At 37.1% G+C, this 67,575-nt stretch overlaps 1 protein-coding gene across 4 annotated transcripts; it reads right to left on the reverse strand.

The window, feature by feature from the left end:
- Positions 1-9,736: 9,736 nt before the first annotated feature.
- On the reverse strand, positions 9,737-37,846 carry raw (NDT-like domain-containing protein raw). Of its 4 annotated transcripts, none has more exons than XM_090175031.1 (15): positions 37,706-37,846; positions 13,058-13,146; positions 12,886-12,995; positions 12,710-12,824; positions 12,454-12,539; positions 12,274-12,386; positions 12,075-12,207; positions 11,908-11,986; positions 11,635-11,838; positions 11,504-11,567; positions 11,173-11,437; positions 10,953-11,112; positions 10,737-10,887; positions 10,585-10,668; positions 9,737-10,524 (listed from the first exon to the last, which is right to left on the reverse strand). In XM_090175031.1, exons 1-15 carry the CDS (start codon positions 37,829-37,831, stop codon positions 10,384-10,386), a joined length of 1,920 nt encoding a protein of 639 aa, XP_090031157.1. In that variant the 5' UTR covers positions 37,832-37,846; the 3' UTR covers positions 9,737-10,383. The 4 variants fall into 4 exon arrangements, with proteins under 4 accessions (XP_090031157.1, XP_090031156.1, XP_090031160.1 ...); XM_090175030.1 differs by having other exon boundaries at positions 11,908-11,998; XM_090175034.1 differs by lacking the exon at positions 37,706-37,846 and adding an exon at positions 29,531-29,683 and having other exon boundaries at positions 11,908-11,998.
- Between the last annotated feature and the right edge of the window lie 29,729 nt (positions 37,847-67,575).

Here is a 67,575-nt window from a genome sequence, read left to right on the forward strand (position 1 = left end):
GTTAAGAATAAAAAATCCATAGTTATAGATTTCGAATTCCTCGATGGGAAAATGGGTTCTGTGAAAATAGTAAAGGAACTATCTGCCACATCGGCTACGGCTTCATGGGTGTTTCTACCTCCGTATGACGAATTGGAAATTCCATTACGTAGTCGACAGCAAAACGGGTGGCTTATCCGACGTATTCACGGACTACCTTGGGACTATGGTTTCACACCATACAGCAAGTTAAATGACTGTATATCAATGGCAGTGCAAGGTTACGATCGTGTCTTTTGCAAAGGACTTGAAAAATGTTTATTTCTGTTGAAAATAATCAACCGTGAAGTCATTGATTTAAACAGTGTGGGGTGTCCAAAAGTGTCAGAACTTTGTGGCGAAGGGACAATGTTTTCTTGTTTATATGAACATAGAACTAATTGTGTAAATAAAAATTATTCATGTTCGTTAGAAAAATCTATACAGTTCTCTGAGTGGATATATAAAAAATTTTATTACGTAAATTCACAACTAGAAAATGTATAAAAAGCAAATTTAAAAATAAAAATGAACTTGAAACACTGTAAATTATTCTTTGAAAGAAGAAAGTTTAATAAAATCTAAAGTGGTATTTATTCTTGTATTATTCATGATTTTAGGGTAAAACCAAAGAGTGGAATTATTTGTCAAGTGCATTCTTGAGATAATCCATTTAAAAATCTTAAATATATGAGAGACAACTAGAGAGTCTTTTGATATTGTCTATTTTTAATTAATCAATACGAAATATTTTCCCAAACATTAAGTATAAGAAGGGTGCGATTGATTTTTATGGTCACATTTGCTCTCGAAATGTTTCCCTGTTCAAATTGTTCGACTGTCTACACCCACAAAGAAAGCCTTGTCCGCCACATAAATACTAAACACGGTAATATAAATTTAGCTTGCCCCGTTTGCGGAAAATCTTTTTCCCGGAACGATAATTTAGTCCGCCATCAACGGAACAGTCATACCGTTTGTATTGAACACTCGGAACCCGCGATTCGGTCAGTCTTTCCGCAAGCCGGGCCGTCACACCGAGTATCCTCGCCAAACCCCCCTGTAAAAAGGGCTGCCTCATCGGATACTCATTCTCGAAAAAATATAAGAGTTGAAAATGGTAAATATTACTTTATTAAATTTATTTTATTGAAATGTACTTCATGAAACTAAATTTATATGTTTAGACTTGGTTTCAACCCCGAAACCAGTCGTGGTTCCCAGACTCGAAGCCGCCGTCGTATCACATCCAGAACCGGCCGCTATATCGTTTTCCATGCCAGTTTCGTCGCAACCACTGACACCCGTTTCCCCGCACCTCGTACGGGTCCCCGCCGGAGAAATTTCTTTAAACGAAATTATTGACGCCGCGGTCAACGAGGGTCAAAATGCCGGGGATGATTGTATTATGGATTTCTCAATGGAATTTCCCGAACCAGCGCTTGACTATCCACCGGTTATCAGACCATTAGATAATCTTCAACCTAGTCAACCAAAAAACGATGACGACTTATTCTTCTCGCAAGGTGACGTGGGGAGAAATGAGTCTATGGAAAATTTAAATCATCAACAACAAGGTGTTGTAGATATTCCAGCGGGAAATCACACCGTAGTTAACCCAGTTATCAACCAAATAGAGGAAATAAACGCGCTTGGTGACGCCATATTTTCTGAGCGAATTACCGCCCTAGATGGAGTAACAGACCCAGTGCTGTACATAAATGAACACCGCGATACCCTAGGGAACTATTTAAAAAACAAACTAACAACTAAAAAGGGTATAAAATGGTATCTTACCATTCGGGCAAGATTCACCCGTGAACTCACAAATACAGACGCGGAGGTCGAAGCTATGCCGTATTTTCGTGGGTACACCCACACGACTTTAACACCGGAGACAATCCCTGGTCAAATCAATTCCAGTCGAGACAAAATTGCCGAAAGCATGCAACAATTCGAGGCAATGGGGAGTGGTTGGGTGCTAGATCGTATTTTATACCTACAAATGATTATTATACAATATTTACCACTTGTTGGTGGAACGTATTTTGATTTACCACCGGTATTAAAAATGAAACGCGCGCTAGTAAATGTCAAATCAGATGACAACAAGTGTTTTATAAGGGCGATTTTAGCGAAACTACATCCCGCTCCTAACAATCCTCAGTTTTTATATCACTACAAGCGGTATGAAAATGAACTGAACTTATCCGGTATTACATTTCCCTTTGAACTGGACGCGTTCAAACTTAAAAAATTTGAAGAAATAAATAATATTTCCATAAACATTTTTGCTTATGAAAAGGGAGTGTTTCCACGATACGTGAGTGAAAATGAAGTACCAGAAGAGAGACAAATTGATCTTCTTCTTTTATCAAATGGAAAAACAAAACATTATTGTTTAATTCGCTTACTCTGTGATTTCACCACAAATGACCATACGAACTATTATTGCCGACGGTGTCTGAAGAGAAGCTCGGGTGTACGAGCGAGGGAGAATCACGAGGAACATATCAGAGATTGCAATATTCACGATCCGCAACGTGTGGTGATGCCGCTCAAGGAGCCCATACTGAAATTTAAAAATTTCAGTTGGCATCAAATGGTATATTTATATTTGTTTGAATTTAATCGTGAATGAAATAACATTTAAATTTTAAATATAGGTTCCGTATGTCATCATTGCGGACTTTGAGTCATTGCAATCTCATTTTTCTACATGTCTGCCAGATTCATCACTCTCTTCAACGACTACGTTAGCCTTACACGTAACGTGTGGGTTTTCGTACGCAATAATAGGAACGGACGGTGAGATCATATCAATTTTTTTTTACGTATAATATGTTACTTAATTATTTTTGTCTATAGGAAACCTTGTTAACCACATAACATATCGAGGGGTTGATGGAGCTTTAAAGTTTTTAAAGCTTCTTTTGAATGAAGCGGATGCTATTTCCGAAAAGCTTAAGAGTAACACCCCTATATATACTAACAGAATTCTACGTCATTAAAATTTTGACTATACAAAACCTCTATTTTATCAACCTGCCTCTTCGCTTTCCCCAGCCTCCCCTGCCTTTGCCTCTGCATTTCCTTCCCCCTGCCTCCCTGCATCCCCCAGCCTCCCCTGCCTTTGGCTCTGCATTTCCTTCCCCCTGCCTCCCGGCCTCCCTGCATCCCCCAGCCTCCCCTGCCTTTGGCTCTGCATTTCCTTCCCCCTGCCTCCCGGACTCCCTGCATCCCCCAGCCTCCCCTGCCTTTGGCTCTGCATTTCCTTCCCTCTGCCTCCCGGCCTCCCTGCATCCCCCAGCCTCCCCTGCCTTTGGCTCTGCATTTCCTTCCCTCTGCCTCCCGGCCTCCCTGCATCCCCCAGCCTCCCCTGCCTTTGCCTCTGCATTTCCTTCCCCCTGCCTCCCTGCATCCCCCAGCCTCCCCTGCCTTTGGCTCTGCATTTCCTTCCCTCTGCCTCCCGGCCTCCCTGCATCCCCCAGCCTCCCCTGCCTTTGGCTCTGCATTTCCTTCCCTCTGCCTCCCGGCCTCCCTGCATCCCCCAGCCTCCCCTGCCTTTGGCTCTGCATTTCCTTCCCCCTGCCTCCCTGCATCCCCCAGCCTCCCCTGCCTTTGGCTCTGCATTTCCTTCCCCCGGAGGCAGGACCTTTTTGAATCGGTATTCTGACCCTACTACCGTGTATGGTCAGAAGTAATAAGTGTGGCACTTTCTTATCGAAACCGTGTATGGTCAGGAGTAATAAATAAGTGGCACTTTCTTATCGAAACCGTGTATGGTCAGAAGTAATAAGTAAGTGTGGCACTTTCTTATCGAAACCGTGTATGGTCGGAAGTAATAAATAAGTGTGGCACTTCCTTATCGAAACCGTGTATGGTCAGAAGTAATAAGTAAGTGTGGCACTTTCTTATCGAAACCGTGTATGGTCGGAAGTAATAAGTGTGGCACTTTCTTATCGAAACCGTGTATGGTCAGAAGTAATAAATAAGTGTGGCACTTTCTTATCGAAACCGTGTATGGTCAGGAGTAATAAATAAGTGAGGCACTTTCTTATCGAAACCGTGTATGGTCAGGAGTAATAAATAAGTGTGGCACTTTCTTATCGAAACCGTGTATGGCCAGGAGTAATAAATAAGTGGCACTTTCTTATCGAAACCGTGTATGGTCAGAAGTAATAAGTAAATGTGGCACTTTCTTATCGAAACCGTGTATGGTCGGAAGTAATATATAAGTGTGGCACTTTCTTATCGAAACCGTGTATGGTCAGAAGTAATAAGTGTGGCACTTTCTTATCGAAACCGTGTATGGTCAGAAGTAATAAGTGTGGCACTTTCTTATCGAAACCGTGTATGGTCAGGAGTAATAAATAAGTGTGGCACTTTCTTATCGAAACCGTGTATGGTCAGGAGTAATAAATAAGTGTGGCACTTTCTTATCGAAACCGTGTATGGTCAGGAGTAATAAATAAGTGGCACTTTCTTATCGAAACCGTGTATGGTCAGAAGTAATAAGTGTGGCACTTTCCTATCGAAACCGTGTATGGTCGGAAGTAATAAATAAGTGTGGCACTTCCTTATCGAAACCGTGTATGGTCAGAAGTAATAAGTAAGTGTGGCACTTTCTTATCGAAACCGTGTATCGTCGGAAGTAATAAGTGTGGCACTTTCTTATCGAAACCGTGTATGGTCAGAAGTAATAAATAAGTGTGGCACTTTCTTATCGAAACCGTGTATGGTCAGGAGTAATAAATAAGTGAGGCACTTTCTTATCGAAACCGTGTATGGTCAGGAGTAATAAATAAGTGTGGCACTTTCTTATCGAAACCGTGTATGGCCAGGAGTAATAAATAAGTGGCACTTTCTTATCGAAACCGTGTATGGTCAGAAGTAATAAGTAAATGTGGCACTTTCTTATCGAAACCGTGTATGGTCGGAAGTAATATATAAGTGTGGCACTTTCTTATCGAAACCGTGTATGGTCAGAAGTAATAAGTGTGGCACTTTCTTATCGAAACCGTGTATGGTCAGAAGTAATAAGTGTGGCACTTTCTTATCGAAACCGTGTATGGTCAGGAGTAATAAATAAGTGTGGCACTTTCTTATCGAAACCGTGTATGGTCAGGAGTAATAAATAAGTGTGGCACTTTCTTATCGAAACCGTGTATGGTCAGGAGTAATAAATAAGTGGCACTTTCTTATCGAAACCGTGTATGGTCAGAAGTAATAAGTGTGGCACTTTCCTATCGAAACCGTGTATGGTCGGAAGTAATAAGTGTGGCACTTTCTTATCGAAACCGTGTATGGTCAGGAGTAATAAATAAGTGTGGCACTTTCTTATCGAAACCGTGTATGGTCAGGAGTAATAAATAAGTGGCACTTTCTTATCGAAACCGTGTATGGTCAGAAGTAATAAGCAAGTGTGGCACTTTCTTATCGAAACCGTGTATGGTCGGAAGTAATATATAAGTGTGGCACTTTCTTATCGAAACCGTGTATGTTCAGAAGTAATAAGTGTGGCACTTTCTTATCGAAACCGTGTTTGGTCAGAAGTTATAAATAAGTGTGGCACTTTCTTATCGAAACCGTGTATGGTCAGAAGTAATAAATAAATGTGGCACTTTCTTATCGAAACCGTGTATGGTCGGAAGTAATATATAAGTGTGGCACTTTCTTATCGAAACCGTGTATGGTCAGAAGTAATAAATAAGTGTGGCACTTTCTTATCGAAACCGTGTATGTTCAGAAGTAATAAGTGTGGCACTTTCTTATCGAAACCGTGTATGTTCAGAAGTAATAAGTGTGGCACTTTCTTATCGAAACCGTGTTTGGTCAGAAGTAATAAATAAGTGTGGCACTTTCTTATCGAAACCGTGTATGGTCAGAAGTAATAAATAAATGTGGCACTTTCTTATCGAAACCGTGTATGGTCGGAAGTAATAAGTGTGGCACTTTCTTATCGAAACCGTGTATGGTCAGAAGTAATAAATAAGTGTGGCACTTTCTTATCGAAACCGTGTATGGTCAGAAGTAATAAATAAGTGTGGCACTTTCTTATCGAAACCGTGCATAGTCAGGAGTAATAAATAAGTGTGGCACTTTCTTATCGAAACCGTGTATGGTCAGAAGTAATAAGTAAGTGTGGCACTTTCTTATCGAAACCGTGTATGGTCGGAAGTAATAAGTGTGGCACTTTCTTATCGAAACCGTGTATGGTCAGAAGTAATAAATAAGTGTGGCACTTTCTTATCGAAACCGTGTATGGTCAGAAGTAATAAATAAGTGTGGCACTTTCTTATCGAAACCGTGCATAGTCAGGAGTAATAAATAAGTGTGGCACTTTCTTATCGAAACCGTGTATGGTCAGAAGTAATAAGTAAGTGTGGCACTTTCTTATCGAAACCGTGTATGGTCGGAAGTAATATATAAGAGTGGCACTTTCTTATCGAAACCGTGTATGTTCAGAAGTAATAAGTGTGGCACTTTCTTATCGAAACCGTGTTTGGTCAGAAGTAATAAATAAGTGTGGCACTTTCTTATCGAAACCGTGTATGGTCAGAAGTAATAAATAAGGGTGGCACTTTCTTATCGAAACCGTGTATGGTCAGCAGTAATAAATAAGTGTGGCACTTTCTTATCGAAACCGTGTATGGTCAGAAGTAATAAGTGTGGCACTTTCTTATCGAAACCGTGTATGGTCAGAAGTAATAAATAAGTGTGGTACTTTCTTATCGAAACCGTGTATGGTCAGAAGTAATAAATAAGTGTGGCACTTCCTTAAGGAAACCGTGTATGGTCAGAAGTAATAAATAAGTGTGGCACTTCCTTATCGAAACCGTGTATGGACAGAAGTAATCAATAAGTGTGGCACTTTCTTATCGAAGTCGTTTATGTGTGGCACAAAATAATATTATCGCCTTCTTGGCGAACTTGTATAGTTTGTATAGTTGGTCCAGAGATTTGGTCTCATTCGATAGAACTCTTTGACGCGCACGCAGTGCCGTTAATTTCCGCCCCCTCCGACCAACCCCCTTAAAGGGAGAGTGATCGAAAAAAACAATTTGGTCTCATAGAACAATAAAAGTAAAAGATTGGAATCGTCTACGCTAGCGTCTGCTTGAAAGAGTGAGACCAAAAAATCCGAAGTAGTCGAGCTTAGGGCGTGTTGCAAAAGTCTGCTTTGCTAGAATCAAACATGTTAAATTCAATGGGCTACCACTTTGGCTAGGGCTTTGGCAACAGGCCCTTAAGCTGAAAAGTATGCGACCATGGGGGGAGAATCTCCGTCTTGCCATATTCTTAGTCGATAAATACATTCTTGCAATAATATGATTTATGCAGTTGTTAATCATCAATATTAAATATCTGCTCTAAGAAAATACTAATTTAATCACCGAGATAATATAAAATCACATGGCCTGAACAGCTTTTGTATTAGTTTGCCCACCCGGGTATCCTGAGGGTGGGCGGTGGCCACTCTTTAACATAGGATGGTAAATTATATATCAAACGATAGGAAATCACATGGCCTCAACAGCTTTTGTATTGGTTTGCCCACCCGCGTATCCTGAGGGTGGGCGGCACCCACTCTTTAACTTAGGATGGCAATTTATATATCAAACGATAAGAAATCACGTAGCCTCAACAGTTTTTGTATTAGTTTGCCTACCTGTTTCTACTAAGGGTGTATGGGTTTGCCCACTCGAATACACTGATGTGGAACTAATAGTATAGCCTGGGCAGACTTGTTCACTTCTTGTCTCCCAGTTTTGTTGTATAAGCTACGTGCCTTTTTGGGTCCATCCTGGTTTTTTCGTTACCTAATCGAATTACTATGACGGGCTGTCACGTGGAGGGACACTATGATTTGACCAATCACCAAATTTCAACGTAGGGCTTTATTTCAAGCGCCCATGTGTTTCAAATTCTTGAGATCACAAAACGCGCACACATTCGGTGACAATTACACCAAACAATAATATCGAGGCGCACTACTATAATTGTAAGCATTGGTCGAGAAAATCTGGCAAAGGTTTGAGTTCAATAATAAATACACGTGGCATGCACACTGTACGCTATTCACCGTCGATTCTAAAGACGATCGTAAAACTATAAATCAGTACCTGGGTTGACAGGAGGGCAATTTCGGGCATCTATAGGGATTACTTTTAGCAGAGTAGTAACAATGGAAACACGTTGGATCCCTCTTTTGGCCTTTCGCTAACTACTTCCCATTCCTACAAACTATCCAACGCGACCATATGGGGATGCCGAGGGACGAAAAATAATTGTTTCCCTAACAAAATCTAAAAGAGGGGTAACGTATCGAAAAATATTTGTTACACCACCTAGGCCTATGTCATCAAGCAACTTTTAAAGCTATTAAATGGCATTTAGCAATTAGATTTTCATTACCAAAAGTTTGCCAAATGTGAAGAGGTTCAAAACCCGTCATGTTTTCGTGAAACGAAATTTAAGCAGACGAATTTTCTATACAAGCAGATAACAAAGCTATATAGAGCCCATGATTACTCCCTCTACACCTCCTTTCGAGGAGTAATGTGTAAAAAGTGTAACCTTAGAAATTTGGAACAAGCGCAAAAATTCGGGACAGAGTAAATCTTACGCCGAGAACAGGCGAATAAAACGTTTTAGGGTAAAAAGTTGACACTTTTTGTCCTCAGACAGGCGAAGAAAACCACCTAATATGACAAAAAAGCTATCTGGTTAAAAAGGAACGCCATGGGAAAGCTTGTTGCTGACGTCTAGGTGCAACAAACACAAGGAGAACGCAGCTAGCCTTTAAACACGTTAAGGCAGTGCTGTGTACAAATTTCATTGGACAAACGTTTACGCTGAACGTTTTACGGGCGGGGGGAAGACAATTTAGGAATATTCCCCTTCAGACGGCAACAGGTGATAATGCGTCTAACCAATGAAAATTGTACACAAGAAAATAAACGACTTTTGACGGGTTGCGTTCTACTTGTGTGGGGTGCAGCAAATGTTGGGTTTGTTTCTAGCTGCCGTAAAGGTGAAAAATTTGAATCATTTTAACCAGCACTACATGAACAGTGCCTTGCAGGTCCTGGCTCTCGGAAATATTACTTCTTGGAGATTTCTTGGGAGGATGATTTGTTTAAGCACGGCCAACTTAGATCTCTCGCGCTACAGCGGCCAACCCATTCGTCGAAATTCCGTGTTCATCGTTTTTATATTGGCTTCAATGCAAAAACTATTCTAAAATTAATATTCCGCTAGGGGCGCTCAAACCATACACATCTTTTGCTCATAGGTATAAGGTTAACATAGAAACTTCAACGAATGTGTTGGCCGCTGTAGCGCGAACAGCGCGTGATCAAAGTCGGCCGTGGTTTAAGGCTTTAAGCCTCGGAACCAGGTGTTTTAAATTCGACCATGATTGGTTCTACCATGAATTTATTCATTTTAAAATGAATAAATTCATGGTTCTACCCATAGATATAGGAAATGTATATAAAGGTCACATTTCTTATAGGCTATATCTATAGTTCTACCTTATTGGTCTCAACGGAATCTCTCTCCTCTTTCTAATTTCAAAGGAATTTCAAAAATTATTTTAGTTCAACGTTTTAAGAAATACAAATTTTTGTATAAAATTTAATTTATATTTGACTATTGACAGTATTAGAGACAAAAATTACTATTGTTAATCTAGAAATAACATTAAAATGATAAAATAGTTACATCATATGCCTACAATAACATAAAATATGAAAATGTACTGTGAAATTTACAGTTAATGTAAAATCAAGATTACTGACAAATGATTTCTAAAATTAAAATTACACAGGTCGGCTGGCTGTAGGCACACCTGGATTTTTAATAATGGTAACAAAATGATAACTAGTTATTTTTTTAAGGCTTTCTGCACTTTTTAACAAAAATACTCAGATCTCTTTGTAGTTCCACCCTCAAGATCTGACATTGAAAATAAATGGTCCAGCTTTAACTCAAATCTTTCCACCCAATGTTTTAAATGTTTATGGGAAGAATAATTTTATTTATGGTCCTTAATAACTTTAATTTCTTTATCGCTTCTATATGACAAATTGCAATGATCCAAAAATATTTGCAAGTCGAAATTATTTGGAAAGGAATATTTAAATCATCACAACCATGAGAAGCTTAACTAATAAAGTTTAGTTGTTTTTCAGAAACTAAAAACTGCATAATTTACGATGCACACGCGCACTTGAATTACATGTACACAATGAATTAAAAATTTAATTAAAATTAAAATCAAGCGTCAGTGCAACAATATATAAATATATATTGATGTGGAAGTGTTGATTCGGAGAGTTTGATTTTTCAAAGTGGAAGTTAATTGTCACAAAGGCTCTTTTCAGCGGCGCAGTTGACCGCTTCAGCTATATTATCAAAAACTGGTACGCCATTCCTTGTTGCAATATCAGAGAGATAAACTCTGCCTCTGTTATAATCTTTGACAGCTTGCTCTGATAACTAATTAAATAATATCAACTGTTAAATGCACTTCTCATAGTATAAAATATTTCAAATTACCTTCTCTCCATCAATAACCACATCATCTGGGAGGTAATTTATACACAGTACAACATTGCACTCTTTTCCAATGTAATGAACAGCCTATAAGTTGAACCCGTTATAGAATTTACAACATGAAAAAATGGTTAGAATAACAATTGCACACTTACCAAAATCATTTCTGATAAAGCCCTTGTGTCATTTGTTATCACAAATAGCAACACTTTGCACCTATCTAAGGTAGCAATTTCCAAAGGACTTAATCGTTCCTGCCATGGGCTATCATCGTATGAACTACTGTAGCAAGTCAAGCCTTTTTTTCTAAATTTAAAATATTTCCTTTAAAAATATGGTTCTATTAAATAATTTAAGTAAAAATTCAATACTTTAAAATTGGCATTGCAATTTCTTCTCGCCAGCGAGATGGCTTGCTTGAGCCACCAAGATACAAGTGCCGATATTGGCAGGTGAAGCTGATTAATGGTGGAGGTGCTTCGGTATTCCCGTTGCACATGGATTCTTCGCCATTGGATTGAAGAAACCAATCTAGACAACATGATTTTTAAATCAAGGTTTGAATTAACATCAATAGTTTTTTTAACTTACCGACTAATTTTGAAAATGGATAAGCTACCGACGTGATCACTTTAACAACTTTGGAGGCGACGGAAGACGCAAGGTTATTATTACCATTCCCATCATCACAAATCGAGAACTCAGTCATAATACAACAAAACTGATCAAAATCTATCCTGACATCATCTAGGTTCACTTTTAAATCCCGGCTTTCTCCGTAAGTGCTCTCAATGATGTTCTTTAAATTTGTTGTACTTAAATCATGAGAAGTTAAAATTCGATAGGCCATGCAAACCTATAAAACAAAGCCAAAATTATATGTAAGTCTTATACTGCTTTTTCAGGGAAAAAAAACCCTTACATCTTCTAGCGTAATGTAGCCGACATTATTTACATCAAGATCATCGAAAACTTCTCTCAGTTTACTAAAAAGAATTAAATTTGGGTTATATATTATTCTCAAAATTATGAAGTAAAATTTAAAATGCTTACAAAAGTTTTTCTGCCAATTGAATATGAGCCATCTTCACAGGATGCTGAGCATCATTCAACGTTAATTCCTGAGGTCTTATTCCTTCTTTTACCACCCGCACAGTTCCTTTAAGAGCTTCATTTATGTTACAGAAGACTGGTATATTTTCACGCTCTACAATATCTCTCAAATATCGATGCCCCTTTCTTAAATCTTTCACTTCCCTAAAACAAATAAGAATCAAAACGTTAGAACAATACAAGAACAAAAAATGAAAATTAATATTGCCTTACTTTTGAGTGAGTCTTTCACCAAAAATGGTGCATTCATCCTCTATATCGTACATCACTAACATAAGTTTTCGTTTTGTACCTATAAATAACGCTGTTGGTATTAAATTTACGTTACAATTAAGCGCATTCAAAACCCTTAAAACACCAAAACTGAATTAAATTTTTACCTGCAATGTGAGATGCTTCAATCATAGATGCGATTGACCTTGTCTGATTATCAATGACGAAAAACAAAACTTCGGCATTTTGTTTTGCAAGATTTTCAAGTTCAATGAGTTCTGGTCCCCAGTGAGCTACTTGCTGTAAAGAGACAATGTCAAATATGAATTATTATGGACACTATTAAAGAGCTTTGAGTCTACGTACTGGATTATAAGAGCTAGTAGAATGGCTTTTCAGAAAAGGAATGGCTATATCTCTCCTCCATGTTGTAGGATTACAAGAACCTCCCAGAAATACTTCGTATTTAGGATTTGGATCTTAAAATAAAATTTCCAATAAGCAAAAACTTATAGTTTTGACATTTGACGAGTGAGAGGTACTTACTGTTAGACGCATTAAGAATTTTTAACCTGGAATGAACTCTTCTGCCGTCTTTTCTAGACCTAGAGATTGGAGTTGGTTTTGGGATTCTAGGAATAGAATTTAAATAATTACTAAACCACCGAAGAACAATGGTTGCTTCTGATATTTTGGAACTATTAACGGGGACATTTTAACGTAAACATTCTCTTAAAGTAGTTCCAAAACAACAGCAAGGCTGATAGGGAAATAGGGTCCATAACAAAGATTATTGAATTACTTTTTTTCATAGCTTGTTTTAAGCTCCGATGCAAAGACGCAAAATTCACCAAATGTAATGAACTCTCTGGAGTTTCTTTTGGAACATTCACTGGCACAGTGTAACATTTCATGCACTAGATAAAAATTTAAATTATTGGAATTTTCAATCAAAAAAACAATACTTTACCAACATACCTTGAGAAGCTGAGGGAAATATCTCCATGTCGTGAAGAGCGAAAGGTATTGCGTTTTGAGTTAACAAGTTTTTCTCATCAGCACGATAAGACCAAATTGAAAAGAGCTGCCTGTAATTTCAACCAAATTTTAAAATACCATTTAAAACGCGAATATTTTCACAGTTAAATACCTTGTTAAGCTGCCATAGAGATGGACAGACATTTTTGATCTTGACAGGATGAAGACCAGCTTGAAATCAGAGAATAAGGCAATCTTACCCTATAAAAAAGGAAAATAAATTATAGTTTTAACAATTTCTTTAAAACAATGATTTTTCTTTAAGAACTAAAATTTTAACTTCTTTATTTTACTGTTGTTCGCGTAATAATTTAGGTCAAATTTTTACAGCTCCATTATAGCTCTTTTGTTTTCCTTCGCAGGTATTTTTCCTGGACTACTATTACCCGCAGTCTGACGTAATGTTTACATTATGGCCAGGGTACATTAAAAAGGGTAGAGACTATGGGAGAATATTTGGAGTTGCTGAAGTTTGACACTCTTCAAACATGACATGATCTTACCCTGATTTTCAAAGATCTGCCCAACCAAGAGTTCCGATTGTTAAGCAGACTACATGTCCAATTTAAAAAATACTAATAGCGTTTTCATTTGACGCTCTGGACCCACTATCCTCGAGCGTAGGAAATCGCCCCGATCAACGTTTCACGTTCCATTTCAATGCCGGGATGATCGGGATCTGTTACGATCAATTTTCACGATTGATTACATTTACTGATCACGACCGCTCAAAACCTATCTGCCGATTTCGACGAACCGAGTTTGGCGTGTTCCAAAGCGCTCGGTCCGCGAGTTCTTTCTCAGCTGACTGAGCTGAGTCAGCTCGGGAATAAAACGCTAGAATCTTCGAAACAGTCGTACTCTATTTTTCTCTCGATCGGAGTGAGACCAATGACGTAAGAGTCGAATTCGCAGCGCATCTCGAGCAGTCAAATGGAAAACGCTACAAAAAAATGGGATTCTTTTTGTTTTGAAATCGATTTTATAATATCCACTAGTTGGGACCTAAATAGAGTATAAATTTCTAGGACTGCTAGCGTATAAAAGTTGGATTCTGTGGAAAAACCCGCCTTGATCAAGTTTTGTACTAAATTTTTCCCATTTAATCCTCCTATAATGAATTTCTGGCTAAGAATGTATTCTCCGAACTTAAATTACGGCGTATATTAAAGGGACAAACCGGCGTTTGAATTTAACCAGTTTCACGCGCTTGTTTCCAGAATATGATTGGTCGTAAAACTATATGCTACCACGTGGTAAATCCGGGCCAAATTTCTTCAAACGCCGGTGTGGCCCTTTAAGGTAGAAAAGCTTACAATTTGCCCCCTAGAGGGCTCTGATGTCAATCGAGCGGACGGTGCATTAGTTAGAATAGATAATGGGAAATAATTTATAGTAAATAAGAAAAACGCAATTTTTCACCGAAAGTATTAGTTAATGAACATCCGATTCAAGAGACCGTCAAAAGTCCAGAAATAAAACACTGTACGACGTAATGATTATACTAGTCTCTTTCGGTATCTTAACTCGTTAGAAAACTCATTAGGAATCGATAACGTATTCGTTTCTTTAGAATCAATTAAAATTAAACCGGCAGAGAATATTTAATAGCGAGTCTTTGATTAAATAAAAAGACCTTTGATTTAATTATCAGAAACGGCGGGGAAAACTGTCGCATTACGTATTCAAATGTTATAGCAAAAAGCTTAAAGGAATTGGATTGAAAATTCCCCTATTGCACCATGTACTTGAAAATCGAATATTTTCTACCGATTTACGGAGAATTTAATTTGAATTTTGGAGACAGTCGGTTTAAATAGCACTGACATTTGAACTAATGATACGCGAAACCTTAAATTAAACAGAATTTTTTTCAGGCCTCCAAGCGAGCCTCTCTTTGTAATGGATTCTAAGAATTTATACCTCGTTATAAAATTCCAAACTGGCGCCGAAATGTATTACAAAACGTTCAATTAAAACTACAATACTTACGTTAACTTTCCGTAAAAGAACTATATCATATAATCAATCGAATAACTCTAATGTTTCTTTACAATTTCATTTTACCGATTCGTACGCTAGAAAAAAACTAGACGCGTTTCCAAATCGACACCCGAACCTCAAATGATCAGTTCTGAGACTTTTATCAAATCAAACGACACACCGAACACTGTGATAAGTGTGAAAAAAAATACCAATTACCGCAGTTTTGATAAATTGTAATCTTTGTCGTGTACTATTTTTAAATAACTCTGATACGCGGTATCGGTAGAATTAAATCTATGACGATAATAACGGAAACGTAATACGATTTAACGCTGATTTATTAGATTTCTTTAAATCTTCTAAAAACATATTGATAATAATGTCACTAATGTCCGGCTAATTTGAGATGGAAAACGTTTGAATGGAGAAAAGTTTTCAATGTCAACGACAATGGAAGGGGTGGAATAAATGCATTTCCTTTTACATTTGTTTTTAAACTATACAGGAAGTAACTAGAAAATACAATCGTACTAATAATTAGAAATAACAGAATAAATGTTATATTGTAAACAAAAAAATGTTTATTAGTATTATTGGTAAAATTTCAGCCGAACAGGTCATATTATGAATTATTGGGGTAACATTGGGGGGAAAAAAGGTTCGTGATCCAGTTTGAGGTCAACCGCTCAAGGATATGAAACTTGCAGCGTATTTTCGCGACTTCCTCTTGGAAAAACAAGAACGATAACAAAACATTGTGAAACTCGAATTATTTTCATATAATCACGGTGTACGCGCTGCGAATGACAATTATTCGATTTGTTTTTAATGAAAATAAATATTTGAAGAGAGATAATTTTTAAGATAAAAATACTCCTAGTTCTGGAGGGTTAGAAAATCAATAGGTATTTCATCAAATTTCGAATTTTGGCGTACGTCATATCGAGAATGCGTTAATGTGAATTAAAATACAGATTATATCAACAAACACGTTTTAAGCTATATTTCGAAATATATTTCGGGTTGTAGCATAAGTAACATTAAGTATAAGTATGACAACTCCTATTTACCCTAATTTTTCAATGTTCGTCACGCTACCCTGACAGTCATTTTGAAAGCGAACAGGGTCTGACGATTTTCATATTTCGGAATTTCCGATTAGGCAAACTCACCGCGACCGACTAACGAAAATTGTTCAGTGTCATTCTTATGTTTATTATGTTACTTATGGTTATAGCTAGATGCGCCATACAAAGATCTGAAGGCATTCGAGTATTTCTATACTGCAAACGTTGGAGATACTCAAAAACAGGCCAATCTAGATTTATCAGTTTTTTCTATTTACGTTTTAAGAATTTTTATACTATATTAGCGCTAAGTGCTATTTTATAAATAAAAAAGCTAATGCAATTTCAGGACCTCAAGATGTTCGACATATCTTAAATTTCTTAATTACCATTAAGATCATAATTATAATAAGATAGGTTAAGAAATGTTCCACAGAAGGTTAAAGACGAATTTCACTATGCTTTCACTATTGTGTTAAACTCGTCTTTCGAAATGTTGGTCACTTAACCCCTATTGTGGTATAATTGAGGGTACGTTGTGAAACTCTCATCCGTTCATTTTGACTATTGGGGTTTCGTTTGAAACCCGGGAACCCGCGATCAGATGTCAAAAGTGACAGTAAGCCACTAATGCTTTGGAACAAAATGGTTCATTTCTTTTGTCCGGCTGGAGTGAGCTCCCTAAAAGTTTCTTTCTGAAAGGTCACTCAAAGCAATCACTTATACTAAAAACCAACCTTACCAGATACTGTTGTAAAAGGCCTTACGACCTTCATACGTCTATGCTTTTAATATCAGGTAAGGTTATTTCTGGTATAGTTGGGAAATACTTTGAAATTAATGAGGTTCTGGAAATGTATTGAGATAAAGCCGCACGATAAATCCGCGCCTATTTATTTTCAATTACATACGTTGTCAAGTGCGCGCGCGAGTGGCAATGTGGCATAAAAAAGCAAAGGTTGATTTAGCCCCCTAATGTAGTGCAGCGCCCCCTTTTATCCAAAAACATTTCAAAAACGCATTGCAAAAATACTATTTTTACGTGCAAATTGTTTAAGGACATCTGAGTTTTGTTCCATTCACAATCCAATCCCCTGAAATGTACAGGTTTAATCTTTCAATTATCTGTATTTTTATTTAGCAAACCAATTTTGAAGTTATCTTAAATAACAGAACATCGATATAAACACTTAAATATTTCACATGTCCGCATCTTAAGTACAGAGTTACTATAAATAGTTTATTCGTTTACACTTATAAATAGTTAATATGGTCTGAAGAGGGTTGCTATACGATAAAGTTATCAGGATTTTTCGTCTAGAAAACTAACTAGTATTTCTAATAAAATATCCCCATTGTAATTCCCCAAGACGCATTCAAATTGTTATCCTACGTCCAATGCCAATCCACATAGAGCAACGTAAACGATGGCATATTACGTTTAAATTACTCGCTTCATTAAGTGCGCGTTTAACGGTCATTTTAGTACGTCTACATAAGTAGGTTTTCCACAGTTCCACTACGTAAGCAGTTGCTCAATTCTTTCCCTACCCAAAGTTTTGAATACGCGGGGCTGAAGACGACGTAACGTTTCAATGGTTCGTTTGAAGGTTCCCCATACCCTCACCGAACGCGTATACAACCGGGTAATCTATGAGACAGCTAAAATAAGTTAGAAAAAACTCCCAATTCACTGCCAATTATAATCACAGTTTTGAACGGAGGTTTTTTCTAAGCACTAAACGTCTATTCATAGGCCTCGGCGAAGGATGAACTCCGAGACAAGCCTCTTGGGCTCGCGAGACCTTTAAAACAACTATGACTACAGTCGATGAATAAACGGTCTTATTTTTAGTTAAAAAAGTCTTACTCTAGCCCTCTTCCGAGCCTCTCAGACACCAACTAACGATAAACTAGTTGCGTAAGCGCTCCGAGCGAGAGCAAGGTTGAAAACAGGCGCTTTTAAAATATCTACTCCTCACAACACTCCGCCACTATCCCAAATTTAGTCGAAATTTATCAGTTTCTAATTTCAAAACTTTCTAAATATATTCCGAATACGTTTCAATTTATAGAACCGGGGTGAGAAAAAATCTTACCTCCGAGTCGAAGCCATTTTGCTAACGTTACAAAATAGAAGTCCCTTAGAGTGTTCAAAAAGTTTTTTTCGCGCTTTTTATTTTAAGATTTTTCGGGAGAGTCGCTAGTCACGTGGCCCGGTACTCTATTCTGGCGATGATCCACTATGTTATTTTTTTGTACGTAGCGTAAAACCAGTGAGCGCTATTAAACTCTGCAACGTTTTCATAGAAGCGTCATCTTGGTCCGCGAAAAAATTGTCACTTATTCAATATATTCCATGGATTTAATTAGGATATTCTAAGAACGGATTTCTCCCAATTGCGGCTGTTTTAAAAAACTAACACTCGCGAAATGAGTAAACCCTTCCGAAATGAGCTTTATCACGACCGATACGCGTCTCAGTTTAAAGGCTAAAACTAAAAATGACGTTAGTTCGTCAACGTTGAAGGCTTTATAAACTCGGGGTAGTGCGGCGGTTTACTCCACTCAGCGCGGTTCGCGTAGACTCCGCAAACTGCCAATGATGTGATATTTTCCCCCTGGCAGCGAGGGACGCAAAAATCCGCTCGTACCCTCCCCGGTGTTCGCCTTCGCTTTGAAAAACGACTACATAACTGGTTTTAAAGGAACTAGGCCTTATACCGGGTAGAAATAAGAGGGAAGCCACACACCGTTTTTCTAGCTGCGAATTTATTAAAAGAAAAAACGTATAAAGAAAAATGAAGGAGGAGGGGGGCACGTCTCGCCGCCCTGCAATAATACGGTGGACGTTATCGAAACGGGTACGCGCTAGTTGCGGAAAATCGCGTCCAAATATCCGCGGAAAACTTTGCCATCCACCCACGGTCCGCGTGGGCTCCGCTCGTGATGCGAAAATGTCGAGCGATTTGCGATCTACCTACGTCCAACCGCGTTTATTTAATTTTTTTTTCATTTCATATTCCCCGGGCGCTAATTATCGAAGTTGTTATAACATTTGATATATTATTTTCTATTTATTTTTAAATTTGCCAACTTCGTTTATTCAGCTAGCGCGCTTCTTAGCGTAAACTGAAATGTTCTAATTCAACCGAAATATGTTTTGCGTATTTTTGTTTATAATTATAGAAATGCCAATTTGAAGTGTAGAATTGGGACTAACGTCGTTAAAGTACGTCATGCAGATGCTTTATTTGGAAATTTGACACGTTTTTCAATCTACCATTTTTGCAAGTGTCTCCATTCCCCAAAAAGACACGCGATTTTAAACGTTCCTACAGGGCATACGTTTATAATTATGTGATAATGTGAAAGGTAATTAAGTGTATTAGTACCCTATCTTCCGCGTGATACAAAAATCATTATTACTATTTCCCTCTAACGGCAGTTTTCGAAAGCTTTTAAGTGGACAATCATGGTGAAGCGGACGCTATTTTAACAGGGTTGCCATGCTTGTAATGCAATTTTTGTTTTGTTAACAAATGAGCTATTGGCGACCAAAACGTGTTTAGGTGGCCTAACGGTTCTAGCTTCTCCGAGGTAGCGCCTATGATCTCGCGTCTGCTACAGACCAATTAATGTCATAACAACGGTTTTTCTGAAATAAATTTATCAAAATGTAAGCAAACGATGCAAAAATTATATTAAAATGCAAGTATCATTATTTATAAAGTCAAATTTTAGAATCACGATGAGGAAAAACTAATAGCCGAGGGGTAAGACAGTCTCAGATAATCTGTACATCGAGTTCGTGCATTTAGCACTGTTAAAGGTACATATTTTCAAGAGTTCGCGAGTTCCATTTAGCACTGTCAAAGGTACGGCAGTGTACACCGAGTTCGCAGAGTGTCTTACCCCTCGCTAATAGCATCTGCTTTAGCGGCAAACTATCTAGCTTTCAATGGCTAGCTCAAAGGGGCGTAGCGATAGTTTTCGGTTGCAAAATAATACTTAATACTTATTTTCTATGATAAATAAATAAATAGTTGATTTTATAAAAAAAAAAGTGGTCTTGCCCAACTAGTTAAAATGATAATCTTACATCACAAGACCCAGCTTTAATAGTATATTCTTCACACGAGCGATTTGCATGCGCGCTCGAAAAAGCTATATTCCTCGCGAGTGTAACGTGCGCTCGTAAACTTGTAAATGTAAGAGACTCTGACGTTAGAGCCACATTTAAACACAACGGCCATGTTACTTTATAAAAAGAACTATTAGAACCAAGAACGTATTGAAGTTACTAAGAATATTGGACAACAGGATTCTGATTCCCATCCTCGCAGCCTTTGTAGCTTAAATTCGTCTTCTTTCCCATTCAAGTTTGCTATATGGTGTCACCTTGAATGCAGACGAACTTTCTCCACAAAAGCTGTGAGGAACTGAGGATGGTACCAGGGGTTAATTCTATGTTGAAATATTCTTAGTAACTTCAATACATTCTTGTTAGAACGAATAATGCGGGGCAACTCTTAAAATAACACATTTTTACTAAGAGCCTATTCTGGAATGACCAGTTGGACAAATGTGACAAAATATTAGGTAGTTTTGTTAAGCTATCTCAACCAACCATTACAATTTATAGTTTTAAAAAATATTATGACGTAACCAGTTTTACCGATGTTCCAATATATTGAAATATTATTATCATGTTTGAAAACTATTTAAAATCGGTGATATTTAATCTTGTTTCTTCTTACAAAAAAAATTATGGTACTTAGCGTATCTTGATCATGTTTATTTCGTTGCTTTGTCTACGCGCTCCCCGTACACGTTTCATAACGCACAGGTTTAATCTCTCTATTGAGGTTATTTATTTTAATCTAAAAGAACTACAATTTGGGCCCTTCATAATTTATCTGCTCTTATTTGCTGCTATCTAGAACATTTCTAGTCACGTCTACGACGAAAACAAAATTCCAATTTCACTTTAATTTGCAACCGCAATCAAGTCAAACAACAAAGTCGAAACATCAACTCGCCATATTTGCATTTAACACGCGTTCAAGTGGCCAATACCATAAGTTTATAATTATATCCCTTAAGGTTGTCGGTTTAGTCGAAATAATTATTAATTATATGATGGCTATATCATCACTACGAAAACGAGACACAGATAGCGAATTAGGCTTACTGACTTAGTCTTAAGTCCATCGAAAATGTAGGGTCATTCTAGAAGTTGTCCTAAAATTTAACTCGCGAAAGACAGAGAACAGACTCTTAAATAAAACATCTTCAAGGAAATCGCCAAGAAGTAGTATTTCCGAGAGCTAGGACCTGCAAGTTACTGTTTATATAGTCCTTGTTGAAATAATGGAAACTTTTCACCAGAAACAGAACGTCGTATCAAAAAAGCAACCTGATTAAATGGAAACACTTGTTGCATACCGTACAGGTGAAAAGATTCCATTATTTCAACAAGCACTATATAAACCGTACCTTGAAGGTCATGGCTCTCGGAAATAGTACTTCTTGGTGATTTCATTGAAGATGTTTTATCGAAGGGCCTATTAAATTAGAAAAGCTCTTTCAATTCAAATAAACATTTGTTTTGTATTTTTTATTTATTATTTTTTAAAAAGAACAAATGGTGTCAGCCAGAGGCCTTAGCCACCAAAGATTTTTATATCAATTTGAGAAAATAGCTATCATGTTAAAATATCCAGTAACAGACTATTTTTGCAAATATTAATTTCAAAAGTCACATCAGCGTAAAACGCAACATAATCTTAGTGAAAATAGCGAAGGTGTTTGAAATATCCTGGAACGTGTTTGTAAAAATCTCATTGAAGTTCGCAGAAACCGGCATGTTTAATAAGACAGATGTCCAGGCCTGACAAGAGACGGGGAAAGCCGGTACAAATTTCCGGGGCCCGTACAGCTTGGGGGGGGGGGGGGGCGCGTTTGAACCCTTCTTTTAGGCTTCTATCACGAAACTTTGATATTTCCAGAAATAAAATATCGATTGGGGCCCGGAAATATGGGTTTACCGGGGCCCGAACCCGCTCTCGATGGCCCTGCAGATATCGCTTCTTAGCGGGTGGTCTTAATTATTAAGGATTGTTCACATAGGAAAACAATATTCGCGTATTTATTAAACTTAATCGTATAACCACTAAACAACTGTACCCACGCGTCAGTGTATTTGGAATATGATTAATTCGAAGATGCGATATGATCCCGAATAAATAAAAAGAAGTGCCTAACAAACGGACGCAATAAATTATCGAAACATCATCTCAGCCTCGATACGAAATTATATGCCAAGATAGCAACTAGGCAAGATAAAAGATTGTTGTTTATGAAACCAAGGATGTGTTCAGGTTTGCGGAGAATATGCAACTGCAAACGATAGACTATTTTCACGATTCCCCGAAGATATACTCCGCCTACAGGGAGAGAGAACCGGGAGAAAGGAGGGCAGGTTACTCGGGGAAAGGCTTAGGGGTGGTTTTCTCCCGGGAATCATGATGGGAACCGGGTGCTACCCGCGTATTCTCTGTTCACTGGCAAACATTCTTGATAAGGCTTAATATATCCCCCGCAGTGCCTTTAAAATCTATAGAAATCCTTTTAAATTTATGGTTCTGTTATACGGTCCTTATTCGCGTAATCTCGTTGGAGCTTAGACGAAATGTTCGGTTTCTCTTCGTATAGTTACCCGGGAATCTCGATGCAATAAACAATTGAAGTGGCCATTATCAGCTCATTTAGATCTCCGTCGAATCATGGGCGTATTCGCGTTAATAAGAAAGGCCTACGCCAGTCTATGATTATGAAAAAGAAACAGTTGTTGTCAGGAACTTCTTCCTCGCGCAAGTTATTCAGGGTCAAAGAACTATATTTATTAAATGGCAGTTTACGTTTGGTTGTGACGGGAAAGTAAGGTTTGGTTATAATAGATTAACTAATTGAACCCTCGCAGAAATGAAATAGGAGACCTACACGGTAGCACAGCCCTCATTGATTGTATACATACAAAATTGTATTTAGTCAGTAATTATTGAAGGGTCAAAAATTACAGGTAATAGAGAAATGTGGTTGTATAAATTTAGTGAAGGGAATGCTCTGATTCGAGTTATTTAAGTTGCCAATGTTACAACATGAACGTTTTGGCAATATCAGTTCTTCTGGGGCTAAACTGTTGTTCATTTCAGAATTACTTACCATTAGCCTTTTTTTTAAATTTTATTACTGTCGCTTCATATGTATATTTTTTTTGTGAAATTCTGTTTTTTTTTTTTCGTTTTTCGGGCACTATCATTGTATCAATTAATATTAATGTAAATAGTTTATTTTGTTTCGAGCGTTATAGTATCTTTTGTATCGCGTATCAGGGCCCAATAAGTGTACAGCTTTTTTATCCTGAATTAAAACATTATTATTAAAAGTCTCTTTTTCAAGCTAGCTCATGAATATTGTCCAAGCATTAAAATCGAATCAGTGAAATATTTTAATTCGAAATTTTTCAATTATCTTTTAGAATATTAAAAAATTATAAAAACATTCATGTAGTGAAATTCCAACAGCAGTAATAATGAACAATAGCGGAAACATCCGTTACGTACGCCATTAAGGAAGTCTTAAGGTCAGTATTCCGGGCTCGGACTGGTACGCGTTAAGCAACCAGGCGCATCGAGACGTTCAATACGTGCTTCACTCGGTCAAACCCCTGCTAATGATTAAAATCTGAATTCTTCGTAATACGTCCCGAATACGAATAATATTCGTGGCGAAAGCGACGAGACCTTCAAAAATCCACGACTAAAAATTGAATCCCGGGCCGCGATGTCGAAAGAATGCGGCAAAAAACGGTCTCTTGACCTTTTAAACGCGTAAATCTGATACGAAATTGGTGGAGGAGGCCACGCAGAACCCAGGGGTTCCTCGAAAACCATTTTGGTTGGAGTGTGGAGGACGGCCAAGGAAAGGCCTCTCGCGCGGCTTCCGCGGTCTATATAAGGAATCCGAAATCTCCGGCAGAGGCGCTGTTACGTAGATATAAATTATAATAAAACTTGAGTAGGCCCGTCACTCGCTTTCCTTTAATAAGCCCGTGTGTTTGCGCGACCATGTTTTTACCCACGCTCCGAAACGAGTAATTCTCGTAAGTATTTCGTCGTTCGTCAAACAGAGCGGAGAGGCGTGCGAGTGGCGAACAATTATGTATTTTCTTAATATCTGACGCTGTATTTGACACGGGCTTGGCTTTGGTATCGCGACTGAGCGCGGGATGGCACGACCCACCACCGAAAATCCCTGCCTCCGTACAACCTATAGAGATTGAGGGCTTCGAACCTTTTAGGACACGGAGCCCCCGGTCCAAGGCCTCAGTTCTTTACTCCGGGGAAATATTTGCACGACTCAGAGTTAGTCCAGAGTGAAGAATTTAGCAAACTGGTGCTAGTAGATTATTCATATACTGCGGGAGGAAAATCGTCCGTATCGAAGCTGCATTACAGATGCTAAACAAGTTGTTTACCACGTGTTCCCCTATCACATCTGTATTGTGTACGTGCTGTTCTACCTACACAGAGATGAGTTTCCATAAAGTTTAACACGCAATCGTCAATGTATGGGGAGTAATTAGACTTTTCAGTGTACAACAGCCAGAAGTTCGTAAACTACTGCATTACCGTCTTCTAACGATTTGCAAAAATCACAAAATAAGCCTTTGCCTCAAGGATCGAACAATGGCCTAAAAACTCCCCCGGGCTAAGACCGAAGGTTTAAAAATGTTCGGCACTCTCGATTCTGATGGGCCCTGAAAGGATCGAAGAAGGGTCTAAAAAGTAAAAACTCCCTCGGGTCGAGTAGAGGGTTTAAAAATAATCGAGGCTCGGTTCGATCCTTGCAGTTTGCTTAATAAATGAAGTACGGTTTTTCACTAGGAGACATCAAAATCTATTTGGTATTATTTGGTTTTTGGGGTTTCCCTACGCTAAAGACAGTTTTCAAATTAGGATCGAGATACGCGCAATTACCCCATCGAATGTGTCAAAAGTAGAAGAGCGTTCACCTTCTGTTTGCCGCGCGAGATGGGGAAATCCCTGCAGAGATAAGCCTGTCACTCCCGAGCTGTTGGCCAAACAACGAAAATCCAAATCGGACAAATCTTTTTGCGTCGTGTGTGCGTGCCTGTGAATGCGGAGATTTGATTTTTGCTTTTTGCCGACGCTATTACGTCAATGGATGCGTTTTGGAACGCCCAGCAAAGCCAACTGGCCATTTTCAGCGACTGGGGTTAAACCAGTTTCGTAATAAAACGAAAACGTTAACTGTTTCGTTCGAGGGTCCGACATTTGTAAATTTTGTATGCGGAATTTTGAATGTCAAAGTTATTTCAGAAATCAGAAACTGATTTTGAGATTTTAGAGCACGATTTTCTTGTTGATTTCTGGTTTTTTAGACTGATTTTGAGATTTTAGCGCACGATTTTCTTTTTGATTTTGAGATTTTAGCGCACGATTTTCTTTTTGATTTTGAGATTTTAGCGCACGATTTTCTTTTTGATTTTGAGATTTTAGCGCACGATTTTCTTTTTGATTTTGAGATTTTAGCGCACGATTTTCTTTTTGATTTTGAGATTTTAGAGCACGATTTTCTTTTTGATTTCTGGTTTTTTAGACTAATTTTGAGATTTTAGAGCACGATTCTCTTGTTGATTTCTGGTTTTTTAGACTGATTTTGAGATTTTAGCGCACGATTTTCTTTTTGATTTTGAGATTTTAGCGCACGATTTTCTTTTTGATTTTGAGATTTTAGCGCACGATTTTCTTTTTGATTTTGAGATTTTAGAGCACGATTTTCTTTTTGATTTCTGGTTTTTTAGACTAATTTTGAGATTTTAGAGCACGATTCTCTTGTTGATTTCTGGTTTTTTAGACTGATTTTGAGATTTTAAAGCACGATTTTCTTGTTGATTTCTGGTTTTTTAGATTGATTTTGAGATTTAGGAACTGATTTTCGTCCAGATTTCCATTTTTCTAATATCATTTTTCAATAGAGTGTCAGCGGAGTTTTCGACACTAATTTTGAATAATCGTTAGAGCTAAGGGGCGCAATAAGCGAGGAAATTGTGTCGCCAAAAATAGTTTAATAAGGATTTATGGGGCGCAAAATGATAAGGTTTGCTGGACCTGACTTAAAAAAGCTGGGCATGCCTGTTTGAACATATTCGACATTTTCAAAGGCTATTCTAATAAGTTAGAATAAAAAACGGGCTCGGGACCCGATGAAACAATAATTCTAGGGAACCCAAGAGAGCGGTTATTACTGGAGAAAAATATACAATTCCGGGAAATTTCAGAGGAGCTTACATGCACTTCCTAAAAATCTGTAAACCGATAAGTAACTGAGTACAGCCTTTGGTAATGCGAGTAATCAGCTAGTATAGTCAAAGCTACATGCTTGTACACCGTTTACGGGGAGTGGTCAGACCCTCTCGCAAGAAGGGTTCAAATCCGGACCTTTTAGGCAGGGCCGCGCAGAATCTCCGCTAAAAAAGGGCCCACAAGTATGCTTTTTAAGGGCCCTCCCCTCTTGGATATTTGAATGATAAGGGCCCGCGATGATATAATTTGTCCCGGGACCCGAAATATCTCTGCACGACCCTGCTTTCAGGTTGCACTGGCCCAGGTAGGTCCGTCCCATCTATCATCTGGTCTAATTTAGTCCAATATTTAATTGCACCTTTCTTAATTGTTAAGTACGCGCTCCTTCCAGTGTTTCCGCGACGTGATAGATCATCAATTAAAAGAACGACATCTACTTGTTCCTAATATAATTATTTATGTCTTCGTAAACATGCAATATATTGGGGAGGCGTCCTTGTTGTAATGAGAGGGAAAAGGACGATACAAACCGCGCGTGATAATAGTAGGGTTAAGCCAGTACCGGAATACGGCACGAAAACGTGTAAGTGTGTACACATAGTTACTCCTATAAGATCCCCCTAGACGTTTCCAGGCGCTGACTTAACCTCCGTAATGAGCGAGCCCCAATTCTGATCTCGTTTCGCTGCCCACATCCAGCTCAAATCGCCGGCGATAAATTCTGAAAAGGGCGTCCACGTACCATGCCACCGCCGCATCGCGTCCAACAGACAGACTGTCTTCGCGGATCTCTTAAAAAGGGCAAACGAAAGCAAATTTAAATTCTCCGCGCAAATATTCCGCATACTGTACGCCCACTTCGACAAAGGTTACGTTCTTATCTCCGCCATTGCGCGTAAACACTTTCAAATACCGCCAACGGCTAATATTTGAATACCAAGGTTTTCCGAGAAGTTTGGTCAAGATGGCGGTCATGGTCACACACTCCGTCTTACTCTGCACAGATATGGTGTCAAGTGAATGATAACTATTTCTAAAAAACGAGATTTTAAAGATTCACGACATTTCGAATTCCGAACGTCAATTCATTTGAGAAATAGGTTCGACTGATATTTTAGGTAACTGTGACTTACTAGCAACGATAAAAGTACCCAAAGAATGTTAAAATCCCGGATGAAATTGTGCAGTAAAGGCTTCCTCTAAGGTTTAAACCGTTTAAAGGGGAGTTTGGCTAAGTAGCTACCATGGCCAAAAGGCAGGGCATAGTCAGCGGCGGAGGAATAGGGCATCAGGGGTACAGGGGTAAATTCCCAGATTTCAGTCCCGGGGTACAATGTATTTGTACCGCCTCGCCCCCAAAAATTGTTCTACCAAAATATAATACAATTATAAGTTTGATAATATATAATATAGTATAACATAAGTTTATAATAAAGTCAGAATCCATAATAAGCTTTCATGTAGACTGCATTAACCTCGTATAAGCATTTTAAAATTTTCGCGGCTACGATGCGAGTGCCATCTTTAGTTGTGTACGGTTATAAAAATAATGTTTTTGACCGGACGTTAGGAGTCTGCCTGTTCATAGAAGATTCAGTGATTGTTACTTGTTAGTAAACTTTGGTCACTGTGTTCAGTTTTCTTTCATTGTGTGTCTAAATTTAGATGTACCTCAAGTTAGCTATACCAAAAGTGGATATTAAAACCAAAAGTATACTTTGATATTCGAATCCAGCCTTTGACCGTACACCTCTTGTAATCTGAGGCCTCCCCTTTATCCCTATTGGAACTAACCAATCAGGCTTTAGCTTTCTCACGTCATATGTGTGTTTTTTTTTTCGAAATAGTACGATCCGACACTAGCGATCCCAGCGTAGATTCTTTGCAATATCGCCCGTTTGAAATTCAAACGGGCGATATTGCAAAGGCTTAGATAAAGTTATTCAAACTTTGAATAACTTTATCTAAGCCTTTGCTATTTGACGTTATGAGTTATGACTGCCCTAGTTTCAAAAGTTTGTAGTCCTACATCACGAAAATCTTTAAAAACTGTAAAAGTGTTACATTGAGTTTGCTGATTTTTGCAATCCGAAATTTTCTTCCGCGGAATTAATTAAATTAATTTCGCGAATCGAAATTCTACCTACAGTAACCGACAACGAAATAATTCTTGAAAAGTAAGACACGTGACCAATAGTTTTAAAAAATAAAATTGTAAATAAAATAAAAATATTGTTAATTCCCTAAAGATTAAATTTATATATTAACTCCGATTCAATACGAATTTAAATTTAAAGGCGATTTAGTTTTTCTTTAATTATCCTAGGACTAGGAAGCAAAATCTATCGGCTCTATATTTTAAAGCCTATTTTCGCATGTTCCTGCGCGATGACCGTCAATAGTGAATGGATCTCTCAGGTGACGAAGTATACTTTTTGTTTTAATATCCACTTTTGGCTCTACTAAGAAGAAATCTGCGCGCAGTCTTCACGGGAAAAAATATTCTAAATCATAGTAGCAATGGAGGCCACCAGGAGGCGTATGATATTCCTTACGTTTCCCTTCATATTGGGGCGTTTGATATCCAACTAAATTGCCTTTGATTCTGAGGGACCTTATTATAAACTTGTGATTATAATAATATATTATTTACAATTATATAAATTATGGAACTACCTTATGAATATGATTTAATTAGATATTGAAAAAAACTAGCAGCTGTACAATATTAATTACAACCAAAAAACTTAAATTTTCAGCGTTTTTGGCTTAAAAAAACACGATTTCTGCTCCGGTTTTTACATTTAATAATAATATAATAATTTCTTTGGCCACCACTGCATAACATGAAGTGCAAGCTCGCTATATAATATTAACAAGAACAAACGCATAGGCGTCAGCAAAATCTAAGGTTACCAGAGATATTATTCCTCTAACGTGAATATTAAAGTGTTTATTCAATAGCCTTTTACTCAGATTATAAGCTTTTTAAAAATACCGGAAAAAAGTCAACAAAAACACTATAATATAATGAAATTAATGCATTAAGAAATTTAATCCCAGCGAACGAAAATGAATCACTTCATTTTAAAAATTGCGGATACTGGTTTTCAAAAACCTCTTAAAAATAAAACTTACTTAAAAATAATAGCTCGTAACGACCGCTTTTCTCAGGGCATCACATTTGGTGGGAATGGCTTGGCGCCCACACAAGTCGGCGTTGGACGTAATAACCCGCAGTCAACAAAGGATTGGTAAAACGCGTCCCACAGAAACACCTTAACTCTTGACGCCTTACGTTGGATCTAATAAAAACGATTTTCCAATATAAGGGCGAGCGCGTCTTCCAACGATGTACCGTAATGTCCTGGGCGTTCACCGGTTTAGGACGAGGGGCCTGCGCGACGATTCGGAAGCTAAACCTCGGGTCTCCGACCCAGTGACTCGAAATAATACAGTAGGCCTTTGCGCGACGGTGTCCCGCTGCCTACAAACGCAGTCTCAGTTCGAGGCGCTTCTATCTTTATTTTGACATGGCTCCAACAGATAGTCTTTGCCCATTAAAGCGACTACATAGCGCACGGAAACCCTAGTTTCTTTCCTGATGACAAAGAAACGAAACACTACAGCATTTGGAAGCCAAATCAGAAACCGCCAAACAATAATTTTAGATTTTTGCTTTAGCGACACGCGATCTCTTTTTGGAAAAACGACGTTGAGAAGGTTTAAGCCACTAACTATTTATAAGAACGTACAGGGCATGTCTAGGAACAAAAACCTAAACCTTTTTTTATAATTATTCGTATGATTCTGTTGCTAAAAGCGGAAATAATGATTCGATATAATATAAAGACATAAAAATTACGAGAAAAGTGTTCATTTAGATTTAAATTGTTTAATTATTTGCTTCTCCCTCTCCTATATATTGCTAAAAAATAAAAGTAAAAAATTAATTAAAGTACATTAACATTTATAAATTTCACCAAATGTTCATGGCCAAAGTTTCAAAATAAACTGGTATTGGAAGTAACAAAATGCCCTCAATATTGATGGACAGCAGCACTTGAGACTTTATACACGATGGTTTATTTACAGATGTCTAAACAATTTCGGAGGTTTTTTGCCATTAGTTCAATGAGGTCAGGCTAATGTAAGAAAGGGAACGCGTTCTCATTTTGAGGTAACTGTTGCCGCAATGCCACGCCCGACCCCCCTTTTCTAACAACAGTGCCACGTGCGAAATATTACTACAGTTGAACAAAGAAACTCGCTATACTACTTTACCATAAGTATCTTACTTATACGAGTCTACCCAAACGCTTTCTATGTAAATCGACGATTCTTGAATTCGTAAATATGGCAGGATTATTCGGTTTCATAACTGGACGCAAAAAGAAACGAAGCAGAGTCAGCTTTCTTTGTCGGCGTACCATCTGGGTTTCGAGAGCCGAGTGCCCTTCTTCGTTATAATACTCATATTTTCTTAATAAATAAACATTTAACGCGCATCGAATGATGTCGGAACCGCGAGAAAAGCTCCCTCGTCCCCGGCTCCCTCCCAAAAATAAGAAAGCCAAAATTAAAACAAAAAAAAACTCCGCCGCGGAAGTCTCAAAATAGAAAAAGGAATATGAAAAAACGGCAGGGAAAGAACGAAGGGGAGCATCTAGGAAGCGAACTTACAGCCTCATCATCGTGAGGAATATTCGTTATTCCAGAGGTCGAAGTACAAAATGATTGTCGTAGAGAAACCGCTTCTCGGTTCACTTCCTTCGACAAGTCCGGGATATCTTATACAATAACCACATCCGTTTTACGGAATCTTCGTAATGTTCCTTTTATCACGCGGAACGAATCGCTGACTTTTCTTCAACGTCACCCGTATCTTCTACTCGATGTAATAGGGATATGTTTCATAACGATAGGAAAATGGAAGCGCGATGCAAATACGTTTCCTCGAGGAAGTTAGGAAGTCAGACTACTAATTGTTGGTAAGCTACAGACAGCTTGACGATGAATCGAGGGAGGGAAATTTCTCGACTTTAATACTTAAGAGATGAATCGGAAACTACGCTGTTAAGAAATGTGGGATTTTGCAGCAGGATGTAAAGGTTTTTCCCCTTCCAAGTTCGTCAGTGCAGAATTGACGCGCTGCTCAAAACGAACCAGATGTTCGATGTTCATTCGTCGAATGTACTCGCGTGATACACCGATTGAAAACGGGCAGAAGAAGTATTCATTGTAGTTGCTAAATAGTGGTGCAAGCGCGTTTGTCTGAACTATTAACGTTTTCAGAGAATGAGGTCATGATCAGCGGAGCAACGCTTTTGTCTAGAAAATATCGTAAACAACGCGAAACATGTTTTTTCATCCAGCTTATTTCTCACTATCTTCATAATTAAAAGGGGCGAGTACCACCACCTTGGAGGCTTTCGAGTGACTGAAGGTGTTACGGGAGTCCATTACGCGGAATACCAAGAGGACATAAGGATTTTTCAAGGCATTTACTATAGACAGAATAACGAATTTCATACAGGGAAACAAAAGTTTAAAGTTTTTAGATGTTATAATTTAGTGCTTTTATTTCTGCGAGATGGTCCAAATTTAAACTTTTCGACGGAAAGGAAATAAATACCGATTTATTAGGTGAAACAAATATACACAAAATATCATTTAGGTAAAAATTCGACATGAAATATTAAAAAAGTTGCACTTTTGGGTAAATTAAAATTTTGTACGTTTCAGCCTGTTGGTCAGTGGCGTAATTAATGGTCCCTAAAAGGTATTTGGAGGGCGGGCCCCAAGTAGTGGCGAAGCTGAGAACTCAAGAGGCCCCCCCCCCGCAAAAATCTCTACGAGGCCCCCCTATTTAATTTTTTTTATGGTTAGCGGGGCACCCCCGAAGCTCGAGCCCCCCCCCCCCCGCACCGCGGGCCCTGCGGACCATCAGCTACGCCACTGGCCCCAAGGAATGTAGTTTTACGCCACTTCTGCTGATGCCATTTGGTAAGACTTCTGGCACGTACAAATCGACATCTAATAGCTTCACCACTAAAAAAGGATCTTCTCCTTGGTCAGATATGTATTGGTGCGGTGCCTCGGTAATTACCGATAACATTGGTCAAGGGAGAAGATCCTTTCACAGGGGTAACGCCATTAGAACCTAATTTTTGAAATAGCCGAGGTCTGGTCAGATCGAGGGCTCATTAACCCCTAAAACGTTGTAATTAATTTTATATAATAGAGGGAAATTGCATTTCTATATCTTTATAAAACCAGTTCTAAGTATAATTTTAATAAAACCAAACATGAACAAGTTGCTCGAGACATAAGTTTAATCCACACCCTAAAGTAAGTATGAACTTCCATGTTTATGGGGGATCAATGAATTTCATATTTCTGTCACCAGGTTTAACAGAAGCTAGAGGTGATTGGCGCTAGTTACGTTAGAAACAAGTCGTAGCGCGTGTTGGCGGACGAGCTTTTGATTTAGTTATTAGTTTTATAAATTCCGTAGAAATGGTTTTACTGAAACTAGCAAAAGTGCACACAAACTTATTAACCTTGAGAATTCGAATACATCCTTTCAATTAAATCTGTTAACAATACCAGAAGTAAACAAATAACTGTTTTTCGCCTGACGATTTAATATTAAAAAAAGAGTGTAGGGTTATTTACTTATTTATAGCATAAGTAAAATAATAACAATAAGTATGGCATTTTCTAAATGGTTTTAATGCTAATTTCCTGATTTGCACTCGAACTGAGTAGTGGGTTATCACCCTTGGGTATATTTAGACACTAGGGGACTCTTTGCTGAGAACTAAACTTAGGTTGCGCAATAGCCAGTGGCGTCGCCAGACCCTTTTTGGGGGGCCATGGCCCCTCCAAATTCAAAATTGCCCCCCCCCCCAAAACGTATGCCGTAGCTCCCCCAAGTTCCCCAACTGCAAAAGATTGAATAGACTACTAAAATAATACTTTCGTATCTTCAGTGGCGTGCCTAGACCCTTTGACGCTCGGGGCGGATCACGAATTTGCCGCCCCTCCGAATTTCCAAAAGAGCAATCGTTTAATAGTTAAAAGCAGTAAAAACTACGATACTATTTTAAACTATTTACTGGCTTACTTGTGCATAGTCCTCAATTAACAAATAATCACACCACTGTTGCACAATAATACCTTTATTTATAAACGCTACAGCGGTTTCGGGACGACTCGCACGTCCCGAAACAGCTGTAGCGTTTCTAAATAAACGTATTATTGTGCAACGTAACCATTACTAAAATCGAAATTTTTCGTAATTGAATGAACAATACCATCCATAGAAAATACCGGCCGGGGCGGACTGCCCCTCTAGGTACGCCACTGCTTATCTTAGGGAATCAGGTTGCTTAAGTGTGTTTTGTAAAACCGAAGGGAAAAATATATATTCGGCCTTTCATCCTATCTAAGTTCTACTAGAAATAGTTGGCCCAGATTGTCCCCCCCCCCCCAAATGAAATCCCTGGCGACGCCACTAGCAATAGCTCTGAAAATAAGTTCGGTGATAACTTATCTTAATGACATAAAAATGTTACTTTTGTTCGCTACCTGAGAGCAAAAGTCAAGTAAGTCGATATACGTGACTATTGAAAGAAATTCAAAATAAGAATCCTTGAGTGTTTTTCAATTAAGGTGACTCAGTACAAAATTTTCAATATATATTTTCACTCTATTTTTATCAATTTTCATGATTAGATTATCATTGTTATTATGCTAGATTTCTAACTTAAAACTGGTTTTTCTCAAATAGGGGTTTCAGACTTGCTTGACTCTTGCTCTAAGGTAGCGTGTTATAGACTATGTTTTCATGGAATTTTGCATGGCCATTCGAAAGATTTATATTGTAATTTAATTTAAAATGTTATGAATTTAATTCAAACCGTCGGAGTTTCCAGTTATTAAGCTTCGGGAAACAAAGCAGTAAAAATGCAATCAAATATTACCATAAGTAACATAATAATATTGCGTAATCAAGATGTTTTCTTAGCACAGAGCCCTCTAGTGTCTAAAATATGCGAGACTTCTGTTAAGCCGAAATATCTGGTTTCCGATAGATCGGCGGAATATTAGGCTAAAATGATAAAAATTAAAAATGTTTTTCTCGGCGCCACGAGCTCATGGTTTTTTTTATCACGCCTGATTCGCACGCGCGCTTCTAAACAAAGCCAAAGCCCCTCGCGACTCCAGAACGTGCTCTCCGATATTAGGCTTAAATTTTTATCAAAACGTAGTCATCCAAAACGGTAAGTCGCGAGTCCAAGTCACAGCTTGGATAGAGTATCAGTGCCGAAAAAAGGTTCGGTTAGAAAATTAGCCTTTAAGGAATAGGAAGTGTAATACTTATTATTATTATTATGTTATTTATGATATTACGTATTTAGTGTATAGATACGCAAGCTACTGGCCGAAATCGTTTTCTTTTACTAGAAGTTTTTAAAGTATATCTATATCCATATCCCTATACCACTGACTGTGACGTCGCCAGGGTTTCAAGTTTGAAGGAGTGTTTCCACGGAATCGATAATTAAAGGCATACAACGAAACACAGTTTAAGAACTGAAAATTTTTTTTTGTTTTTTGAAAACAGTTCCTTAACTTGAAGGACCCGATACCTTAGTATTTATAAAAATCAATAATTTTAAAATCTTCATCTCCCCATGTCATGATTTTTGCAATGCACGATATTTTGTTCAGACTACAAGAGGTCCTTTTCGGAAATTTTAAGGTTTCTGAAAACAAAGTTTGCGAATTTTGCGCACGGGATTTTGAATCTCAAAGTTACTTCTGAAATCAGAAATTCATTTTGAGATTTCAAAATGCGATTTTCGCGTTGATTTCGGGTTTTTTAGCCAGATTTCGGGATTTTCAAAATTGATTTCTAAAATCATTGTTCTCTAGAGGGTACGAGATTTTTACGAATGTCGGGCCCATTGGATTTCCCAAAAATTGTTTCGGGAGCAAAATAGTGCAGGGTGAAGTACATCAAATAGTGATTTTCGAAAATTATTACATCGCGAAAATAAACAGAGTTGCCAGATGTGCGGTTTCCCGCCCAAATTGGGCTCCTTTTCGAAGGGAGTTCCGGGAAAAAATTGGGCGGGTTTCAATTTAGATTTTTCATCAATGTTTGAAATTTTTATTCCCCTTGATAATTTATTTGATTGATCACTAAACGATTTTTTCTGTATATTCACGATCGCTTTTTATCACGGGGGAGAAATGCGCTCAATTAAAAAAATAACGAAAAATTAATCTACCTATATCGCGCAGATTTCTAGCATTGTTTAGTGCGGTCTAAATTGTAAAGGTCACAAACCCTTGAGAACTAGAATATTTATATTGTCACTTCATCTCTCAACTTAGCTCGAGTATTATCCTGTTCCCTTTCAAAAATTTCAGTTTAATTTAATATTATCAGGGAACATGGGAAAAGGGGTTAAATATATTAGTGTAAAAACTCTCTTGTTAGCACGAGTTTAAAGGACTGCAGCGCTATTTTGCTTTGGGCGGTCTCGTATAATCCCCGATTTTGGTTTGGGCGGAAATTGGGCTGGTTTTTCACATAATTTCGGCGTGATTCTAAAACGTTTTCTGGCAACTCCGGGGAAATTAAAGTTTTTCTTCAATGTAAATTAAATATCCCATTGAAATTTAATTTCTACATTTTACATATACCTTTACTAACAAAGATGACTGGGGTCTAAGGTGGTGCCTTGGGTATTAGAATAGATAATTATTATTATTACATCGTTAAGTGGAGTAATTCCACAAGTCTTGTAGTATAGTATAGTACCGCTAATTAGCCGTTCTATCAAGTTGTTTCAGTCCGATTTGATAGAATAAAAATAGCTCTCCCAAAATAAAAAAAAACCTAAATGTAGGAGGTTAATTAAAAAAAATAAATAAACGAAAGTCACCACTCCGATATTCTTCACGAGTAGACAATAGCGCTTACCCACTGTCGGAACCCCGAAAAACCTTTCTCCATATTTACCATGGTAACCAACTATAGATCAGACGACGGCCAACTTTGATGACGAGCTGTTGCGGGGACAGCTCGTTATCAAAGTTGGCCGTGATAAGACAATACAGCGACCGATGGAGGCCGATTTTTCGGAGGTCACCGTTAATCAGAAAGCTCTCAGAATTCGAATCTAGGGTACGAGGTTAATATTATCTTTTGACTGAACAAAGGCAGTACAATACGAAACGCCATCTTTGAATATTAACAATTTCATTTCTTACATTAGTGTTATTTCTGTTTAAATATTAGGATATTGTTAAATATAGTTATAATCGCACCTTAAAATAATTTGTTCCATATAATTTCTTCCAACCGTCAATCGGAAAGCTTTTAGAATTCGAATCTAGGGTACGGAATTCTATATTATCTTTGGGCTAGCTAGTCTATGGTAATTACTATATTATTTCAAGAATGTACCAGTTTCGAAGAATATATTGTAATATTACACATATTTACAAACTACAAATCTTGGAAAATTAATAATTAATTCGAAAATTTATAAATGATTTTTACGGTTTCACGACAATACAAATTAAAATATTTATTTAAAATAATTTAGAAAATTAAAATTTAAACGGAGGAAACGCGTGTATATTTTTATTGTGGCAAGGAAATTAGTTTTAATGAACATTCTTTATAAAAATAAAATATTCATGAGTTTCCTCTATTTAAACTGTGTAACTCTCCATGGATCCTTTTAAAAAAAATAATATTTACTTTCGAGTAAAGTTTGTACTATTTTATAGTATTTAAATAATAGCTGTAGAAATTTCGTTATTGAACAAATCACTGAGAAAATAAGCAAATATTTAGCCGTGAATTTCCACGGTTCGTCTGGCACTTCGCGACCACTGGATACTTATGTAAAATATATTATTTACTTCTGATATATCAAAGTAAAATGTACGCAAGTTGTTAGTCCTTTGCCATTTAATTTATTCGGATACTATAATTTTCGTTTTAATGATGCTAGTGGGCCCGGAATTCCCGCAAAAAAATTCCACTGTTCAAACCTTTCATTTATAATTTATTTCCAAATAAAACAAAGTTTGTGCTCCTTTTTTCGGTTACATCTTATATAAATACCTATCACCGTGTATCATCGCTAAGTGGGAAAAGTGGTATTTCTGGGAATAAAATCGTGACTCTGGGCTTGTGAAAATGAATATCGGCGCCTTAAAGACTCATTGTCCATTAATGGTAATTAACCTTTCAACTCACTCGCGCATCTAAACAACACTTACCCTGCAGCTTTTTAAAAGCATGATCGCATCGGCTAAATTAATCAGGTGCATTTTCGGCTCTTTGTCTCCCAAAACGTCCCTCCGGTGTATCTTGCCGTCGCGATCGAAAGCCTTTGTGTACTTCATAACCGAAGTGCTGTATCACGAATTCACTCTGTTATCTGCACTTTTATACCAAGTCGTTATATTCGGTTTCCATAAGTTGTGAAATACCACGGAAAAAAAGTTTTATTTACGGTTTGTAAAGCTGCACGACCTAGGGGGGAAAAACCGACGCGTTTAAAGACGCGAAATATTTCAGGCTTTTTCCATACGTTTCCTAACCCTAATACATCTAGAGGTACAAGTAGTAAGGCTTAGTCAATGAATTGTTGTAGCTTAATACGTATTTCGTTTTCTCTAGACGTATTTTAACCTCGCTAATAAAAATTTAGTCCTCCCAACATACGGCGAAGGGATGTTTTATCCACGTGATTTCTGCATTCTCATGGTGTTCATTAAACAGCCCTCATACCCTGAGGCCAACTAGACGACCACATTTGACATTGAAATTTCCCTTCCCGTTTTTACTTTAAGCAACTACGAAAATTGATAATTATTTCCAGTTTCCGAATTATCCCATTCAAGTATTTGACGAGAGTAACGAATGGTAAGAATTGAAATAAAAAATGTGTTGGTTTTTTCAACACGTATTTGATTTATTTTTGGTCTAATTCATCTAGAGATTTTTTAACGTTAGTAACAGTTTATGTAAATTTCGATCGGATATTAACTTAGGAATAGAAACCATAATTACCCAATTCCATAGTTTAAGAAAATCACCACATTTTTAAAAAATTCCGTACGCTGTAGAGACATCTCCATTTTAATCTTTGGTGGATTTACGTTATGTTAATATTGCCCATGAATGATAAACACATGCCGACCTCTATTGCATATGGCTTCACGAATTGAAAATGATCGAGTTTATTGACTCGGAACTGGGACGGGAATAACACCTTCGTACGCAAGTTGGGAAATCCGAATGAGTTTCTGTTCCAATTGTATTTGTGCTGTTTTCTAAAGAATTCGCAGGTTTTTTTTATTTCAGTTCAACGGCCCATTGATAGGAAGGTAACAACTGCAACGTCACAGCTTATTATAACAGACGATAACTTGGACCATTTCATTTTCCCTCTACTTGAGCGCCATTTTCAGGGGCTCGGAATCGAGGGGAAAACTTGGTTAGGGACATTTTTAAATAAAGCTTAGCCTAGAGGCCCGGGTGGTCCATCCGTCATTGGCCATCTTGGGTTATTTTCAATCACTTTCAGGGCGGGTTAATGCTATTGGGAGCTCTGTATTAAGTAGAATTTGGAGCCCCTAAGAAAATTTACACCTTAATTTTTGACTTTAAATAATAATATAAAAAAAATTGAAAAACAAATAGGGACTTGGCAGTGCTACGTCCCAGTTTTTTTCAATAGTCTTTATCCTGGGGAGAAAAAGTATACCAGAATGGTGGCCATGGCCAAAGGTACGGCGTGACGTCATGCTGCCAAGTCCCTATTATTTTGAAGACGGGGGCCACCTAACCTCGGGGCCTCTGTGCCATGGTACACTTGGCACATATACATGATACATATACCAGGGTGACCACTAAAAAAACCCAAACAAATTATAGGAATATAGGAAATTCACCAGTCGATTTATAGGAATATATAGGAGTATTTTCTTTGATAATATAGGAACATACAGGGGTATTATCTAAAATTTTAATTTGTTTTACTATTAGAGGCAACGCTAAGCCTCAGTGAAGTCAAATTAATAAGCAGACGACGATATTCCTAATTCAGTTCAGTGCATTTCTTTGGAGAAGCAGTTACATTTTATCAAAGGGATTTAGTACATTAAGCGAACTAGGCACGCGGGAAATTCGAAAAAACCACGCGAAATACAAAATAATATCTAATTATAGGAAAATATGGGAAAAATGGTTAAATTATAGGAAAATAAAGGAAACCATTGATTTATAGGAAAAATTATAAAATAAAGGAAGAATGGTCACCCTGACTCACGTTTGTATCACTCGAAGGTGTCCCAATTTGCCCCTCAGGCCCTTCTTTCGTTCTCATATTTGAAGTACCGTTATGTCGTAAAATTGTATTCGGAGCAATTATAATTACGTTCAAAAAATGAACGGGCTCTTACACCATTTCCTTCACGTTTTACCTTGAAATTCCTATAATCGGTAATCTCCGTGTAAGCCGCCCAATTATTTCATCGTCGTTGTTTCAATAGCAAACGACGCGCTGGCCTCATCACATTACGGAAATTCAATTAGCCTAATTGAGAGTTTCCGCGTTCGTATTACAATTTAATAAGTGAGAATATTTGGGCAAAGATCCAACAAAAATCGCCGATGGGGAGTCCATACGATTTGGAAAGGTTTTGGAAAAAGCGGGGAAAACAGAACCTTGGAAAGTTGTCGCGCCGTTCTAAAAAGGCAACAACCCTCCCACGAGCTGTAAGTGCGCTATCACTTTACGAGACAAGTGTGTCGTAGTGTCATTTTCGTTTTCCAAAGCAAAACAACGGTGGCCATGATTTTAATCCTACGCCTGTTCCGCGTATATTTATACTTTTTATCACGCAGAGACCAAGAGCGTTATTTGGTAATACCGAGGTTGTTTTGAATCTTCACTGAGCTCTTCAAATCGATACCGTTTCTCGGATCGCCGTTGTGTATTTTTTGAAGGGATATTTTTTAGATATAATAAAGTGGAGTGTCCTCAATGCCAAAACGTTTTTAAAATTGTTTCTGTTATCAGTCAAGAAATAAAAAATATTCTTGTTTAATAATAGTGGGGTGGCGGAGTGGCGGAGTGGTTAGCACTTTCGCCTCGCAGCAAGAGGAGCCGGGTTCGATCCCAGCTTGTGGCACTGGGTGAAAACTCGGAACAACTCCTTCCGCGTTGAGTTTGCAAGTTCTCTTCCCACTGGTTTAAGGGGTTTTCCCCCGAGTTCTTCGGTTTCCCCTTCCCATAAAAACTTGTAGGGGTTAACGGTAATAGTTAGTGTAGGGAGCTGTTGGCTCGATCTCGTGGCATGCAGGGCTTGCCACCACCCTCCTACGCATTGTAACCCGGCCACCTGAATTAAGGGCTTCAAAAGTCGCATGATGACTTAGGCCTAAGGTGGTGCCTTGGGTATTAGCCTAGCTGATTATTATTATTATAATTATAATCAGCTAGGCACCACCTTAGGCCTAAGTCATCAAGCGACTTTTGAAGCCTTCAATTTTGTTATCATTGGAATTCATTCGTTTGTTTGTATAGACTTTGTAATCTGTAATGTTTATTTGAAAAACATTTATAATTTATGTCTTATCGCGAGCTTTTATTTGGTTTTCCCCTGTTGCATCCGGGGTTTTCGAACGCAATTTTTGAATACTTTTTATTTAATTTTTTTCTCCGAAACGTGATCTTGTTTGACCTTAGGCGGTTATTCCGTATATTCCACGAATATAAAATATGAATGTTGGGAGTCTCTAGTGACATCGCAGTTTACCTAGTCAGTTCAAATTTCACTTTTTATTTTTCTACCTTGATCTACTTTTATGCGCTGGAAAAAATGAAATGTCCCTGACAAATGTACTACAGTACTTAAATTGAAATTTCAAGTACATCATAATTGGCGGAACGAGTGAGGTTACTACAAGACTTAAAGAATCTTTTACACTAAATCTACGTGAGTCGATAACTGGCGTAAATGTTATGTCCAAATTCTTTGAAACTGCAAACAAAGTTAAGTAGCTGACGTGGCAAATATACTGAAATTTAGCTGTCATTAGGCACTTAAATAAACCCTTATCTGACTGTCTGGCCCCCTGTTGAAAATGCTGCCAGATCTATGCGTATAAAATTCTCAGCTTTGGCAGTATAAACATAACACAAACTGTATAATCGGCTATGAATGATCTTTTAGATAAAGGACTATTGCTGCAAATGTTGGTGTATACCTGGGACATAACGCTATAGTGGGGAGGACGAGTGGGTAGCTCTTTCGCTTCGCAGCCAGAGGAGCTGAGTTCAATCCCAGCTAGTGGGATTGGGTGAAAACTCGGAACAAATTCTTCTCAGAACGACCTTCTGAGTTGAGTTCCCCTCTGGTTACTGTCCAATTCTTCGGATACCCATTTCCATGAAACCTTGTTCAGGTTAACGTAATAGTAAGTCGCTAGATGACTTGGGTATTAGTCGCGCTGATTATTATTAAAGTCCTTGTCCAATACCAAACGAAGTATTAAAATGTTATTATTCTGCGTTATACCGTAGTGAAAAATCTCCAAAGCCACACAAACATTTGAAACATTGCCCAAAATCCCTAAAATTGTAAAACCACTCGAAATATCAAAAACCATAACCCGACAAAAGCTCCAAAATTTCGGTCGCCCTTATAAAAGCCGCGTAGATTCAGTTAAATCCTATAAATTTAGAGAAGTCCTAACAGATCGTAAGCTAACTGACTTAAGCGCGAAGGATCTGAATTTGATTTACTAAGAATTCCGCGTAATTTGACACACTGAGAAATCCACCCCTCGAGATAGACTAGTGTTCCACGAGCCAAAATCTAATTCATTTGGATTTACGTCAAATATGAAGGGAAAAATTTTGAAGGCTGTATTTTCGGCTCGTAACGGGGAATAGGGAAACCCTTACTACAAAAACTCAAAAACATTTCCTCGAATTTCGATGGCGCATTTAATAAATTATCCGCGCACTGAAGAAAGACTTTCCCAGAGAAAAACAAAGCGTAACCCCTTTTATGACGAAATTAGCAATAGGGGCTCATACAATGTACTTACGTTTACGTCACGTATTGAGGAATCTGGAAAAGGCGCGCGACAGCGAAGCACGTGGGCGAATTTTGACAAGAATTATCGCCCCGCGGAGAAACTTTTAAGCCCCAAATTAACGATTGAAAGAAAGTTTTTAGACGCGCCCTCAAATCCGATAAACTCAATTAAAAACATTAAAAATCATAATTTTAAAATATCATTCCATTCATAAGAATTTACAAGGAGAGTACCCGAGGTGTTTATGGCCGATTTTGTTCAAAGTCGGGCGTAATGTAGACCTATACGAGATATTAAATTTCCCAAAAGGAGACATTGCACTACCCATTCGATTTACCATGGCAACCGAAAATGTTTTTGACCACCTAAGACAAAAATAAGATTTTTTCCTTATTTTATCCAAAAATTGTCCAAATTACCCATTTTGTGATTTTCAATTTTTTAAAAAAAAATTCGTAGCAAGGACCCTGTGAAAATCCCATGCTTTTTTAAATGGAGATTTATTTGTTATAAGTGGTAAAAAACATTTTCGGTTGCCATGGCAAATCGATTGGCTAGTGCAATGTCTCCTTTTGGTAAATTTCATATCTCATATAGGTATACATTACGGGCGACTTTGAACAAAATCAGCAATAAACACCTCGGGTACTCTCCTTGTTAGTTTTCAACAACGCCCTCATGATTTGACTAAATTCGGTTTAAGCCAAAATCTAAAGTCTCCAGTATTAAAAGTAAATATTTAGACACGCCTTCAATTCAGGTACATTAAGTTAAATCATTATCTTACGTCTTCAACGAATTGCCAAGAAAATAATTTACTGAGACACGCCCTTAATTTTATCTTAAGTCTCCAATACACTTAAAAAAACATATTTAACAACGCCTTAAATTCAGCTAAGTTCAAGTCTCTAAATAATTTATTTAGGCACTCCCTCCGTTCCGTTAAAACCAATTATATAATAATTTTTAAATATTAAGTCCCCAATATACTTTAATTTTAATTGTTTTTAGACACACCATCAATTGAAGCCAGATTATTAATTTTAAAAACTAAATACAGTGTCTAATATACTGCAATTATGTAATAAGTTAAAACGGTTAATAATTCCTCACATTTTCTACTTTTTTTAAATTTATAAAACTTGTCTCATTTTACGTATAATTTTCTCCTTTAGATTTCTCATTTGAAAACTATAATTCTAAATTGACCGTATTGATAGCTATAGCTTTAATCCCTCCCAATATTTAAAAGCTGACATCATGCTACGAACGTTATTAGTAAACCAGCATGTGGTCAAGACGATCAGGTAATTTCAACGAAACAGATAAGAAATTGTCGAAAACGTAGATTATTTTAGAGGTTAACAAGTGACAAAAATGTGTTCGTAGAAAATAAATTATTTGCGAGTTTGCATAAGTTAGGCGGGGGTATGGCACGAGTTGTTGCTTAATCTTCTAAAATGATGATCATCCCCACATCACTAACACGACGTCACCCCTTCATTTTGGAATAGTGATTCTAGCGTAAAAGGGGTGTATATGGCGAAAGTAGTGTGTATATTTATCATTGGCTCACACTTTCCTTGTTAAAGGTGCAATGAACGCTGACGCGAGTGCAAGTATATTTTTCGTAATCACTGTCATTTTCAACACTTTTCTTCTCATCGTTAACATTTTTTTCATTATATTTTAAGAAAATTATTGTAATTTGTTGAAAATAAATGCGGTGGTTGAAATATCCTAACTAAAATATTAGAATATTTTGCATATTTTTAATGTTCTAAAACACAACAATATAAATTTTGTTGAAATAACGAAATTCGTGTTATCGCCACTAGGAGCGCTGTTGATTGTTCTTTTACTATGAGGAGTCTTTAGGAGAGCTCTTTTAATAGTTCTTTTCATAAAGTAACGTGGCCTTCTTGTTTAAATGTTGCTCTTACGTCACAGTCTTTTACTTTAAATTACATTATAAGTCTAGAGCGTGTGCAAATTGACCGCGTGAAGAATATACTGGGTCTTGTGGTGTAAGAGCAACAGTCTAACCAAAGAATATAGACCCCAGGAATCGAAAGAAAAACCGTTAATGTCTCACCTCTCAAGTTGACGGGAGAGCTTCCGGCTAGGCGAATCAATAGAACCGGAAATAAGCCCGTCAACCTAGGTTTGCCTTTGGAGGCTAGGGACAAGTAAATTATACTAGATAGAGCTGCAGTTTCCATTCCTGGGGTCTAAATTCTTTGGTCTAACAAGTTGGGCAAGACCATTTTTAATTTTATAAAATTAACTATTCTACCGGATATGGCTGAATGTGGCATTTAAGAGCCACAAACACAACACCCCATGTTGCTAACATGGAGCCACAAACACAACACCCCATGTTGCTAACATGGAGCAACAAACACAACACCCCACACAAGGAGAACGCAACCCGTCAAAAGTCGTGCATTTTCTTGCGTACATTTTTCATTGGCTAGACGCTTTAGCGCCTGCTGCCGTCGGAAGGGGAAAATTCGGAAATTGTCTTCCCCCTTTCCGTAAAACGTTCAGCGTAAAGGCTCGTCCAATGAAATTTGTACACAGCACCGTGTTTAAAGGCTAGCTGCGTTCTCCTTGTGTTTGTTGCTCCTAGGTGGCATTATGATTTTAAATGAAAATATGGCCATACAATTAATAGCCACAAATTTCACATATATTTTACACTCCCTTTAATCATCTCTAACTCCATTTCAGGCTAGAAGAGGCGTTCAGTTCAGTGCACAAATGTTTTTAACGTATATTTAATTATGAAACTACTTATAATATAATAAACTCCATTTACGCTTTTTATTAACTGCAAGTCAATTTCGGATGGGCATGTAGAAAATAGTAACACACCCTCAGGGAACTAAAACTGTTCCTTCACGAGAAAATATAAAGAGTTAACATGGGCGGGAATTTCCCATTTTTTTAGCAGATTCCATTGTCGCCGTAATTTCGCTTCTGAATCCCCAAAGCCTACAACAGCGCGGTATAACAGCCTCCAGTTAAAAAAATATCCAGGAAACCGGTCGAATCGAGATACGCGCTGGCTCCCACGCAGTCTACAACCAAATAGGAGGAATTAACAGGGCCGACACTATCAGCAAACTGGGATAAGATATTATTTTGAGATACCTACGTAAAATCAAAATTGACGGGCTTGAAGCGAAGATATCGTATCTACTTGGGATACGATGTTACGTCCTTAATCTTCGATTATCACTTTAAATCGGCGAAAGAGTTTCACCACAGATAACGTTCGTTTTACAATAATTGCAAATAACGGTGGATTTAAAACGATCCCACTTTTTTCCAGATAACAGTAGCGCAACAAAACAAGCAATAACAATAGTATTTAAACCTAAGCCCATCGAGATGTACCCTTGGAGTAGAAAAAACAATTGTTTTAAAGTGTAAACACAACGATATCAATAACTGTTGTTGCCAACGAGTGGCGTGTACAAGCCCAGATTAACTACCTTCCCGGGCCCTAGGCTTGAGCTTTATTAATCTAACCACGGCCTTGGCGTAGGTTCCCCTAACTTTTGACAAATTGCAGGGCCCTACAAAGCCTATTGGTTATCCTGCCACTGGGCGTGCACGTTGCTACGCGAGTAATTGCGTTTCAATTGTTAGTATTATCCAAACAATCGCGCTGTTTTTGTGTCCTCGTGTACCCGGCTTTACCACACAATTAAATTTTGTCGTGTTTTTCGTGTTTTCTCCTTTTCCCAAAATTTTCTATAATTCGAATATAGTTGAAAATGAAGAATATAATTTTTCAGTGCAAACGGAAACGGACAGGAGAAAAGATTTAGGTATTATTTATTTTAATTATTTTAGAATCTTCGTCATCATTCTGAAACGTCAGTTCATTTAGAAGTTATTAATTTTAAAATTGATGGTTTTAATGGAAAATGAAGTTAAAAGTTAGTGAAATATTATAAATTAATCTTTTGGTTTTATTTAAAATTTCCCCTTAAATAATTAAGCCAGAAAAACGTAGCGTTTCTCGGAACCGTGACATAACGCGTAAGTTCGGAACAAGTTCAGTGCAGTCCAAAGAGAAACGTCTTTAATCAATGGAACACCACCAGAGCAATTAATTTTACGCTTTCAGCAGCAATTCTATCTAAACAGAACTTTCTTAAAACGATTTCAAAGGTGGAATGAAGGTTCTTTTTATGGGATAATCTTCGAATACATTACAAGGTTTAATGTAAGGGCCATGGTCGTGATAAGAAATCTATCCGTTGCAAAAACCGTAAACAACCTCGTAGACCTTCAGCCAAAATCTACAGGGTTGCCACAGTTTTTTTACAATCGAATTCCCTGACTTTTCCAGGTTTTCCCTGACTTATTTTGTGCCATGATTTTGTATTTTTTAACCTATATTTTAGTACAAGTTTCCTATTTGCAACCTAAATTAAATTCCCTGACATTTCCCTGACTTTTAGACTAATTTTTAAAATTCCCTGACTTTTCCCTGATTTTTATACCCATATTCAAATTCCCTGACTTTTCCAGGAATTCCAGGTACCGTGGCAGCCAAAATGTATGTTCTTTTCGCGTATTTAATATTAGTCTTTTTAAACCAAATGGTTACTGTAATTGTTTACTAATTTTGAAACAAAATTATAATATAACTGCTGTACGCGAATAAATTATAAATTTAAATTCTTCGAGTAATAAATAATTAAACTTTTCTAAAATTTCTAGGATTATTACAGGCTTCATTTCTAATGGAATTTAGCCTATTGAAGCTTTTTGGACATTTGATTATAGAAATTAAAATACTTCTGAATTCAACGGGGAAAGAGCTGGGTTTTCACCCGCACGCAGTGCCTGTAATTATAGGTATCTTTCAGGATATGTCATCATCGAAAGCCATTTCGTTCTTTCCTTGCAGGGTCTCGCTCGCAAATGCCAGATGCCAAAAGATGGTTTTCTATACCTTCTCTTACGAGTTGCATTACATGTCATATTATCTGTACTATTTCGCTAAGTATCGTATAGCAATGCGATAACCGCATCTGTCACATTAGGAAATATTATAAGCCTAACTATTATTTATCGCTACGTCGCGTTTTAAAAAGAAATTTCTTTTAAATAGCTTTCTTTAGGTATGAAACAACGAGGAATCGAATATACCAGTTTTTCTTACACGCTTCATTGTGTCATAAGTATATAATTATATTACATAAGTGTGTCAGTTAGTCGAAATAATCATTTATAGCTATGTGACGTACAATTCACGTCATACCCAAAATACAGGCTACTCAGTTATGGGACCACACCGGTGTTGCGCTATGTCGTCATAGTGACCGCATGCACGGATCACGCGCTCACTATGACGACTTAGACAAAGAGCTCAAATTACGCCTAATGATTCAAGTTCAAATGTGCACCAGTTCGAATCCCGTTGAAAGAACTGTCCTTGCCAGCGCGAACGTGAAACCTCCATTTCGTGATTTACGATGTTTTGACTCGCAGTCAAGTTATTTTTTAAATATAAGTTCGTTAGTTCGGGAGGGGGTGGGGAAAGGGGTTGTAATCTGTGACGTCGAAGGGCACTATACCGCGCTTTAATGCGCTGGATGGTACGAGCGCGTAAAGTCAGCGCACCACCCACATTCCGAGTAGCGCGCGCTCCTGGTGGCGACCCCGAAACTTTCCTTCGTAAACTAGACTTTCGCGTCGACGGCCTCAATTTATTCGTGACAGCCTGAAAAGAACTTCAAATTACTCGAACACTCCGGATTGGTCAAATATCAACGAACGTAAACGCTTTTCAGAAATGGAAAAAACATTAGTGAGGTTTACCGTTTAGTCAGAAGTAAATAAAATATATCTTATTGAAGAAATATCCAATTCGCATGTATAAATGAAACCGTAGGTGTATAATATTGTTACATAAGAGTGACATATCCTATTTTCCTATTTGTCACACGCAAAAGTTTTACTGAGAGCTATTCACAAAACAGACTGCAATACGGGCTTCGTCGCCGTTTTCCGTAAGATCGCTCCCGCGTCACACGTAGCCTTTGACAGCGCCTCGCTAGGGGGAGATTTTCTTCTTGTGATGACGTCACTTCGTTACTAGCTCTCAGTAAAATATTCCCCAACGTGACAAACTTATGGAACAATATTACAGACTTATGATGAAACGTGTACCGTGGTAGGGTTAGGCAGTTTTCAATGGGAACTATTTTCTCGCCAAAACCAAAGATGCATACACAGCATCTGGGCTCTAAATTACTCCACCTGAGGATTTTAAATTTAGAAATTACACTGCCTTACGATGTGTACTTATTAATAAATAATATTTGCTTGGTGTAATAGTCTTAGGGAGGATATACAGTGGAAGCCAGCGCTAGAAACTTGTAGGATTGAAGAAGTTGCTTTAGTGTGTACAATCTACATTCCTATAAGTTTAACCTGCACGTTTTCGAGGGGTTGCTTAATGGGTCTAATGACTTTGTTGAGCTGAGGTTTAGAGTTGCTCCTAGTCCACCTCAGTCTTTCCATTTCGCATGTACAAAGGAAATCATAAGTGTATAATATTGGTCCAACAATCAGCGGAGCTTGCGAAGTTACAGGTTTCAAGTCAATAACATTGGCAGATTAAGAACACGGATTTTTTTGCTCTAGTGTGTAGAGCAGAATATCGGATTTTCCAAAGTGTTTCCCATGCTGGCAGTGGTGGAAAAAAGTTAAAATCCACTTCCGCTGTATGAATTTATATTTTCGGCGTCGGCCTGTTTCAAAGATATATTTTCCATTTCCGCTTGGCGAAAACGGCAAAGTTTGATCGAGATATCGTCGGTGAAACTTACATTTTCATTTTCGCCATTAAAAGTAGCGGATCAAACTGGAAAATGGAGCTGTAAAAGTGCGACGGAAACGAGTATAGGTGCGTCGCGGTACCACGCTTTTCCGAAGTAACAAATATGATCTATCGTCTGCTAGAATGCTATTGTTCAATTAGAGAAGAATGGGTAAACCTTGGTGTCGTAATTGCTCTGTTTCCAAGGAGGAATTGCAAAACAGTTTAAAATTAAATCCATCATAATCATCTAATAATTGAAGGAAAGTGTGGTTTTTGTAGTCTAAATGCTGGTTGTAATTTTTAAATTTAAAGGAGACCCCTAGTGCCACTATGTATATTCAAATTATATACGCAAATTTAAGATTTTACTTTAAATTTTAAATTTCATCTAATAATTGCGTACCATAAAAAGTATTTATCCTGGCCTATCTAGCAGGGTTCGTACACGACATGGAAAACTTTGAAAAGTCAAGGAATTTGAAAATGATTAGAAAATTAAGTCAGGGAATTTGAAAATTATTCCAAAATTAAGTCAGGGAATTTGAAAATTATTCCAAAATTAAATCAGGGAATTTGAAAATGATTCGAAAATTAAGTCAGGGAATTTGAAAATGATTCCAAAATTAAGTCAGAGAATTTGAAAATGATTCCAAAATTAAGTCAGGGAATTTGAAAATGATTCCAAAATTAAGTCAGGGAATTTTAAAAAGATTCCAAAAATCTGGGAAAAGTCAGGGAATTGGAGAATGGTCCCAAAAAATCAGGGAAACTCAGGGAATTGTAGAATGACAACATAAAATCTTGCAAATAAATTTTTTAAAGATGTATTAAAAATACATATTAGATACATGTAAGATTTTACCTCAAACCGTTCATTTATTCTACAAAATGGTCAGGGAAAATTTGGAAAATTGATCAGGGAAACCTAGAAAAGTCGAGGAAATTATTTTTTTTTACCAAAAGAGGTCGTAGCGGTAGGTTTCGGTGGCGAATAGTCATATATTTTAAGTTCATTTTCTTAATTTAATTTCAGCATACGTAGTTTTAAAGGGGTCGCGAATATGGGGCGTTTAAACTAACAATCCGAATTTAATTTGACAGAAACTAACGAATGATGCTAGTAACCTTTCCGTGTTTCCTCTTAAAGAGGGTTTTAAATGCCAAACGGGTCTGTGTCTCTCTCTCAACGCGAATTCGTCTCTCGTGGTATTTCCTTATAAGGAAAAACGGTTTGCCGCTTAAACCACTGACGTTTTTAAGCACCGTGTAATATGTTCCTTACTTTGTCTTTTTTAAAACATCTCAAACAGGGCATTTGAATGAATGTATTGTTGTGAATTAAAAAAATTACTCGTTTTAATGAATTAAGAGATTTGTTGCATTCATAAGTATCGTAATAAAATATTTATGACTATTAGCAAAACGTTTCATCAAGAATGTATTTATTTATACTCAGGGAGAATGAATATGTCGAGATTATTTTTAGCGTTTCTCTAATTCCACCCGTTGGGGCCCCCGGTATGCTCCTCCGCTTTAATAAAATCAAATAATACTGCAATCTCAGTGGTTCTTAAAAATTACGTTTTTTGACGCGATTAACTCTGCTGCGAGGACGCAAAAAAATAAGACCGCCTCCTTTTTTCCTCCCCCCCCCCTTAGCGTGACGGGGTTAGGGCCTCAACGTGTCCGTCGATAGTCTCGACATAGTCATTCTCCCTGAGTATAAATAAATACATTCTTTCTTGGTTTCATCGAACTGTATTTTCAGAGTTTTTGAGTGATCAATGTTCAGTTTAGCATAGAGCCCCCTAGCGTTTAAATATGCCCCAGGATAAATGCACTACTACCTAACCTTGTAAAATGTTAAAATTATTCCGCATAAAAATATATACTAATTAATAAATCATTTTCCTACTATAATTCGCGACCGAAACATGTCTAGCTTCTCCGAGGTTGCGCCCATGATCTAGGGTCTGCTACAGACAAATTAAAAAGTCATAAGAACGTTTTTTCTTAAAGGGGAACGGTCAAGCTTTAACCAGTTAGATAGCCCTATAGCCCGTTTAAAACTAAAATTTATGGCGAAATCCGCATAAAAAATACTAAGTGGTTAATTTTTAATAAAATAAAGAAATTTCGGGAAATTGAAAAGTGCGCGTCCGCCGCGACACCTGGTGAGAAATCTGTCAGACAGAAAAACAACACAAAAGCGCGCGCTTTTTTTTAGCGCTGAAGACGCGAAAGATTTGTTTTGCACGCGCGGCGCGTTCCAGTTATACGAGACCTAAGCCTAAATTGCAAGATTTTAAAAGTTAGGATAGTTCGCAAATCACTCACTAAGGTGCTGCTGGCGCTGGCGATACATCTTAAGATGGCGGCGAAAATTCAAACCCAAATACTTGGCGTTATTTTGTGTTTCAACTTTTTAGTCCAAAAACTATTTTTTCAAGGCAAAAAAAAGGTACGTTTAAGTATATTGAACGTCTTGTTGATCTTTTGATATGCAAATAAGGCGATAATTGGAAAAGCTTGGCCGTTCCCCTTTAAATAAACTTATCAAAATAGAAGTTTTGTATTCGCCTGTAGGCCGAAGTACCACGCTTGTTTCCCTAATATAGCTTAGTTTCCCCTAAATGTTGGTTTCCTTTTACTTTTTCGCGTTAAACTAATTAGTATCAAAATATAAGCAACCGATGTAAAGGTTATATTAAAATGCCAGTACATTATTATTATATATAAAGTAAAATTAACGAATAACGATGCGGAAAAACTAAAAGCGTCTGCTTTAGCCGATACCTATCTAGGTTTCAATGGCGAACGAAAGGGGGCGTTGCGATAGTTTTCGAAACTCGCTGAACGATGAATTTCGTCCCGCCAAAAGCATTTTGAGAAATCAGTGAAGGTACATATTTCAAGCGAATATCGTTATCAGGAGAGGGATATAAAGAATTCTGTCGTAAGAGATATCTTATACACTTTTGATACAACCAAGGTCGATAACATACTACCATATGTAACATAATTACTCATAAGTATGCCTCTGTATAATATTTCCATTGAAAAAAATTCAATAAGACCTTGTTTCACGCGAAACATACATTAAGCGGACCCAAAAATGCAAAAATGCTTATAATCCTTGCGCTATTGAAAAGGTTTCCAAATGAAATCCTGTGATCGCGAGGCACGAGCTAAACTTGACATGTGCAAAGCCAGAAACGCGCGAGGAATTCTCACTAACTTCCGTTTCCCATCATTAAAGTTGATGACGCGTATTTCGTCACGGAGTTGTAAAAGACGTAATTTACGTCATATCCCGCGAACAAGGTTTCATTAACGAAAATGCTTTTATGGCATACTTATGAGTGATTATATTACATATGATACTACTCACAAGGAGAGTACCCGACGTGTTTATTGCCAATTTTGTTCAAAGTCGGCCGTAATGTAGGCCTATATGAGATATGAAATCTCCCAAAAGGAGACGTTGCACTACCCATTTGATTTGCCATGGCAACCGAAAATGTTTTTGACCACTTACAACAAAAATAAGATTCTTTCCTTATTTTACCCAAAATTTGTTACACATTTACCCCAAAAATGTTCCAATTTACCCAAACTTGATAAAATTTACCTAAATGTGGTCCAAATTACACATTTCGTGATTTTCAAAATTTCTAAAAACCGAGAAAATGCCATGCTTTTTTAAACGGAAATTTTTTGGTTTTAAGTGATCAAAAACATTTTCGGTTGCCATGGCAAATCGAATGGGTAGTGCAACGTCTCCTTTTGGGAAATTTCATATCTCATATAGGTCTACATTACGCCCGACTTTGAACAAAATCGCCAATAAACACCTAGGGTACTCTCCTTGTCAGTTTGGGTGCGAGTGCCAGTCGGAGCTGGGGGAGTGTCAGGGTCGAAAAAAGGTTAGTAACAGCAAGTTGCATTATCTCGCACTAGATGTCGCTAGCGTAATAATCAAAACAAGTTGAGTAAGCAACAAAATCTAGCCTAAAAGGTGTGGCAAATTGGGAACTTCTCACGTTGATTTTCTTTTCTGAATCACGTTATTATTAACTTATTAAACAAGTGGTTTCGGGAAGCCAATATATGGCTGACAACTCCCCGGAAGATGCTGCCACCTTAAAGCGCTTTTAGAAGCATTTTTGTAAACGTTTTTTACTTTTTTTGATAGAGCACCGGCACTTGCTTTATTAAGAAAAGTGGAATTAAAACAATATGAAATCTCATACTTATTGTCGATATATTACTTATGGTACAATTTATTTTTGAGGGAAATCGTTTAGGTTAGGGATCGGCCCATTCCCTAAGATTTAAGTTTAGGTTTTTTAAAATAAGGTATATTTGGAACATTTAAATTCATATTTCATATAATTTCAGGCATCATGAGAACATAAGTAAAAAATATATCTCTTACGAAATAAGTATTAATATATCTACACAGCTAATGTTATTAGATGTATGTTTTTTTAAAACAAGGTCTAGCCTATGTTTTATTATATTTAAAATATCTAAAATCATATTTTATCTAATCCCAGACATAGTGAGACCAGAAGTATATATGATATTTCTTACGAGATAAGTATTAATATCTCTACACATTAACAGGAATATATGCAAGTACGAAATCTACTAGCTGGGTATAATATCCCAATTAAAATCGAATTAATTATCACGTTTAATAACTAGGATTTAGTATTGTGAAAGGTGGCTTACCTCCGGTTCAAAGCGAAGCCGGTGTGAGCTGATAGAGTTCAGAGAAACTGTCGAGAAGGACTCGCGTCGAAGGATTTTATATAGTTCGCGATTTCAGTCGGGCCGACTGTGGCGGGTCATAGTGAATTTCGTGGGAAGTGAAAGATTCCCATTTTTCGGGTAAAATATTGGCACAGCATAGGTGGCGCTGCGAAATCGCCAAAAAGGGAAAGATTACAGGGTAATCGTAACGAGAAACGCTCTCACGAAACACTTGGTTCACACTTGGAATCGGATTGCGCTCGCGTGTACGACCCCTCCCGCCCGACATGCAATCCATTACCAATTCTTACGATAAACGATAGGTTTAACGGAAAAAATCGGTTATCTTAAAAATAGCGTTTTTTCACGTATTATTTTATTTCCCCTACTTGAGGCAATGATTTATTGGTTACACTTTACTGGGAAATTTAAAACAAGTATTGTAACCAGATTGCCTTTAAAATATATAATTTACTTGAAACCTTACAGGGGTCGTACATACGCTACGTCGCGTCGCGTATTTTTAAAACTTCATTTTCTCCTTTGTCACCAAACTAGATAGTCCGAATAAAAATTAAATAAAAAATTATTTTTAATTTTTGCTTAATTCAGTCAACGATATTTTAAAATTTAAATAAACGATTAATCATAATTTCTAATTTTATTTTGGATGTAGAAAATATTTTTCATCGTTGATATTGAATGTTAAATTTTTTTTTAACCCAGGTGCTAAATTGAAACGTCAAATTTATCTGAAAATAGATTGGCAAAGTGTAACACGTTTTCGACATTTGATATTTTTAACGTAATCTGTTTTCACTGATCTTTAGGACGTCACAAATTTTCATTTTCCTAAAGAAGGTGACGCAATTTATGGAAGACCCCGTTACGACAAACCTACTCACTTCCTAAAATTGAAATGAAATTTAAATCTTATCTCTTAATTTAAAACATCCGTTAAATCGTTTAAAAAGAAAAGACGCATTTCGGAATTTGAAAATGATAAATTTGGCGCCAACGGAATCTCGTCTCGAGCGATAAAATAAACCGCTAACTAATTAATTATCAATTCTCACTTCAAGATAATTTTAAAACTTCAAATGAACTTTCTTTTTTGAAGGTTCCCAGTGTCCCTTTACGCCGCGGGGTACTTAAGATAGATTACCATTTAACACCGGTTTAACGAAACTTTTGTCGTTTCTGAGTAGTTAATAGAATTTGTAAAATTAATTCGGCGAAACTAGCGCCATAGTTCACGATTTTTTTTTAAATTGTAGTTTAACACTGGTTAAATAATATCTTTTTTTATGCCGGAATTGCTAGTAATAAAACCTAAAATAATTTCAACGAAGTCGAACGGTGAAATTGGCCCCATAATACCTCCTTTTTTAAATAGAGTGCAACATGAACTTAAGATATATTACCATTTAACACTGGTTAAAATTTTAGTTCAATTTGAACTTAAGATAATTACCATTTAACAGTTAAATAAAACGTTTTTCATACCTGAATTGTTAATAGAAAACCAAAAATGACTTCGAGTGTGTCGAAAGGCGAAACTGGCGCCATAATACGCCAAAATTTTCCAATTGTAGTTCAATTTGAACTTATAGAAAATACAATTATTAAGTGATATTTATTTTCATATAGCCCTCAGGTGATAGTTACGCGTCGTTATCTTAAAAGATGGAAACCAACTTGATTGCGTGAAGATAGGATGGCCACATTTTATAGTGGTTTAATTTTTCAAAAGTCATGATTACGGGGTAATATACGGATGATAGGAAATTTTAAAATACTAATATCTAAGAGTGACGACATCATCCGTCTTTGCCATTGGCTGCGGTCGCCAGGTTAGAAAGATTAGTTATCGCGTCGATAGGGATAAAAAACACGAAATGATTCGAGATAGGACACTATTACAAACACTTCGAGAAGGTTTGATAATTTGGTAATATTTCCTTCTAACGTCGTAACATTAGAAATCGCGTAACTCCACTACCGCCTTCTCTGGGAATTTATCCGAACCACTATTAAGCAGACAGCTTAGTTTCTAAAGTCCCGAGAGATTTTTAAATTGATTATCACAGTGCCATCTATTGGCCGAACCACTGGCTGCGTTCAGTAACGTTCACTGAAATATCTGCTAAAGATCTTGTTGAACGCTTTTTATGCTTGTTGTAAATTTTGTAAAATATCGTCTGTCACGGCGTCTGCAGATAACCTTCCTCCGTGTTGCGACGTCACGTGACCGTTGAGCAGGGAAAAAACCTGATCTTACAGCCGATGAGTTCGCTGCTCAACGGACGTGCAAAGTGACGTCAAAACCGGAAACGCGAAAAAGCGTACAGTATGAATCCGGACTTAACGTTTACTCAACGGTGAGTCCGTTGAGCGTGACTGAACGCAGCCACTACTTAGCAGACGGTGCAGTTTCTAACGTCCAGCTAGGGACCTTTTTAAACTGATTATCGCGGAGCCATCTGTCGAAACTAATTAGTAGACGGAGCAATTTCTAAAGTCGCGCGAGCTTTTCTGTAAGTGATTATTGCAGCGCTATCTGTCGGAATTTAGCCGAACCACTATTTAGCAGAGGACTTAGGGCCTGTTGCAAAAGCCCTAGCCAAAGTGTTAGCCCATAGAATTTAACATGTGCGATTCTAGCAAAGTAGACTTTTGCAACGGGCCCTTAGATTCTATAGTCCAGAGTTTTGTAAAGTGATAATCGCCGCGTCATCATTTGGAGCGTAACCGAACCAGATATGAAACTAAAGTGTGATTGTTATACCTTGATCATTGTTTTTGTCGAAAATTTCCACATCATTGAAACCATTCAACAACCTCTTCACGGAGAGATAAATGTAGATAGAAAAACAAAATATGTAATCGCTTTTCTACGATTAAGATTAGGACATCGCGCGTAAGAAGTGTCGCACTTTTTGTGGCATTGAACTGATTTGCAAGCCACTCTTATTATACAATAAAATAATAGAACGGAAATTTTTGCATAAGAGCTCTTGATGAATTCTGATTAATATCGCGGCAACGAAGCCTCAATCTGATTGCGGAATTAATCGAACTCTTTGTCGAGATATTCCACACCAAACGAAAACAAATGAGGTAACTCTTTGTGGCACACTCTTAAAGGGACTATGAAGTTCAATGATTAAGGTAGAGTAGACGGAGTTTAGTTTGTAAGTTCTCTCCCCACTGGTTAAAGCGGCTTGTAGAAGTTAACGGTAATAGTGGCATGAAGGGCTTGCCACCACCCTCCTACGATTGTAACCCGGTCACCTGTTTAAAGGCATTAAAAGTCGCTCGATGACTTGGGCCTAAGGTGGTGCCTTGGGTATTAGCCTAGCTGACTATTAGATACTGTAAAACATCGTGGCGGAATTGCGAAATTCGTTGATTTACCATCAATATGGAAGTTCATGGTCTCTTCAAGACAATTTGAAGCGTGTATTAGCAGACGTTTGTTCGATTTAGAATTTACTAACTTTAAAAGGGATTCTAAATTAGCTAATTGGAGTATGGGCAATTGGACCACCAAATTTCACAACGCCAAGTACTTACGTTAGCACACCGCGATTATTTCAGTGGTGGAGACAGGGTGTTAAGAGCTGGAGCCTAATAATCTTTTCCAAAAGTAGGTTCGATTTTAAACTTTTACGAATTTTAAGTAAGGGGCCCCACAAATTAACTTGGAGATTTTTCCGGGGCCCTTAAATTTGATTTTTTGGCATCAAGAAAAATGCAAACAGTGGCGTAAACAACGACCCTAGAGAGCCGGAGGGCCCTCGAAGAATAAGGGGTCCTAACGGAAATTGCGAAAAATAGTCCTGATGATAAGAAAAGTTCTAAAACTAATTTCGCGAGTGGACCCTAGATACCTTAGTTACGCCACTGAATTGAAAATAGGTCCTCTACCATGGGCCCCCAAAAGATTCTGCAAGGCCCATCACTTGCTAAAAAAATTTCAAAAGAAAACTTTATACTCCCTTTAATCCACCCAGTGACGTAGTAATAAATTCATCAAGGGTGGTCTCAGAGGACTGTCGAAAAGGGGGATGAATAAAACTGTAACGCAGTCAAAGCTACAAAACTTGTGCCCAAGGAGATGTGTCGACATACGATCTACCACTTCCCTACGCCGCATCAAAAACATATTTAAAACCACCCAGAAATCACTGGAAATTCTCAAACGATAAAATCATTGTGAAAAAAATCGTAAGTTCTTACGATTCAGATTGAGTGCGGTCCTCTCAGTTATCAAGCGTGGAAAAATTGACGGCCGATAATATTTCGATAAAGTATTAACTTTAAGATAGCGAAGCTATCGAGACTTTTAATCTGCTCGTCCAGAATTGAGGTTATCTTTTTAAACAAAAGTCTAGGTATAATCTCGCCTTATTTCCCAAGCAAGTGAAATAGTAAACAGTCGAAAGACATCAGCTGTTTAAACTACATTGTACGTCGTTAAAAAAGGGCAATTCAGAAATGTAGCTAAACAATGAAATTTGTAACGACCAGGCTTCATTTGATAGAGAGGTCTGCACACGGCACAAAGGGAGTTCTTACAGGATAAAAAATGCCTCGTCGCGCCATCTAAGAGCCGCTAGTGTAACCATGGGCCTAGTAATGACTTTTTTAAGGCAAAAATTTTTATTTTATATTTTACCTTTATCAGAAATTAATAAATTTAAATCGACTTATATTTCAGTAAAAAAGTTATTGCCACGTTGAAAACATTTGCCAAATTTTCAAGGAAATAAATGATAATCATAGAATTTGTCATAGATCTAGAGTAAAATTACCTTCAAAAAGTGTCAAGATAAAATTTAATTCCCTGACTTTTTACAAATTCCATAAATTCCCTGACGTTTTAGGCCCATTTTTAATTTCCCTGACGTGTGGTAACCCTGTTTGGGTGTTCAAAACATGTGGCGCAAATCAGCGTTAAAAATGAGGAACGAGTTGCACTAAAACCGTCTAGTGCTCAGACCTCTCTAGTCAAAAAAATCCTGACCAGAGGAATTACTTACAAAACATTTTTACAAATAATTGTTCTAACATTAGATAAATCCACAGCTGTACTGTTTGCAAACTGTACAAGTATAAATTGCATTGTGTAGGCGTACATGAGATGATAAATGTCGCTTTATTAAATATGTACTCTACACACTATTCTTTAGAGTGACTAATAATATTCAAGATTAAATCATTATAATTTAATGATTTTTATCACGGTTTCATTTTTTATCGTTTTATAATTATTTAATCATGATTTAATACAATTGAGCATGATTTAATCTAATTAAGCGTGATTTACTCATTTTAGTCATGATTTAATCATTTTAGTCATGATTCAATCATTTTTGTCATGATTTAATCATTTTTGTCATGATTTAATCATTTTAGTCATGATTTAATCATTTCAGTCGTGATTTAGTAATTTTAGTCGTGATTCAATCATTTTAGTCATAATTTAATCATTTTGGTCATGATTTAATAATTTTAGTCATGATTAAATCATTTTAGTCATGATTTAATCATTTTAGTCATGATTTAATCATTTTAGTCATGATTTAATCATTTTAGTCATGATTTAATCATTTTAGTCATGATTTAATCATTTTAGTCATGATTTAATAATTTTAGTCATGATTCAATCATTTTAGTCATGATTTAATCATTTCAGTCGTGATTTAGTAATTTTAGTCGTGATTCAATCATTTTAGTCATAATTTAATCATTTTGGTCATGATTTAATCATTTTAGTCATGATTTAATCATTTTAGTCATGATTTAATCATTTTAGTCATGATTTAATCATTTTAGTCATGATTTAATCATTTTAGTCATGATTTAATCATTTTAGTCATGATTTAATAATTTTAGTCATGATTCAATCATTTTAGTCATGATTTAATCATTTTAGTCATGATTTAATCATTATAGACATGATATAATCATGGATTAATTTATTAGTCATGATTTAATCATGGATTAATAATTTTAGTCATGATTTAATCATGGATTAATAATTTTAGTCATGATTAAATCATGGATTAATAATTTTAGTCATGATTTAATCATGGATTAATAATTTTAGTCATGATTTAATCATGGATTAATAATTTTAGTCATGATTTAATCATGGATTAATAATTTTAGTCATGATTTAATCATGGATTAATAATTTTAGTCATGATTTAATCATGGATTAATAATTTTAGTCATGATTTAATCTGATTTAGTATTTTGAGGATGTCATAATAACAATAATAATGAGAATCATCTACCCCACAAACAAAAACATAATTGTAATGAACCCAATCATGTTGAGTAAATTTCAGCCACTCTACGCGTATGGAGCCCTTCTTTTTCTTATCATTGCTTTTACGTAGTTTAACATTCATCGTCACCCAGGGGCGTATTAACCATTAGGCAAAGTAGGCACGTGCCTAGGGCACCATTTTCCTAGAGGCGCCAAAACACTGATAAAGCCCCACGGTCCATGTACTTGCCTTGCCCCTACTCAAAATAACGCCGAAAAGGTTTGGGGAAACTAAAATATATTTATTTATTTATTTATTTATTATAAACCGATACGCCCCTCCTTAGCTGACCAATGCCAAGGGGGGCCAAATGTTTCTGTGCCTAAAGGCGCCGAAAGGGTTAATCCGCCCCAGTCGTCACCTAATTAATATCCTAATTGAATCAGATTTAACGTATCACGAAATTTAAATAGTTTAAGAGTTCCCCCGTACACGTTTTACCGTATGGGCTTAACCTCTCTATTATTTAACCCAAAACTGTCTTATTACGCAATATTGGAGAGTCAGCATTTGCCAACGGATAACTGTTTAGACCCAGTTTTAGGTCCTCTTTATGCAAATACCAAATGATCAAGTTTCGAGAGCGGTTGTAATCTTAGACTAAATGGCGAATACAAATAAATAAATCTGGAAATAAACCCGAGGTGAATTCCCCACGCGTATAGAAATGCTAATGAGACACTGACAAGTTCCCCCGTCGTGTCATTTAATATCTCTGGTGGTTACGAGCAGCCCTCCTGGCTCGTTAAGGAAAAGTAAACAGTATCAGAAAATTGCAGATTATCGCACTTCAAATATTTTAATGGCTCTTCATGGAATAACATTTTTTTGGCATTCGGTTCTTTGCCTACAGCCAAAAGTCTATAATTACGTTTCATAAGTTTGTCAGTTAGTCGAATTAATAACTGATTGTCAGTGGCGTAGCTAAGATACCCTAGGCTCCGCCGTGAAACTCTTTTCGGGGTTTTAGTTGGTATTTTGCATATTATTTGATAGGAATTTAGGGGCGCCCTGAAGCCCTGTGGCCATCCCACATTATTTACGCCACTGCTGATTGTTATGTTTCGAGTGACGTAAATTTACGTCCTACCCAACGAGATAACCCCCTCTAGCTAGGAAAATACGCGGCTTAAAAATAAATGGTCACGCGCTAGTCCAACGCTCGGTGTGGTTTACATCCAATCGCTACGGGTGTGTGTGTGTGTGTGTATTAATTTCAAATATAGTGTAGGCTGTGTAGCTGCCGTCGCTGTTTTCGATATAAGGGCTGGTAAAAAAACGCAGTGACGCCAAAAAAAGTATAAGGTTTAAAGGGGATTTTTTGCGTCAACGTTTGCTGTAGTGGAGGGTTTGTTCTAGTCAAAACCAACCTTTTACTTCAACCGTAAGGGTTTAAGGGCTGGTTTTTACTAGGAGAAAAACGCCATGATGATTAGTGCCGATGCAAAAAACTTATAAAGCTTAGTTTCCACTAGTTTTTACACACAATCCCTAAACGATTTCTGTGTACTGGGCCCGCGTACACTGTAGCAGGTGACGCCGTATTCCACATAAATCTCCAAGAATTAGGCTTAAAAGGGCCAGAATATCTCAATCAAAATCGAAAGGAAATATCATGCCATCGGTTGGTCATTGGCCATTTTAGTGATTTTGGGCGATTTTCGACTTTAAATCTACATACTTTGAAAATTATATTTTTAGTTATTATTGATCATTTCTGATCTACGATTTCGGTTGCTATAAGAAATTTTTATTTCAAGTGAGATTTCTGGCCAATTCGCGGGACCTCGTAACCCTCGTACGCCCTAGAGGTTTCGAGCTTACGAAACTTAGCGCCATCTGCCTTAATATCCATTAACTTATTATGTGAAGAAATAGCAGACGACCTTTGTTTTTCGGGTGAAGCTTTTAGCTGTTGTGCAAAGATAATTTTGAACTAGCAGGCAGCTTTCATATATCCAATTTAAAATTCGGTCGGTAAGCGGCCTATTCTGATATTTGGATTTCGTACTAATTGATACAGGCGCCATCTAACTCCAAAAACATTACATTTGCGTTTCGCTACTTTAATTCCAAAACCAGGTAACTCGAAAAGTTCGGTGTCTAAAAATTAATTTAGCTTAACTCGAAAAATTAATTTTCGATAAAATTCCTCTGGGGTTTAAGTTAATGTACAAGATGATTGAAAAAAATGCAAATTTAAATTAAATATTTAAAATGTTTAATACACCGGGGGGATTGTTTGTACTTAAATGTCCGTGACATCTGGTTCTTTACGTGCTTAAAAACGTTTATGCTTCCCAAACCATGCATTAGGCCTAAAGGCTGGTTTTCAGTAGGACAAAAACGCCTCATGTAAAGAAAAATAAATTATTACGCACGCTGATTGAAACTAAGCATTGAACAATATTTTGGCGTCGACGCTAGCCGTTGTAGCGTTTTGGCCCTAATGAAAACCAGACTTAAATGGTAAATTATACGTCCAATTACAGAGAGCTACTGACTCCGGATATCGAAATATTAATTTTGGATAGAGTTGTTAATTTTACGGTCATCGGCCCAGTAATATTTGACGATTTTCACCTTAAAATGTACATGCATTTCTGAAATTAGGTTCGATTTTCATGAAAAAAAATTACATTTGTAATTAGGCCTATTTTTGTTACATGTGCGTTTATAGTTGCAAAAAAAAACTTTAAACAGTTCCCGTGCGCGCTACGGTAATATTTGAATTTTAGAGCCACTGTGAATATTGAGACACTCGCGACATCTATCTTCAAAAATTTCATCCCCGACCTTGAAATGCACCACAATTTTTTTTCCGGTTTTTCTTCGAAGGTATTTTGAGCTCTAATTTTCGTTCTTGTTATTATTAATTGAAATTATTAATAATATTGGGGTGGTAGCACCTTCGCCTCGCAGCTAAGAGGAGCCGGGTTCGATCCCAACTTGTGGCACTGGGTGAAAACTCGGAACTACTCTTTCACGGTTGAGTTTGCAAGTTCTCCCCCCCCCCTGGTTTAAGGGGTTTCCCCCATGTTCTTCGGTTTCCTCTTCCCATAAAAACTTGTAGAGGTTAACGGTAATAGTGAGTGTAGGGAGCTGTTGGCTCGCGTGACATGTAGGGCTTGCTAACCACCCTCCTACGCATTGTAACCCGGCCACCTGTTTAAAGGCATAATAAGTCGCTAGATGCCTTGGGTAATTAGCCTAGCTGATTATTTTAACTTTAACTTTATAATTAATTTTTCTGCGTGGTAAATTATAACTCTTACAATTGTGAGTTTATAAATGTTAAAAAGCTCTTCTTTTGATAAGGGAGAGGGTGATTGTTATAACGTCGTAATGGATTTATAATTATACTCAAGTACAGTGTGTTATAATGTCGTAATGGATTTATAATTATACTCAAGTACAGTGTGTTATAATGTCGTAATGGATTTATAATTATACTCAAGTACAGTGTGTTATAATGTCGTAATGGATTTATAATTATACTCAAGTACAGTGTGTTATAATGTCGTAATGGATTTATAATTATACTCAAGTACAGTGTGTTATAATGTCGTAATGGATTTATAATTATAAAAGTACAGTGTGTTTAACATATTGTTTCTTAATTTATGTACAGGGTAGTTGAGTAAACGCTCCTTTTGAATAATTAGCCTTAGGTTCGATAGGTTGGTATAGTGCGCTTATTAAGTTAATGTACAGGGTGATTAAAGTATTTTTCTAATTTTTAAATTCATATACAAGATATACTTAAGACACCGGTGGGATTGTGCATACTCAAATGATAATAGCTCTTTATATAAAATACGAGAGGTCACGTGATTACGTTAGATTCATCGTGCAGTTAAAGATAGAGAGCACGCGCGAAAACGCACGAGACCCTCTACACGGAAATATTAGGAAGCGCGCGCTCCAAAAAATCACACTTTTTATACATGAACATTGTATGCGGGTATGTTCCCATTTAACCCAATTTTGCCTTCTCCCAAAGTTATCAGTTCTCCCAAAAACATGGTGTCCCATTTGTCCCAATTCCATTTCTCCGAACCGGAGTTCATTTAACCCAAAAATATGTATTCCCATTTTTCCCAACGATCAAGTTTCCCAAAAAAATTGATTCCCATTTTTCCCAACGACCAATATTCCCAAAAATATGGATTCCCCTTTCTCCCAATCATTATTTTCCAAATATATGGTAATTGCGCGGTTTTAGATCTCATCGGTACGAGTCGATATGTCGAAAAAAATACAGCGTAACATTTTGACGGCATTATATTTTTTGACGACATTGTCTAATAAAATAGGAAGGGGCCCATATGTGAATTGACTTGGCGTTAGGTTAGGTTAGGTTAGGTTTACCATATTCATATGGGCAAAATTTGATGTACTTGCATATTAAAATAAAACTTAGATTCATGTTTATACCAAGTGTAATTTTGGGACAAATGGGATTTGGGATAACTATTTTGGGACAAATGGGATTGGGACGAATAGGATTGGGGGAAATGGGATTGGGAGAAATGGGAATTGGGAGAAATGGGATTGGGAGAAATTGGAATTGGGAGAACTATTTTGGGCGAAAAGGGGGTAAACCTGTACGCGTGTATATTATTTTATAGAAAGAGCTATTATGAAAGGTAAAAAAACTTCGTTTAATTTGCATATTTAATTAAAAACCAATGTTATTTACCATGATTCGTCCTACACCAGATGGCGCCCTAATCTATAAAAATAAAAATACCAAAAAAGTCGAAAAAGAAAAACCATTTACCAGTAGGGTTTCATATACATATTTAACATTTCGACCTGTTCAGGTACTCAAAAGGTAGAATGCAATCACTGCTAGGTGAGCAACAATATCGGCATATATATATCTATATAACTTAAAATACGTTATTAACCTAAAATAATCAAATTATTTAGACCAAAGTCGGTCTGTGGATCATGCTTTTGTATTAGAGTTGTCAATTTTCCGGAACACTAAAACGCGGAAAAATTTCCAGAAAATTTTCCGCAAATCGGAAAAAACAATTGAAAAATAAATTACTTTTAAAGGGTTTTTAATGTTTTTAACTTTTTCGGTATAAAATGTCTAATAACAGTAAACATTATTTAGCACGCGCTCATTAAGACGAGGAGGGAAAGAGCACGTAGGCTTCGTTTTGAGCACGTCAATTCGGTAAGAAATCTTCGATTTTGTTGAAGGATTGGCAAGAAAACCTCCCTTCAGGTTCTGATAAAATAAAGTTCTTGAAATAATTTTTGCCGATTTGACGCAGCCCTGAAGTCTTCCCAAGAATGTGTGGTTATTCTAAAATAGGCGCTTCAATAAAACGTCTTCAAGGAAATGTCCGAGGGCAGAACACTTGAGCCGCGTTCACACTAGACACTTTGGCAACGTTTTAAAACGGTTTCGAAATATTTAATTAAACATTTTCGGTGTCAACTGTATGAATTCGACGGCAAATTTTACAATTCCATCTTTCGAAACCGTTTTAAAACGTTTCCAAAGTGTTTAGTGTGAACGCGGCTTTTGTCAAAGGGTGCCCTAACAATCATGATTAAAAATTTAATCATGATTTAATAATTTTTAATCTTTGTATAGCCAAAGCTACACATTTAATTTTAATCTAATCTAATCATGATTTAATCATACGAGGGTATCCTAATAATCATTGGAGTTAGCTGCGCCCAGGAAATGTCAAATATATATCCCCCTATACCGCCAACGTAAAACTTTTGAAACGTCTTGTTTTCGACACGGAGCAAAGAAGGAATTAACGCGGCCCAGGACTAGCGTATCTAGTGAGCGCTATATTTAGTCTTTGTAGCGAAAAAGTAGTTTGCTCTACCACGGCCAACTTTGATTTCTCGCGCATCTCTCGCGCTACAGTGGCCATCTCATTCGTTGACGTTCCTGTGTTAACCCAAGGTTCGTAAAAGAAAAGGCACTATAAGGTTGGCTCTTGTAAAAGTGGCGGGAAGGGAGATATCTGCAGCTGTGCGGAAAGGGGAAAGATAGCGCTGTATTCCCCTTTTAACTGGAGGGAAAATCTAAACAAGACGCCGCGTGAAATTATAGCAACTATAGCAACTGCGCAGGCGTAAAGGTATAAAAAGAAATTCCTTTTGCTGAGCTTCCAGATTATAGTTATATCAGCCCAAGTTGGCTATATTCTAGTAAAACAGTGAATTTTAATTAACATACATTATGTTTTATATTAATGTCGCTATTTGAAGAATTAATTTTATGGTATTAAGATTTTATTAAACATGCTAATCTTGAAAAGTGATATTAAAATATAATGAAACAATGAAGCTACAATTTTTATTTAATTTATTGGGCGGTATTTATTAGTAATGCGGGGCGATTGAGGCCTATAAATCTTTTAAATTAGTTTTCTTTATGATATGTTACTAACCACATGGCCGAGCCGACAATTATATCGGAACAGCAAAGCTGCAGTATAAATGGAAAAATTAAATCTTAATATAAACGACTAAAAATTTAAAATACGGTAAATAACACATAGAATTATTATGTGTAATTTATATAGGAGTAGGGTAAATGGGTAATGCATGTGAGTCTGATCTTCAGTAGCTTTGTATTATAATATTATGTGCATTACATCGATAATAATTTTTATGGCGGTCATATTCCTGAATGAAATGAAATTGGAACTCTGAATGTTTAATTTTTTCAATGTTTAATTCTTTAAACCCTAGATATGGCTCCAAATAAATGTGCTGTATTTGGTTGCACAAACTATTTCGATTCCAAATCAGACATATCATCACATAGATTTCCTGCTGATACCAATATAAGAGCTTTATGGATAGAGAGATGTCAAAATGGTGATCAAAAGAAAAAGTTAAACCCAAAATATGCTAGAGTATGCTCCAACCACTTTATACCTGAAGATTTTGAGAAGAATCTCATGGAAGAATTGATGAGTCAAAAAACTAAGAAGCACCTTAAAGATAACGCTATTCCAAGTTTGAAACTTCCACCAAGTTTTTATTCAGTTAGACAGTCAAGGCCGAATCAAATTTTCCAAGATTCCTCTGAACC

The sequence above is a fragment of the Leiobunum rupestre genome, chromosome 5 (assembly GCF_980474605.1).
Source record: "Leiobunum rupestre chromosome 5, qqLeiRupe1.1.hap1, whole genome shotgun sequence".
Lineage (NCBI taxonomy): Eukaryota > Metazoa > Arthropoda > Arachnida > Opiliones > Sclerosomatidae > Leiobunum > Leiobunum rupestre.

Excerpts from the sequence above, each read along its gene's own strand:
- raw (XM_090175030.1), bottom strand. The coding sequence starts at position 37,831 with ATGAAGTACACAAAGGCTTTCGATCGCGACGGCAAGATACACCGGAGG. Across the intron at positions 12,825-12,885 it reads ATTTCCCTCAGCTTCTCAAG|TGCATGAAATGTTACACTGT; the intron begins GTATGTTGGTAA and ends ATTTTTATCTAG. Across the intron at positions 10,525-10,584 it reads TGGTTATTGATGGAGAGAAG|TTATCAGAGCAAGCTGTCAA; the intron begins GTAATTTGAAAT and ends TTATTTAATTAG.